Source organism: Ctenopharyngodon idella, chromosome 2 (assembly GCF_019924925.1).
Source record: "Ctenopharyngodon idella isolate HZGC_01 chromosome 2, HZGC01, whole genome shotgun sequence".
Lineage (NCBI taxonomy): Eukaryota > Metazoa > Chordata > Actinopteri > Cypriniformes > Xenocyprididae > Ctenopharyngodon > Ctenopharyngodon idella.
The window spans coordinates 12,341,490-12,413,578 of NC_067221.1; the positions used below are offsets into that span (position 1 = coordinate 12,341,490).

The following is a 72,089-nucleotide window of genomic DNA, read 5'->3' on the forward strand; positions in this document are numbered from 1 at the left end:
TTGTATTTGCTTTCAACTGTTCAGCTATTGCCCCAGGTCTTTGGAGTTTGTAACCCCTGATCTAATATTTCATGATGGTGTAAGAGTAAACTGATTTGGCTTGCTGTCCGTAATGGAGGGCTCAAGCTCTAAGTTTCCCTCCGTGGACTACATAATTTAATATTCAGTAGAAATACTGCAAAATAAAGGATGCTGGAGAATAATTGTCAGTGGAGTGAGCTGAGCAGCTGCTTATACACTATATACTTATGATTGACAGGACTAGATAAACATGCTTCTCATGAACTTTCATTTAGAGCTCTGTTAAATGCAAGGCCAAGAACATAACATAATAGTTAAAACAGATGTAAATAAAATAATTCTTCTGATGCATTTCCTTTATTGTGGAGACTAACTGTACAGCTGCTTCTATAAACCAGAGATCATACATCAGTAATTCTTTTATCACTAGTCAGAAAAGTGCTAAAGCTTCAGAGTGCAAAAAAGTCAGATAGGGTCTTGAGGGGGTTTTGATTCTCAGCAGAAAAATATATGGATGGTAAAACTTCAATGTAAAATGGTAGGCTTCATGCCCACAACAGCTTCACGGGGTCAATAGATTTATAACACCAAGTCAGAGTCTTTGAAAAAAATGAACTAAAAAGCTTGTTCTCCATCTCACATAACAGGTTCAGGTTTCTGAAGACTTAAAGGGATAGTTCACTCAAAAAAGAAAATCTTGTCCTGTACTCACCCTCGTGTTGTTCCAATATGACTGTCTTTGTTCAGTGGAACACAAAAGGAGATGTAAAATGACAGCGTCAGTCACTATTCACTTTCATTATATAGAAAAAAAGATGAAAGTGAATGATGACTAAGGCTGTCAGTCCCTAATATTCTGCCTAACAACTCTTTTTTGAGCTCCGCATAAAAGAACTTCATACAGGTTTAAAATGACATGAATATGGTGAGTAAATGACAGAATTTTGGTAAACGCAAGTGAAACTTCTTAATTTTGATTTATATTTATTTATTTACTTTAAATTGCCTCTGCCTTTTTCCTCTACGGCCAAAAATAGATTCATGATAAACTGAATCAAAGTAGAGTTATTAGTAGTGACCCAAATCTCCGAACAGACGCGACGATATCAAATAACACAGGCTTAATTTTCAAACTACTTTCGCATCCCTTAATGTTCATGATCCCTCTCAGTCACCGCGCTAGAGTGACAGCCAATCAGCGGCTCTGTCGCTTAGACCGCACGAGATTTCAGAGGGAGAGAGAGAGAGAGAGAGAGAGAGAGAGAGGGAGAGGGAGCGCGAGCGGTGATGCTCCGCACAGGGGAGGGGAGAGATAGACACAGGCAGTCCACACAGTACAGTGTCTTCACAGCGCTCAGAGGATACACATCGAAACCAGGACTACTCTCGACTCCTCAGCACTGAGGTGAGTGAAGGAAATTAACTGTACTTATTCATTTTTGCGTTTAATGTAACGGCTCTGCATTGAATATTCACGCGCCATCTGACCCCAACAGTTAGACCTTTGCTTATGCCGTAGACTGACTTTCGTGGATGCGCGTGGATCATGGCTGTCAAAATCGACCGGGATACTTTTTTGCAAACTAGTAAGCTACATATAAGTGATATGTATCATGATAGTAGCAAAACATTTGTGCCATATTATTTCTACGTGTTTATTGTTTATGGATTATTTTAGTCAGTTATTTTTCAGAGCGCGTGAGTTTTATACGCATCGTTATAATAGGCCTATTGCGCGCGATAATGTTGTTTAGGCTACTCTTGTTTTTAATATTCTAATGCAAAATGTTAATAAGATTTCTTGTGGAAAGTTCGGGCTACTGTAGTTTTTCTATAAGCTACAACCTACTGTAAAAATTGTTGTCATCTTTCCATCCGTCCATTTCAATTGTCAAAATAATAACTTTTTCAACTTGATTTTCTTCACCAGTAATTAAATTCAAAGTGGTGAAAGGTGCAATGAAGGTATGTTGTGACATGATGGTTTTACTCAACTAGCTATTAAACTTAATTTTTCAGTTTTATTGGGTTGACATTTTGTAGGGTGTAGCCTATTCACTGTCCATCTCTTGTGTGGAGTGGCAGAAAGTAATGTCCTTAGTTATTTTCATTTCAAGGTCTTTATTTCAGAGGTGATAACACCAAACAATAATTGTATTTTTTTTGCAAGTACAATGTCTATTTATTTTTTATCAGTACTTGTTATATTACAGGTTACATGACAGAGTCTGTCAGTGACTGTGTTGTTTCTTGAACCCTCAGTTAAAACAGAGTTGTTAATTTTAATATTTCATTTTTAAATTATGATTACTAGATATATATATATATATATATATATATACATATATTAGTTAAGCAAAACAAAAAAAATCTCTATATAGTACAGTCTCTATAAAAAAAAAATAAAAAAAAAAGATATCCTTGTCTAGTAATCATGGATGACTGAAAAAGTAATGGAGTAGTCATGGAAATTCAGTGATCAAAAGGTGTGGGAACATGTTCAGACTGTAGCTCTGTTTGAGGCCTTTTTATGTTGGGCACCTGTAGATTTCTGGGTGGATTAATTAAAGTTGTCCTTCTATTATGTAAATTATTCATAAATTCCAGGACTTTTCCTTCAGATTTTATTCAGATGAAGAACCACAGTAGTTGCAAAGTATGCAAAACTTTCTAAAATCTGAGATTTTTTTTTTTTTTTTTTTTTGTACAAGTACAATACAATATTAATATTTGTGCTTTCCAGTCTTTGCGGCAACGCAGTTTTTAATCCACTAAATTACTGGATTTGACACACTGTAATATATCTTTGTCTGGCAAATACTGGTTGAACAACTGTGGTCTTCAGATATGGTTGTTTCTAAGTTGTTCTACTCGTACTTTGTTTGGATTTTAGGCCATATACTGTAGCAAACAGTACACCTCTCAGATAAGATTATTTTTGATAGTTCTAATGTTAAGAATATTTTTGACAAAAAATAAGGAAACTGGTAGATGAGTTTATTCAAGTTGATGTTAGTTAATAACATGCAATGAATGCTAAGATATGCAAGTTTCACTTCAGTTCTCCTTTTTTTATGTTAAACATGGGTCTTTTAAGAGATAATGGGAAGGAATATGCCTACAAAAGCTTCTTTTTTTTTTTTTAAATATATTGAGAAATATGTCACCTAATAATCAAAGCATTAGAAAATGCTTGCAGTTCTGTTTGGGTTCAGATATAGATTGCCAAATTATACATAGATAGAGATAGTAAGGCCATATGACCTTTGACTTGCTTAAATTCTTTGACAACAAAACACATTACAATTGGATGGAGAATAAAGCGCATATAAGTTGTTTTTTATCATGGCCATTTTAATTAAACCTGAGAGGCTATCTGAGAGGTTTATTATTTATTTAAAAACACAAAACATAAAAGCATTTTAATGTCATTTTTCATAGTTGTCATGTTACATTCAAACAAACAGATTTTAAAATATGATGTTCTAACAAACAATAGAATTCTTTTTTGATCAAAAGTGTTTTACACTTTGACAGTCTTAATAGTTTGAGAGTTTTGAGTTGTCAGATTGTGAGGAAGCCTGTATGCAAATGTTTCAGTAGGCTCTGTATGATAATTAGATCGGAGCTATCTGTCACCTGACATGACAATGGCCCAGTAAAAGCTGTGTTTGCTCGCAGGAGATGAAGCAGGATAACATTGATTAGCACATGCACATGATTAATTTCACCCAAGAGTGATTTATGAACCTCCAGCATGCATTTACCTCAATAATGGAATACCACATAAATATCGCAAAAAATTAAGTACTTTAAGACAAAAAAAAAAAAAAAGAAAAGAAAAACTATACTCAAAAAAGCTCTGGACTGGAGTTTAAGCCTATTTTTCGTAGATATGGGTAATTTGCTGTTCTGATGTGTAGAACACTTCCAAAATCAATAGAACAGTGTTTATCTACACCCGCTTTAGTCCAGTACGAGCCGATTGATTTTCTTTACCAATTCATCGTCCGCTATCTGTTTTCAGTTTCCTGGCTTGTTCATGTTTCGTTTTTGTTGTTTGCTAATTCGTACGGATGGAAACGGAGGGGAGGGCGGACGAATGAAACAGTGTCTCAAGTGAATCTTTAAATGGGCTCACAAAGGAAAAAATGTTGTTCTCCATTTCTGTCTATGATAATAAGTTTACATCTTCCAGCAGGGTGTTGTTATTTTCTTTCATCCACATGTCCCTATTGGAAATAGCCTTGGTGTATGAAAGCTCTGGACGTCCTCCATAGATACTCCACACATCAGTCAGTGTGTAAGATGACAGGGCAGATCACAGAGAGTGCGAGTTGGAGGGAATTTGGGGGGAAAAAATAGCATTGATGATGAAAAACAAACTTGAAACGGAATTCGCTATGCACAATGAATATTTCTGCCATTCAGGCGGGTGCTTTAGAATAAATAAGGATCGCTTGCTTTCTTTGTGCTGAGTGCAGTGTGAAATAAGGATGCTGATGACAGAGACACCATGCTGGCGGTCTTGCCATGGCTGTGTTTATGTAAGATGATTTATTCAGTCAGCACATGACTGCTCTGAATGTGACCTGTGACTTTCCCCATCTTAATCACAGTGACCCTGGTGAATTAGGTAAACTTCAGTTCAACTCTCAATCTTTTGAGTGTGTGTACGGTTAATCAAAAGGGTGGGGCACTTTTTGAATTAAAGGGATAGTTCACCAAAAAATGAAAATTACCCCATGATTTACTCACCCTCAAGCCATCCTAGGTGTATATGGCTTTCTTCTTTCAGACAAATACAATCAGAGACATATTAAATAATGTCCTGGCTCTTCCAAGCTTTATAATGGCAGTAAATAGAGGGTGAGATTTTGAAGCCCAAAAAAGTGCAACCATCTATCATAAAAGATATCCACACGGCTCCGGGGGGTTAATAAAGGCCTTCTGAAGTGAAGCGATGTGTTTGTGTAAGAAAAATATTCATTTTTAAAACTTTAAAAACTAAAATAATTAGCTTCCAACAGATGGCCATATGCATCGATTTACGGCAAAAGAGTGAACTCTGACCCGACACATGACGTATTGACGAATGCGGAAGCGAGCAAAACAAGCAAAACAAAACACAGCTCAGGAATTAGAAGTCTAAAAAAAAGGAGAAATGTCGGAGGATTTCGATATAAGAGAAGAGAAGCTTGAGTTTGTTGCCCAGTCCTATTTGTTTGAACAGCTAGAGGCGTCAAAACATACGCTACTCCTACGTTGCGCCAGGGGTTACTTTTTTGGCATAAGTCAACGTGCGTATGACTGTCTGACGGAAGCTAGTTATTTTACTTTTTAAAGTTTTAAATATAGATATTTTTCCTACACAAACACATCACTTCACTTCAGAAGGCCTTTATTAACCCCCCAGAGCCGTGTGGATATCTTTTATGATGGGTAGTTGCACTTTTTTGGGCTTCAAAATCTCATCCTCTATTCACTACCATTATAAAGCTTGAAAGAGCCAGGACATTATTTAATATAACTCCAATTGTACACGTCTGAAAGAAGAAAGTCATATACACCTAGAAGGGCTTGAGGGTGAGTAAATCATGTGGCAATTTTCATTTTTGGGTGAACTATCCCTTTAAACTAAGGATCCTTCAGTCATCAATGTTAAGATTTTGAGATGATTGCTTTGATAAAGCATCATTATTAGCGCAGAAATGCAGCTCAAATTTGTTTTCACGAGTCTGGAGATCCTTTAATCATAGGTTTTTTTTTATTTGTTTTTGAAGTGACTTTTTATTCATGTTTGTAGTGGTTTGCTCAGCTGATGTCTCTGCTGATGTGATCTGCTCTGGCTGGTACATGTCAAAGCGGAGTTCTCCACCCATGTACGCAGAGATACATGAATCCGCTACATCAATTTTTTATAGTCATATACAAGACATCTCTAACTGTCTCCAGATGTCCACCATGTTACACTAGGAGGGAACAAGTCCCATGTGCATGGAAATTTGCGTGTGGCTAATCATCTGGTGGTTGAAATACAGCCCACTGAACTCTATAGCGCTCTCTGTGTAGCGATGTATCTTCTTCAGCGTAATACAGCCTAGATTTGCATAACTGAGAAGCTCCCTCCCTTTGGAAGTTGAAACTGTGTCCACAATATGTGGCGGCACCTAATTACTCACCAGAGCTGAGTTGTCAAAAATTGGCTATCTGCGCAGGCAGCATCCAATCATGTAGTCCACTTTCAGGCACAATAATAGGCCTAATGTCATTAATGTTCCTCTCAGTTGTCATGGTTCTTTCAATTGATTGCTTTCTCTTATTACGTGCGAGTCAGTCCAAAATGAGGCAGAATGTATTACAGCTCTCCAATTTTCAAACCTGCCCTGGACGTGTGTGATATGAATTACACCAGCATCGAAAATGTCCATTCTGTTGAGGAATCACAGTTGTCTCAAACCTAGATTGGTCAGACAATCTAGCCTGGATATTTTCTGCCGGTGACATCTCACACCGAAACTGCGATTACTGATATATTTACCCTTGGAAAAACAAACTATCATACAAGCAGCATGGCCCAAAAGCAAATAGTTATTACCTGGAAGACGACACAGTCAGAATGTGGTCACAGAAAGGGCACAAGCCCCAAGAGCAAAGTGCAAGAAATACAAGACACATACAGATTACTGTATTTCTGATGTATTTAATGGCAAATAAGGTACAGTCTGTTATGGAAAGAAAAAACAAATTTCTTTTGTAAAAGAAGTAGGTATGCACAATATCTTGGCACTTAATCAGTTATCGGCTTATTTTTATTCAATTATGTTTTTAATTATGAGCTTATCAGTTATTTTTAACTAATTATCTTTTGATATTGGATATTTAATTGGTCATCTCCTATTTTTTTTTATTTATATTACCTTTGCTCACTTTAAGCTAATCTTTAACAAATCTGTAAATGTATTGTATATCCATTTTTAATATTCATTGTAATACACAATATCAATGAATTCACTTAAAACAATTGATATGTTTTTATTTTTTATTATTTTAATTAATTTAGACAAACTATAGTAGAATTAATATCAGACATTTATTGTTTATCGTCCACTCCATAACATAAAAAATAATCAGCTTATCAATTATGTTTTTTAATTGGTTGATATTGAATATTTAATTGTGCATACTAATGTCTCATATTTCTTCATTTAGGTTACCTCTGTCATAATTTAACACTCACTTAAAGTTAACCTTTTAAATTAGTGTTAAATGTTTTTCATTTTTCATATTCATTATAATATACAATATTAATATATTCACTTGTAGCATTGATTTTTTTTTTTAACTTATCTAGACAAACTATTGTAGCATTTTAATATCATCCATTTACTGTTTATCGTCCATAACATTAAAAAAATCTTATCGCATATGGCTTATCGTACTGTATCAGTATTGACAAATCCAGGGCCGGCAAAGTTCAGCTTTTCCGCTGTTGCTTTCTTTCTTTGGGCAACGAAAGAAAACAAAAAAAAAAGAAAGAAAAGAAGTCAGTTTTAATCAACAGCCTTTAACCTTTGCTCTCTGCTTGCCTTCGGCATATACGTTGGCTTTTAATTCTAAGAATTTTCCAGTTGACACTCACAGGGTTTATTTATTTGTGGTCACAGAACATTGGGATTTTCAACTGTATTGTTGCACTTGTTAATGTCAATAAATGTCATTATTGATTATTTCTGTTGATATATATATATATTTATTTATTTTTTTTTTTTCCGTTCCTTGTCGTGTGGGGCCTGAACTATATCAACAAAGATGCAGAATCAAATGTCAAAGTATGTTGTGATTGCAATCAAGATGACTTTGTGTGACCTTTTGAAATGGAAGCATTGTTACCTTGATTGTAAAAATCCTGTCTTTAAGACTTCTTCCTCAAAGCAAGGGTTAGAGGCATAAAACAACACAATGAATTACGACCTAGTCAAGAACGGTTCCGTTTAGATACCTTCATGTAAATCACAGCCATAAATTGAAACGTAGTCTGGGGGTTAAACAACCACGTCGCAGTCTATCTGAAACACAGGTCTCTTGTGTTTACCAAGGTAAAGGTGCCACACTTACAAGATGTTTTGAGTCTGAGGATGAGTTAATGGCATTGTCAAGTTGTAAAAGGGCCTTCAGGGTAGAACACACAATAAATATCAACTATGATACGAAAAAGAGTCTGTTTGACTTTGACAGCCTCTGCAAACTCTATTAACAACGTGTTTGTGATTTGCGTATTTGTCAGTCGTGGAAGTGACAAGTAAACAAGCACGCATGTAAACACGCACGCACAAAACAACCAGACGCAGAGACATTTGCATTGCAATGGGAGCTGCATTCCAGGGCTGAATCACAATGCTGAAGGGAGGCTGCTGTCTCGTAGGCTCCCGCGGAGCTCTTTACACAGGCCGTAAAACTGCGGTTCCCACGGCTTCTCCTCTGCCTCGTGAGGGGAACCCTAAACAAACACCTCACAATGCTGTTATGGGATTACAGGGGAACCTTTCCAGCTCCACTGTAAACGCCAGGGCCACACTGACACAAAGGTTAACAGGTGTTTTGTGCTATCTATTTGAACAGTCTGCACCAATTGACAAAGGAAGGACAAGCTGCAGTCTATCACGCGATGCTCTCGTGAGCAAATGAATGGTATGCGGCTAAATGGGGATTTGAGGCATATTTGATTTTAGCAGGTTTGGCTAAATTGCTTTAATTCACCACACAGTACGGTCTGCTCTAGGCAATTTGTGTGGCAAAAACACACGCTTTCACCGTCTTTATGGCCGACCAGGAAAAGCAGATTCTAAGTCAGTGGCACAACATTGCTTCCAGATCACATTATGGCCTCTCTCGTTACGTAATTAAGAGGACCCATCTGGTACGGGCAGCGCTCCCTGACACTAATTGTGTTGGTGTGCACATGGCCATCCCATTGAGCAAAAAAAGACCTCCAACATTTGAATCCATTATCTCCTACTGTTCAGATTAAGGCGCACATGTTTCCAGGGAGATTATGGTGCAGGGTCGGGGGACGCCTGTGTCTTGTGGGGTCGAGACTTGAGGATTAAGTCTATGGTGTTGGTTAAGCACTTCCAGCAATCTAGTCACATGCCGGGAGTATGTTACAATGTGCTGTGTTATAACAAGTGACTCTTATATGTGTGTGTAGAGTTAATCGGTTTTTACTGATATTCATACTTTTCATACTTTTTAGCTTAATCAGTTAGGGGGTTCTTTAACATTGGGCCTGTTTGGCAAGTCTCTAAAGAATAGCACCCAATAATAGGTAATGTAATTTAATGTACTATTTTGATGATTTATAATACTAATGATAATAATTATTATTATTATAGCAAAATATATGGCATTTTGTTCATAATAATAATAATAATTATTATTATCATTATTACTGTTGTTATTGTTAGCTAAATTATGTGCATTATATTTTTGTTATAATAACAATAATTATTCTTATTGCAAATTAAAATAAAAAAAATAAAAGTGATACAAATAATAATAAAAAGTGATTTAATGTTATTGTTATAATTAACACAGCACAATCATATTAATTATATTTTATCATAATAATAATTATAATAAAAATAATAATGCATATGTTGTAGACTTAGATCATTTGTGTCAAATAGCAGAAATAAAATGTCATTTCAAAATTAGTTTGGAATATCAGTCATCAGATACTTAATTATTAAAGACCCCCTGTGGTGAAAATCAAGTTTTTAATGTTGTTTATATGTCTATGTGGTGTTTTTAATATGCTTTAAAACAAACCATGTGCAAATTCATAAGTCAATACCATTGCTGAGTATTTTCTCTTTAAAACTACGGTGATCTAAAGACAGTTTGAAAAACACTGGTGTTTCTTACATCGCAAACTACCTTGTAACCAATCACGTCAACATGCCGGCAGGCTTTAGCATATCATTAACTATGACTGATCTGAAGCAGGGGAGTCTCAAGAGAAGCCAGGTTATCCTGGTATATTTTTCTGTTGATTAAAAAATTGTGTAGATTTAGCAATATAGCGTGTGTATGATGTATATTACGATGTTATGACGAATATGCCTTTTTCCACTGACGTTCTAAGGTGTTTAAAGCATTTCTAAGGATACTGATTTTTAGAAGGCAGCTGACTGACTCGCGAACAAGAACATGGTTTGTGTAACATTAGCAACACATTATTAGCTGTTTGATAACAAGCAAAAGGCTAATCATATTAATTACCATTATGTGTCTGACGTTGTAAAAAGCTCTCTGAGCTCGTGCGAATGAGAGGAGGCGGGGCTAATTAGCATATTCATAGATTTGTGTATACTAAATGAAGCAAGGGTGTAGAGATACATTCAAGCTATTTTACGGAAATTTTTGTTCATGGGAAAAAAAAAAACATTTAAATATGTAATTGTGGTGATCAAAAATGAGTTTTAAGGGATAAAAGTATTGACTACAGAGGGACTTTAACATTAAAATAATCCATCAGTATCAATCATAAAAACAGTATATCAATCGATCGTGTGCTGTTATATGATACTCCCATCCTTTTGGTTGTACCAGCTGCAAAAACAGCACAGTGTTTACCTGCTTACCATCACTGATTTATTTCACATCTTAGCCTTTTTGCCATCAGGTAAATGTGTTATTGCATTTAAACTTCAAGTGATGTGTATAAATAGCCCTGGCAAATGTAGGCTAGGTCAGATATGGGAAAAAACGTATGTCTAAAATGAATAAATCAATCATCGCTTACAGCCGAGCTAGAGTGTTGCAGGATAAGTGATACCTTAGCATTCGAAAACCCAGCTGTCTAGACAGCCCTTTTCCCCCCAAACAGACAAATCAATATATATTGATTACCCGCTATGCCCTGGGGAACGACACGGATACGCTGCTTGGCAGGCAAGTGCAGCGAACGGACCGAAGAGGAGCTCGAATCTGTTTAAGTGTGCCACCCTGACTGAATTTGTGTTCACCTGATCTCGACTTTGCCTCTCATGCACTGTTGCTCAGCGGTAGGAAGAGAACCGCAATCAAACATGGCACATGTCTCCTACCATTTGCTCGTGCGAAATGAGTACTAGCTGGAGAGTTTTCTCTTAGTGTTTTCACTAAGATGTGATGTAGCCAGAAGCTACATCAGAATTTCTTAGCAGAGGCAAAAATAAATAAATAAATACATAATAATAAAAAAAAAATTGATTCTCACAGCTCAGAAAAATCAAACATTTATGCTATCACTATCATGAGATGCTCTATCATGTACCTTGGCTATGCAAACAAGAATGACCTATTTAAAAACCATGGCGTCTAGTCTTTCTAGTTAATGGCTGGTGGTCCGGTGCCTTATTCATTTTAATAGAGAGCCCGGAGACAGTGTGTGGCATTAGCTAGCTCTGTTTCTCTCTGCTCTGCTGGTCTGTGTTCCTGCAGCAAGACTTGTTACCTGTCGCCTCCCTCCTCGCTGCCCGTGGCTGACATTCTCCTTCTCTCACTCCTAATTGCCCCTGTGGGACTTATCAGTGCTGCTGTGGCTGTCTGCAGCGTGGCAGAGCTTTCAGCGAGGGCCGCGCTTGGGGCCCCGCCTCTCTCTCTTTCTCTGTGGCACTTCCTGCCGCCTGACCGACTCCCCGCGTCCTCCACAGGTGTCGCCGGTCTTCCTCTTCCTCCCTCACCTGTCAGCCCCCAACTCGCTCGTGTTCCCGAAGGGCCTCTGAGGGGACTGTGTCTTTGAAAGAAAAATAAAAAACAAAACCATAAAAAAATAGGACATCTGATGTCTCAAGGTCAGACTGCATGGTAAATTGCCTGATCTGAAAATAACAGCAGATAATGTTCAGGCAGACGCGAGTGAGGTGCCATTGAGGTTAATTTGTTTTGTCTGTGTTTTGGATAGCAGACAACTGTGGCGCAGTTTATGGCAGGCACCCGGAGAGTTAATTACTTTATCGTTGCATTAATTGAAACATGAAAAATGTAAACATGCTAGTGTAACAGAGTCAGTTTAAGGGTGATGTGTGTAATTTATTCCATGTGGGTTGAATTCTCAGAAAAGTGTGAAATAGCATCTGGTTGTTTTGAGCTTTCACACTAGTTTGACACAGCAATATTGACTCAACCAATGGCGTGAGTTTGGGGCGGGACTATTTGAGTTGCGACCAATCGCTGACAGAGGGAGCGTTTGGAAAAATCGTCATTATTTTTGCAGTTCGATTTAGTGATGCTAGTGACACCAAAATTATACACTGCAGCTTTAAAGGTGTGGTTGATTATGATTTTTAACTTTTTTAACTTTAGTTAGTGTGTAATGTTGCTGTTAGAGCATAAACAACATCTGCAATGTGACGACGCTCAAAGTTCAATGCAAAGGGAGATTTTTTCTTTTAAAGAATTCGCTGTTTAAGGACTACAACAAACGTCTGGTAGGGACTACAACGAGCATCTTCCCATGTCGGTGACATCACTAACCCTAAAATTTACATAAACCCTGCCCCCGAGAACATGCAAAAAGGGGCGAGGCTATGTTGGGCTGCTTTAGAGAAGAGGAAGAGTTTTTTACGTCATTTTACGCCAGACTGCTTCACAAATGAGGGTCAATTCAATGCTGGATTTGCACAAAACATTAACATGACGGCACATGCTAGTCGATGAGTTGAATCAACTCCACAGCAACTACATAAATTTATCCACTAACCATTCAGAAACGTCCAGTTGCAATCTAAAAGTTGTAACTTTTTCCTGGGTCTCCGGAAAGCAGGCCGGGAGCAGCAGCTCATTTGCATTTAAAGAGACACACACAAAAATGGCATGTTTTTGCTCACAGCCAAACAGGGGCAAATTTGCCAAGCTATAATAAATGATCTGTGGGGTATTTTGAGCTGAAACTTAACAGACACATTCTGAAGGCAGAGACTTAAATTACATCTTGTAAAAGGGGCATTATAGGTCCCCTTTAAGTTAATTGTAAAGTTTGCCAAAATACTGTTTATATGATAATGATAATAATATTAATAAAAAATTAGCCAGGGGCAACCAACATAAAGTTTTCTAAATCCCAGCATACCAGAACAAAAAACCTGTCTCCCATTTTTTATTTGAAAATATACCTAAAAATAAATCTTAATTTCACCATTTACTCTCACCATGCTGTGCCATGTAGAGCATGCTGGAAATTGGATGTTGCTTCAATGCAAACAAATTAAGCAAAGTTCTATGTTTAAATTATTAAATTTAAATACATTATTTTATATATATATATATATATTTTCAAAATATCTTTTGCTTTTTACAGAAGAAAAAAAGTCATACAGGATGAGGTTAATAGGCACGTGTATTATCACCCTCTGGTGATCAGTAGCAGGTTTAAGGACATGAATGAAAATTAAAAATTATTTACGGTCATTTTTATTTTAGTTTAGTTAGGTTTAGAGTGATGAAAATTTATTTTATTCTACTTTATTTTTCCCAATGTTTTTTTTTTTTTTCAGTTGACAATTTTTTTAAAAGTAGTTTTTGTCTTTTTTTAAGTTGACGATAATAACCTTGGTTTGGAACAGCATTAGGGTAAGTACTGTAAATGGTCACAGATTTTTCATTTTTGTCTGTATTATTCTTTTAAGGTACTCAATCACAGTATTAATCTGATTTAAAGAGTATAGTGTTATGGATCAGCATGTATCAAATGACACAACGGTGAGCATGTAAAATGAAGTGCTATGTGAAACACTATGTGAAACCATAGTGCCCCATTGTGTTCTCTTAGGTTTGTGCTTATATTTAAAGACAGCAGGGGAATTTTCATCCTTCACTATCCATCTCCCTCCCAGCAGGATGGACTTGTAAATGAACGAGCAGACATTTTGTGCTGGAAACTGTGTCTGTTCACTCTGACACACCATGTAACAAAACCGCTTTAGATCCAGCTGAGTTCCCCCGGCAGGACTGTGTCAAGGGATTTGCCAGGTCACAGAGCTGAGCAAAATGGCTGCCTGAGTTTGACTAATGTGCTCCAGGAGCCCGCTCTCTTTGCCCAGGAGTTTTGGGTGGCTGAAATTCATTAAAGAGCAGCATCCGTAAACTACAATTGTTGGACATAAGAGGGCTCCAACATCTCCCATTTTGCTTTCCTGTTTGTACTGAAATGCCCACATAGAATCATACACACACTTATGTTTATACATACATAGAGCCCCCATGATAATTTCTAGCTCATTGACTTTGACAGTAAATCAATATCCTGTGCTATCTATTGTTACCTAATTCAATTAGACCAATTCATAAAGCAGAACATAATGGAGCTAATGGAAAGCACTATTAGGGGAATAGCTGCACCATTTAAGTCATGCACGGAACTACGAAAGTCAATTCGGCGTCGCAATTGTGCATTTCCATCTGAATCACTGGCCCTCAACCGTCGCTCTTCCCGGATGAAGGGCGATGTTGACCTGATGCATTTTTACACTGACGGAGAGAGGTGCGCCAATGTCGCAAGCAATATTGTAAATCAAAAAACCAGAGGTACTTAAATGCGATTCATTGAGAGGCCCGCGTCTCCCCTTCACCACTTTGCGCAATCACATTTGCAATCTGCTTGATAAAGTGCGAGAGGGAGCGAGGGCAGGCGTTCAGTCACAGACAAAGCCACAGATTGATGTGGAAACAGGAAACGTGCTGATTGCTGATTATTATGTGGTGGCAGGAAGCTTTTGTCTTTCAGACTGTCATTCCAGCAGGTCAGTTCAGAGCCAGCAGGCTATTGTGACCATGCATGCTGATAAAACCCAACACACATTGGTTGTGTTTTTTTTTTTTTTTTTTTCGAAGAAACACTGAATTCAATAGCGCTGTGCGTGTTCAGATCTTTAAAGCAGGGCATTTAGAGAGCATGCGTATTGATTCATTGATTACAGATTTGTGAGTGCTCGCCCATTGGCCTGCTTTGCAGTATTTTAGGAGTCGGAGGTTAATGGCTAGGTGGGGGGAAAAAACCTTTCTGCCTTTTATCATGATGGCTGCAGCACTTTGAATGGCCTCTGGTTTTATTCTTCATGAATGTGGGACACCAATTATATAGATATCAGAGCCTCGGCCACAAGACTTGCAGTGGAATTGGTATCTTATGGAGAATGTTTCAAAGATATCTTTAATAAGGGGATGGCTGTCGTATGATACAGGAGCTGAAGTTGCCTTTAATTAGGAAGGGAAGCATTCCCAGCAGCCCTAGGATAACACTCTGAGACTTTGCCCAATAACTGATTGTTTTTCAATTCCTTTCTCTCTCTTATTACAGGTACTGTGTGGCTCGTTGGCAGCAGGAAGGACTATGAGGGTGGCTGCCACCTGCACTGCAGAGCTCTGTAACTTTGGCAGATAGGATCATTATCCCCCTGTAAGACACCCTAAGAGCGGGAAAGATGAGGACTTGGATTGTACTTCTTCTGTGGGCATGTGCACACCAAACTGTGAATGCAGTTGCCCTTTCAAGAGGGCTGGTTCGAAGGAAAACCAAAGAAATTGAAGGACAGCAAGACAAAGAGTTGCTCAAACGTTCAAAGAGAGGATGGATGTGGAAACAGTTTTTTCTGCAAGAGGAATACACAGGAACGGAACACCAATATATTGGCAAGGTAAGGGATCATGTTTCTATTTCAGGGTATAAAGGTGGTCTGAGCAATGCTGGAGTAATGTTGATGGAGTCGATTGCAGAGATAGATTTGGTTTCATCACTCCTTCTAATTCTGTCTTCTGAGGTTAATAAACAGAGAATGATCCAAACTGTGGCTAAGACATATGTAGGGATCTCCAGCACAGAGCCTGCTGGATTTGAGATAAGGAGCAGGGTGAAATCTGACCTCCTTGGTACCTCACACTTCATCTGAAGCTCAGAGCTGTGGTGGATCAAAGATTAAAATAAAGTATAACAGCTTGCTACTGTTGCTTGTAGCAGAAGATCTCAAACTGTGGCCCTCAGGTGGTCAGCGACACACCTCAGAATTTACAGTACTAAAAATAAGGTTGTTAATCCGTTAAAAAGTTTGGTTACACTTTAGTTTAGGGTCCAATTCTCACTATGAACTAGTTGCTTATTAGCATGTATATTACTGGGATATTGGCTGTTTATTAGTACTTATAAAGCACATATTAATTCCTTATTCTGCATGACCATATTCTATGTCCCATTAATCCTACACAAATCCTACCCAGTACCTAAACTTAACATCTACCTTTCTAACTATTAATTAGGAGTAATTAGGAGTTTACTGAGGCAAAATTTGTAGTTAATAGTTAGTTAATAGTTAGAATAATTGGACCCTTACTTAAAGTGTGACCAAAAGTTCCTTTAAAAACATAATTCAGTTGCAAACAGAATATGGGGGCTCAAGATGCATCATATTAGTGAGGCTGTGTTTCAAATTTATATTAAATATCTCACCAGTATTACAAATCTGATGATACTGATAAGTGTCGTCTCATCTTATGGCTGAAAGCTGGTACGTTATAATGTACAATATGAAAAATATATATGAATGAGATTACATTTAACAGTGTTATTAAATTATTATTTTTAATAAAGATTAGATGATATAAATGTAATCTAAATGTAAAATTTAGGGGAAATTAACATATACAATTACAAAAAAATAATGGCAAAACAACGATATACAGTAGTACCAATACATCCATGAATATACACTGTCGTTCCAAGGTTTGGGGTTAGTAAGATTTTTATTTAATACCTTTGCTCAGAAAGGACACATTAAATTAATAAAAAGTAAAAAAAAAAAAAAAAAAAGTTATATATTTCAAAGAAATGCAGTTTTTTCTATTTATCAAAAAATCCTGAAAAAAAAAAATGGTATCACGTTTTCACAAAAATATAAGGCAGCACAACTGTTTTCAACATTAAAGGGTTAGTTCACCCAAAAATGAAAATAATGTTGTTAATTCTCACCCTCATGTCGTTCTACATCCGTAAGACCTTCATTCATCTTTGGTACTAAAAACATATTCAAAACAGTTCACGTGAGTACAGTGGTTCTACCTTAATATTATAAAGTGGCGAGAATACTTTTTGTGCACCAAAAAAACAAAATAACGACTTTTCAACAATATCCAGTGATGGCCGATTTTCAAAACACTGCTTTGAATCTTTTGTTTCGAATCAGCGGTTTGGATCGCGTGTCAAACTGCCAAACTGCTCAAATCACGTGACTTTGGCGCTCCGAACAGCTGATTCGAAACAAAAGATTCGAAGTGTTTTGAAATCGGCCATCACTAGATATAGTTGAATAAAGTCGTTATTTTTGGGGGGGGGTTTTGCGCACAAAAAGTATTCTTGTTGCTTTATAATATTAAGGTTGAACCACTGTACTCACGTGAACTGTTTTAAATATGTTTTTAGTACCTTTCTGGGCACTGAAAGTGTAAATTATCTTGCTGTCAATGCAGGCCTCACTGAGCCATCGGATTTAATCAAAAATATCTTAATTTGTGTTCTAAAGATGAACGAAGGTCTTACGGTTGTGAAACGACATAAAGGTGAATAATTAATGACAGAATTTTCATTTTTGGGTGAACTAATCCTTTAATAATAATACAAAATGTGATAATTACTGTTTTTTTTTTAACTTTATTTTTGATCAAATAAATGTAGTTTGGTGAACTTGAGACTTCTTTCAAAACATTTAAAAATCTTACCAACCCCAAACCTCTAAACAGTAGTGTATGCTATACAATATTGAATATTTATTATTTTGAATTGGATTGTAAAATTAACAAGTGCAATAACGTTATGTAGTTCTGTGTGTTTGTAGAGGCTGTTCTGCATGACACCAGTCAAGGAACTGATAATGGTCTTTACAGGAGTAGTGATATGAATCTAAATATAGCACCATCTTTTTTACACAGCCCTTAAATTTGCACTCGAGAGAGGTGAATTAACTAGGTGGTACTTGGATGTTCTTATTTGATCAAAGGTGGTACTTGGCCTGAAAAGTCTGAGAACCACTGGTTCAGAGACTCAAAAGCCTTGCAAAGGATAACCAACCAGTGGATTATTCATGTGAGATGTTGCAAGCGCAGAATTCACAAAGCTCTCATTGTTATGGACATTATGTGTCTGGATCATGTAGCAGTCAGTGTGCAGTAGAAGCAGCCATTTCTATAATGTTCAGAGGGAAAATCATGAAGAGCAAAAGAGCCATTGTGTTTGAATGGTCTTTTGTATTTTACTACCCTATTTTACCGTAACAAAGCGGCTTATTCGAGTGGAAAGAAGTGTCAAATCATTCTCTCACTCCTCTATCAGATGTCATTGTCAAAGCTAATCATATCACACCTTCAGCTCTAAAATGTGATGTTCCCATCAATCAGTTTAATCATTTCGGGTAACAATAGTGAATAGCACAAATTTAAAACTGCTTCATACACACATCTTATAGAGACGAGAAGTAAAAAAGTTTGATTTACCTCATAAATATCTGACAAAAGTGGTTGTACCAAGAGATACCATGCGGCAGCGTCACTGTTCATAATAGACAGGCATTCACCTTGATTGCACATTCACCATGTTGTACTTTCATCAGATATGCCATCAGAATTCAATTCCACAAGGACTCATTTTCACATATTTACCATGGAGTACCTGTCTATTGCTATTTTCCCGCTGTAGTATTTCTTCATTGTTTTATTCCTTCAAAATCAACGGATATTGAATATATTCAGAATATCGAATGCAATACATATTCATGAGCCCTATCAACAGCAGAATGAGCGGAGGTGCTGATGAAATGCTTGAATTGCTTCCTCTCAACAGCTTCACTCAGATATGGATAAAGGAGACGGCACAGTGATGTACGTTCTCACAGGTGAAGGTGCAGGGACGATCTTTGTGATAGATGCCAACTCAGGAGATCTGCATGCTACCAGGAGCCTGGACAGAGAGGAGAAACCTTTCTACACGCTCCGAGCTCAGGCTGTCAACAAGAAGACCGGTGTCCCACTGGAGCCAGAGACCGAGTTTATTGTGAAACTACACGACATTAATGACAATGAGCCCAAGTTCGACAAGGAGGTTTATACAGCGTCCGTACCTGAGAGGTCACACACTGGTAAGATTCGGAAGTTTCAAAAACAAGCACTGAAAGACTTGTGAGAGCACATTAATTATATCAATACTGTGGAAATGTTACAAAACAATCTACTGCTTAGTATAGTAATATAAAACAGGATTGTAACTTGTCATATTTCTTTAAGAAGATTTCATCCAAACCTGTATGGCCCTGTTTCCACTTGGTATTAAGATGCGTTTTGGCCGATCAGATCACAAGTAGACAACGCTAAATACAGGTGTAAAAGGGGTGTAAAACGTTTTGAGCTTGTCCACTTTCGACAACTTCCAGAGGTAGTCGAAAACGCATTCAACCGGATTGCTTTCGTAGTGGGAACACTCATGTGTTCGAACAGCCACTAAAGACCGCCTACTCTCTGACTTAATGCGTAAACATTATGGGAAGCGCTAGCCAGATGGGATTTAAACTTTGTAAGCTGAAGACCCAAGTTTGGTTTGAAAACTAAAAATGTACCAAGCACAATGTTCTCTCACCATTCCTGATTTCTAACACGCACTCACCGCGTTTGCCGTGGTCTTGCGGCTGTCAGAGCAGAAACGAAAGCTGCTGCTCTCCATATGTTTTTCCATCATCTCCGGGCACGTTCATATGTAAATTGTGCAAACTTTTTTTGTCCATTAGATCGAAAGATCTGAAAAAACCCATACATTTACCCACCCATAGACCCTCCCCTCAAAGAAATCAGGACAGAAATGGTTGAAAGTGGACAAAAGAGACAGATTAAAATACCAGGTGCAAACGGGTATGTCCGACCAAAACGCATCTTAATACCAGGTGAAAACAGGGCCTATGAGTTTCTTTTTTCTGTGAGCACATCAGGATATTTTTTGAAGAATGTCAAGTCAAGTCAAGTCACCTTTATTTATATAGTGCTTTTTACAATGCAGATTGTGTCAAAGCAGCTTTACAGTGATAACTGGTATATAATTTTGGCTGCACAGCACTTTTTTCAATGCAGTGTAACTGAAAACGGTATGTTAAATGGTGACTGGATCTTTCAAGCTTTAATTAGGATGCAAATTCAATAGTTTTAGTCGTTATTTACTGATAATCTTCCCCTGAAGAACTATTAACTGCTAAAACTGGATCACTGAATCAGTAAGTTGAACTTGAGAACCAAAATAGTCCGATTCTTGAATGAATCATTCATACATTCAATTACTTAGTCCTAGAAAAGATTGTCAAGCACATTCTTCCTATTTTCTCCTTTTTGCTTTCCACTGAAGAACGAAAGTCATAACAAACGTCATGAGAGCAAGTGCATAATGACAGATTTTTCCATTTTATGCTGTAGGTGAACTAATTTCTTGAACAAATTTCTTATTTTTCAGGCACCTATGTCACTCAAGTTACTGCCCAGGATGCAGATGATGAAATGTTTGGCTACAGTGCAAAGCTTTCCTACAGCATCAGCCAGGGTCATCCATACTTCTCAGTAGAGCCACATACAGGTCAGTCCATGTTGAACTGTTATATCATAGACAGAAATGGGGAAATAGACAGAGAGAGAGACAGAGAGAATGTGTATCTGTATAATTTGATATGGGGCAAGGGTTGCACTGCAGCTCTGTCGTTCAAGCATTTTAGCCGAGCAAATTCGCCCAGCGAGTTTAATCATTGCTAATGTGTGCCCTGGAACATTTCCCGCAGAGGTCTTTGTTTAAACAAAAGAGAAATAGAAACACAAAAGCTCCCATGGCAGATTAGTGTCCAGCTTAACACTGATATGCTTTAGCCCAGATGGGACACGAACGATGATGTCCATGAGCACATGAAATCCTAAGACCGAAAAAAGGGATATTCATTAGAGGTGGAGGTTAATCTGAGAACATTTGTGCCATTCAAAGAAGCAGCAGGGCCTGGATTCTTCTTTACGTGAATTACTGGATTTGTCTTTTGCCTTTTTTGGGTCTAACCGAGATGTCAGGCGTTCATTACTTCTGTAATGTGACGTAACAGGATGTTCAATAAGACAGAATGTACTGTAGGATGGGACTTGATTTTATCCAACACAAATGAATTGGGTCATGAAAAGTGGACGTTACATATCAGAAAGTGAGGTTGCTAAACAATCCCATTAAAGGGATAGTTCACCCAAAAATGAAAATGATCCCATGATTTACTCACTCTCAATCCATCCTAGGTGTATATGTCTATCTTCTTTCAGACAAACAAAATCTGAGATACATTTAAAAATATCCTGGCTCTCCCAAGCTTTATAATGGTAGTGAACGGGGGGGGCCTGTTTTGAAGCCCCCAAAAATGCATCCATCCATCATAAATATAATCCATACAGCTCCAGGGGGTTAATAAAGGCCCTCTGAAGCAAAGCAAATGGTTTTTGTAAGAAAAATATCCATATTTAAAACTTTCTTAACCATAATAACTAGCTTCTGGCAGACGGCCGTACGCATCGATTTGCGATGGAAGAGTAACCCCTGACCCGACACATGCCGCAATGAAGAACACAGAAGCACAGAGGATAGAGCAAAACGAAACACCGGTCACAAATTAGAAGTCTAAAACAAAGAATTTTAAAGAGAAATGTCGGAGGATCGCTTCACTTCAGAAGGCCTTTATTAACCCCCTGAAGCCGTATGGACTATATTTATGATGGATGGACGCATTTTGGGGGGGCTTCAAACACGTTCACTACCATAATAAAACTTGGAAGAGCCAGGATATTTTTAAATATATCTCTGTTTGTGTTAGTCTGAAAGAAGATAGTCGTATACACCTAGGATGGCTTGAGGGTGAGTAAAACATGGAATAATTTTCATTTTTGGGTGAACTATCCCTTTAAAGCTATTTGGCTATTGGTTAACATTATCCAGTAGCTTGCATTTCCTAAAGGACATCAGAGGAAAAGTTGATTAAAGATTACGATTAAAGAAGACAATAAAAAACACAAAATATGTATATATATATATATATATATATTTCTAATAATTATGCATTATGATTACATGTTGTTTTAAAAAAATGTTAATAGTTAATTTATTTCAAATGTTTATTTTTGCCTACCTGTCCATTACGTCTTGTATAATATTAGATTTCTTGCTGTGAAAAAAAAGAAATCTTTTTGCAAAAAATTACTGGTCCAACACTGTCAAGCAAGTCCAACAGTGTCTTACTCTGAAATGACTTGAGATCAAATTGGTTTAGCTTGTAAAACACCGGTTTTAATAATCCAAGGTCTTGTTTCTTCAGAACCTGCAGCGATCTCTCAATCAGCAGCTGCCGCCTGTAATAATCTCTGCGGCAAAATGTCAGTCTCAATGCATGTATGCAATTAGTTCTGCACTGTTCAAACACAACAAAGACTCAGCTGCAACTGCGGTCTAGTGTCGTCCATCTCCTAGAGTAAGGAACCGGGCTGGATTGGATATTAACGAACTAAACCATCATTCCCTCAGGTATAATTCGGACAGCTTTGGGACCTTCCGATATGGACAGAGAGCAGAGGGAGCACTACCAGGTGGTGATTGAAGCCAAGGACATGGCCGGCCAGAAGGGGGGCTTAACAGGCACCACCACAGTAAACATTAGCCTCACCGATGTCAACGACAACCCCCCTCATTTCACGCAGAGTAAGCAATAAGCATGCATTCAATAGATAGATATATGTAAATTTGTAGATGTGAACAAACTGATATTTGCACAAGACATTTGTTCCATAATTCCATTGATTCTTGTAATTTGCATAGAGTCTTATAGTTGAACTAAACAACAAATACAATGCATAAATTAAAAAAAAAAACAAAGACAGATACATTTTTTATCATTGTGTGAAGGAAAATGGTTAGTGGCAAAGCTTTAGAAACTGCGTGAGGTCTGTGTGTTAATCCTGATTAAATGGACAGAGTGGGCTCAGCTCACTTACTCTTTTGTGTTTCTCTTAATATAATCTATTCTTTTAGCCTGCATGCAAATAGAAAATGCTTGCAATTTCTGTCATGTTAATCAGAGGAATGCAGGCTATCAGCACAAAGCGGATTTATTGCAGGCAGCACAATATCTGTCACGTTCACCATTTATTACAGTAAAGAGAACACCAAAAGTAAGTGAAAAAGCTTTAAAAAGCACTTTAATTGGCCACAGTTTTAGATGCAGGTATCAGATTTACGAATGCGAATTGTCAAATGAGATTTGTTCCTTTAAACTCTTCTTTTAGGTTCTCTTGAGCAGGTAAATGATCTCCTGTTGCATTATATAGTGCAGATCCTCTCTCAAGAGAATTCACAATTTCAAACACAAACCCTGACGTTAACATTATGTTCCCCAGGTATGTATCAGTTCAGCGTTCCAGAACTCACAAAGGTAGGATCATCAGTTGGCAGGATTGAGGCTGTGGATGCCGACGTAGGCAGAAATGCAGAGATGGACTATACCATAGTTGGCGGAGAAGGTCTGGATGTGTTTGACATCAGCACTGACAGGAACACCCAAGAAGGCATACTTAGCGTTAAGAAGGTACAGAGAATCTTTCTTTCGTGCTTTGAGTCCGAAAACGGAATTTTCACTCATGCAAATTTGAGAAGCTTGTTTTTTAAAATAAAAATAGTCACACTTGATGGCTCGTGAATAAAAGGCATGGGCTCGGAATGGGTTGTTTATTCCTGTGAATGTGTTTCCGTTGCAGCCTCTGGACTATGAGAAGAAGAAATCATACCTTCTTCAGATCAAGGTCCAAAACACACATCCAGACCCACACTTTCGGATCCCAGATGCTGACATGACAACTGTCAGTGTCAACATTGAGGATGTGGATGAGCCTCCTCAATTTGAGAAAATCAGATATATTTTGGAGGTGAAAGAGGACGCGGCTGTGGGCACAGTGATAGGATCGGTCAGTGCCGTGGATCCTGACATACGCCACAGTCCGGTCAAGTAAGGGCTTTGCGTTAATATCTTCCCATAACATTGTTTTTATCATCTATATTTACAAGATCACCGTAAATCTCTTTAAATGCACATTACTCCACACACAATAGCTTGACGGTAGCTTGCAAGCCTCTTAAACATCTGCCCGTTTCTTCCGATGACCTTTTGATATCTGCAAAACCCTGATTAATCTGTCTGAAGCTATGGCAATATGAGCTTAGATGCACTACTTCCTCAGAGCGTGTTTATTAAATTCACATTTAATTCAAGAGGTCCTTCAATCGCAGCATCTTTATGAGATAATTGTAATAAACTACAATTATGAGAATAAATGAGGATATTATCACTGTCCAAAGCGCCCTAATGATAAAGCTGATGCGGAAGGCTCAGGAGGACAATAAATGGATGTTTTCCCCTCCGGAGACCACAGTAAATAAGAACGCAGAATGGAAGCGCAATTAAAAAGCCCTCTGCAGCAGAGAACAGGACTTCAGGGCTGGTAATTATCAGGGACATCAGAAGCACGGGCAACACTGTCGCTCTGAACATCAGGAGGCTAATTAGGAAATTGAACAATCCCACTGATTGATTGCATTTGAAAGAGCAATATTGTGATCTTCTGGTGAAAGAAGAACAAATGGGAACTGGGCACGTGTGGGCTCAGGGCACAGGGTTTTCATGCAGTTATAGAAGTTATGGTGTGCATCAAGCGTCCTCAAGTGTCTCCTGCTCTAAAGGATCAGTTGCCAGTTTTGCAAACCAGTGTTGAGGAAGCTGTTTTGCCAAGTTACGGGCTAATTAGAATTTAAAGTTGTCAAACTAGTCAATGCACCCTTTTGAAAAAGTAGTTTACTTTACAAGCTACTTACAAAAGTGCTCACTACAGGAAAAGCTTCTTAAGGTGCAATATCTTTTGAAATATATACAATAACTATCTGATGATACCATTTCTTTTTTTCTGGCACAAAAACAGTGAAGGTTTTTTCAATAAACTGCAGTGTTTACATTCCTTTTCATGTAAATTAAAGGATTAGTTCACTTTAAAATGAAAATTACCCCAAGATTTACTCACCCTCAAGCCATCCTAGGTGTATATGACTTTCTTCTTTTGGATGAACACAATCGGAGTTATATTAATAAATATCCTGACGCATCCAAGCTTTATAATGGCAGTGAATGGGACCAACGAGTATGAAGCTCAAGAAAGTGCATCCATCCATTATAAATGTACTCCACACGGCTCCAGGGAGTTAATAAAAGCCTTCTGAAGCAAAGTGATGTGTTTGTGTAAGAAAAATATTCATATTTAACTAGTTATAAAGTAAAATATCTAGCTTCCGCTAGACTGCCTTATCCAACTTACAAAAAAAGCGTAACTGACGTAGTGTAAGCGTTGTGAACTGCGAGAGGCATTACACTTTCTTCGTAAGTTGAATACTTAAGGCAGTCTGGCGGAAGCTAGATACTTTATTACTTGTTAAATATGAATATTTTTCTTACACAAACGCATCACTTCGCTTAAGAAGGCCTTTATTAACCCCCCGGAGCCGCGTGGAGTACGTTTATGATGGATGGATGCACTTTCTTGAGCTTCAAACTCGTTGGTCCCGTTCACTGCCATTATAAAGCCTGGATGCATCAGGATATTTATTAATATAACTCCGATTGTGTTTATCAGAAAGAAGAAAGTCATATACACCTAGGATGGCTTGAGGGTAATTTTCATTTTAAAGTGAACGAATCCTCGAGGAATTTACTTTACACAGGAACTAAAATCAGCTATTCCATCACTTCAATAGAATCGTTTCATTTACTGATTCACTGGAATGAATTAAACTTTCTAATGCTACAAATGAGAATTAAAGGGATAATGTATAGGAGGAGTTGGGATTTGATTATTCTTCCCTACAAAACAATGATTATGACAACACTGACAAAACAGACTTGCATTTTTTCCCTGAATTTTTAATGATTTTCACACTCCATTTTCTCTGAGCATAACTGAGCCAAACGGGTTTGTCACAGGTCACGTCATAGTTTAACACTATTCTACACAAGAACACTGTTGCAAACACATTGGAACTGTTGACAATTGAGCTGAATGGTTTGTATTGCAGGTATTCCATTGATCGGCACACAGATGTGGACAGAGTTTTTGGTGTCTATGCTGGGAATGGATCTATATTCCTGCAGAGGCCTCTGGACCGAGAGGAATTCGCTTGGCACAACATATCAGTGATCGCAACCGAGTTTAGTAAGTAACTCCACACAGCTCACAGCCGCAGTTCATTTGGAATGAATTTAGGTTGCTAAGCTCAAGTCATCCCGCATTAAATTTCTCCAATAAGATTTCCACATTTTCATTTACCATGACAGCTTATATTGACTAAATATATTAGTTTACTTTTTTAAATTAGAAATCCAGTTTCCTCCTGTGACTCCAATAATGTGAGCTTCTATCATCTCAAGTAGTCAACCATCATCTGCCACATCTTTTTAAGGACACTTAGACAACCCCGAGCAGACCAGCCGAGTGCCTGTGTACATCCGCGTACTGGATGTCAACGATAACCCCCCCATGCTGGCATCCTTCTACGAGACCTTCGTCTGTGAAAACGCCAAAGCCGGTCAGGTAAAGAGCATTTTAGTATACGTTTCCAATTTTATCTGCCACATTGTCAATTTCGATGTAAGATAAGGGGGAATAAGTCCACTTCTCCTGTTCGGCCGGCGGATGGATGTGTCGATTTAAAGCAGGGGCGTCTGTTAAACAGTGTGTGACCTCTACAGAACTCACACCTCCAGAGCGAGATAGAGATCAGTGATGAGTATTTCTCCTTCATGGATTAGACGGCAGAGTCTTTTTCTGTCAGGCTTGATGAGATTATGTGTCATGGTGGATGACAGGGGCTGTCACATATCACAGGCACTTCATAATAACTGTCCACCTCTCCTCCATTTCCTGACTCATCTTGTATCCCTCGTTGTCCGTCATCACCCACCTCACTGACCCGCCCACCTCAGCGGCTGGCAGAATTGTTCAACCTGGTGTTTGCCACGGTTTATTTATTTGGTACAAAAAGATTGAAGACTTTGTATTAAGAACATACATGTATATAGTATTATCAGTATTTTAGTCTTTTTTCAGTAAAAATATCAAAACATCTTTCTTAATTTACTTGACAAAGCAAAATTACATAAAATAGTAGACATCTTTTTTTCCTATTTTAAGCATTAATACAACACAATTTAGTGAGGTTTATACTCGAAACAATAACAATTTAACTATGACTTTTTTTTAGATAAATTATTTTACACAATTTTTAAAGAAAAAGCTACCAAATACACCTAAAAAATGTTATAATAATTTTATGTCTCCCATTTAATTACATTTAGGTAAAAGACTTGTGTGGCAATTCTGTTACTTGCATGATGAAACTAAACAATTATTAATTATTATTGTGTTTATTAGCTATATTTCAGCGACGGCAGTGTGAGATAAGGCTGGGATTTTGGTTCTGTTCAGCAGTTATATTCTAACAGACTGAAGTAAAGCCCAGAGGAAAGGGAAGCCAGCCAGCAACACGCAAGCAAGAAATCTGGCCAGTGCGTAAGCCTGGTAAAGAAAAAAATCATGAAGCACACAATGGATGATTACATTTTTGTCACAGCGTGTTGCCAGTGCACCCTTGAGAGATGCATTTAAACTAAAATTGCCCTTGGTGACAACTAAAGATAACCATGAGCCTCTATCACTGAGCCAACATCTTTCCTCGCTCTAAACATGCTTATAGTGTTTACATGTAAACGCTTGTAAGGTCTGAAAGATGACATTGTGAATAGGTCATTCCTGTTATGCAGTACCTTTCCAGCTCTGTAACTTAAAAAACATAAAAATGAATCAGTATGCTTTAAGTAATAGGGTATAGCAGGCTTACAAGAATATGTGCCAGTCAAGCTCATGCATTTAAATGTTATTAATTATAACTTCACACAATTAAATAATTTCAAGATAATTAACAGGAGGCCTAACAAGATGGTGAGCAAAAGGCAGAGTACAAAAAAACAGGATAATTTTTTTTAATATTGTTTTATATATCACTAATTAAAACAATATTAATAAAAATGCATTTTTCATTGAAAACATTTTAATTAGAAAATTTAATTTAAAAATATGACTGCAATTTTAATATAAACATATATCATCATGTAACTAAACTAATCATGTAGTTTACTATTTGTATTTATTTATTTTTGTTTGTTTGATGCATTTGAAAAATGATAGAAAAGAGATTTTTTGTTTGCATATTATTATTCGAGTGTGAGCAAAGATTAACTGAAATGAAGGATAAAGAAAAACCACGAATGCTTTTTTAGAAAATGCCAGTTTTTGATATTAGAAGTTGAATGGCAGCAAAATGGCAGCATTGTCTTAAACCAAATTAGTTAAATAGATAACAGTGATGATAGAAACTAATAAGATTTTAATTTGAAATATAAGTAAGACATTTATGATGGAGACATTATCAAAAACATACCAAACGCCATTTGTAATTATGTGTCCTATGCATTTTGGTAAATATGTGATTGTCATCATTTGCTTCTTTACCACAGAAAATCCAGACAATAAGTGCGGTGGATCCAGATGACCCAGTTGGTGGACATCGCTTCTTGTTCTCCCTAGCACCAGAGAGCTCAGTGCGAGCAAACTTCTCAGTCCGAGATAATGGAGGTGGGTGGCCTCTCACATTGTCTGGCCCTCTAACTAGCTTACTGTCTCTCCTCATGACAACACAGACCAATCAATCAGGAGAAATCTTTAGGACACATGGCCTCTTCACATCTAGCTGTTTAAACTGAGCCAGCTCGTTCTGCAGTAGCCATAACTTTAGGTCAGTCTAGGCCTATTGTGGTCTGCAGAGAGGGCAGTTGCTTCATTCCTTAACCCTTAAATGCTTGAATGTTTTGCCAATTGTTCTCTGAACACAGATGGATCTGTAACTGCCGCAATAGTATAAAAACTCTCTGGATATTTTAAAAACAATTACAAAAGAGTAAAATAAAGTATATTTCCTTACCTTTTAGAACTTGGTAGGGTTCAATTTGTGCAGATGCTTTTTACCATCATCACTGTCATTGATATTTTTACGATCTCAACCATATTCTCAAAATTATAATTTTCAACGTCTTCAAAATCAATATTTTGATCGCTGAAAGCTTCTTCACCAGATCCACAATCAAGTGATAATGACGCTAATATCTAATTGCGTACAGTACTTGCTCTGAAATAAATCGTTGATCCATTTTAAGTTTTGCTGATTATACTTGTGTATTCTTTTGTTTTATGTCTGTGGTAATTATGAGTGAAACATCACGTCATCACTGTGTATCAGACTTTGCCACATTGAGGAATAAAGGTGAATCGCACTTATAGAGTCATCAGAGATTCAATTATTGATACGCAGAAAAAATATACTTACACTATTGCATACCTAGGATATCTGTACACTTTTTACAACAAAAAAAAAAATCAGAAAACAGACATTCTTTTATAATTTTTTTTTTTTTTTTTTTTGCATTGTTTATAATGAATTGATTGAGGAACACTAAGACTGATGTCTAACTTTAAAAAAATTAAGGAGGGGAAGGGTAGTGAATGACGTCCTGAGTCGATAAAGACCAGAGGTATGTGTTTATGGGTTAATAAACTAAGCGCTCAACTCTCCACAGATAACACAGCTGGAATCTTTACACGACGCTCCGGATTTGGCCGAATGCACAAGAGCACCCATCTAGTGGCTGTGGAGATCTCAGATGGAAACTTTCCCATGCAGAGCAGCACAGGCACACTTACAATTCGGGTGTGCACGTGCGACCGAGACGGCAACATGGAGATGTGCAACGCAGAGGCTCTGACCAGCTCTGCAGGGCTCAGCACAGGGGCGCTGGTGGCCATTCTGCTCTGCATCCTCATCCTGCTCTGTAAGTAGCCTTCGCTTCTCTCTTTTGACTTTAACAATCAGATCACTTCTCCTACATCCATCTGTCTGATGCCCACTTCCTCCATCTGTCTGTCCGCTGTGTATCCGACTGTTCATCTTTCAAGCCCTTTGTTAGTGAGACTTTTCAGTTCATTTTCTCACCTGTCTTCCTGTCAGTTAGCGCTTTTGTCTGCGCTGCCATTTGATTAATTACAATTCCAGTGGTCTGAAGTGTGTACGCCTGATCTGCATGTAAAATAATTTGCAATTAGGGGAAAAAAGAAAATAAAGAAAAACAATTTCTGACATGCTCAGATGGCTGAACTGATAAAACTTGTTGGTTATTTAATCAGGAAACTGAGTAACAAATGCTACATTTCAGTTAAACTCAAATGAATCCAGTCTTGATTTAAATCAACAAAAATGGAATATCATATTTGAGTTAATTTTAAACACTTTAAACACATTGAAACACTTGTCTTCATATTACTAATATGCATGTGTAATTGATCAATTTACTGTGATTATTTTTTTCTCTTTTGAATTACTATAGAAAAGCTTGCTTATTTGAGTTGCTATCTGTTAACATCATAGTTCTCACCTGTGAACTGCGTGCAGTAGAGCTTAACGACCTGACACCTACGTTGGGTGTCACCCACAGGGTAATGCATCATGTATGAAACTCTTAATACTCCATTTCAGTGAAAGATCACTGATAAAAGCAACCAAATTGTACTAAGGGGGGATTTTCTAAAAATGAATTGCACCCGCTGATAGTGCGGTTTGTTTCCACACACCATCTGAATCACTGCTTCAGAATACCAAAGCATACATTGCTACACCGCACATCTGGATATATGGCTGTTTATAATGCTCTTCTACATTTGATGAATATCTGCTGCAAAGATCAATAGAAAATTTACAATGTACACAAATTTTTCAGTGACATTTCATTTACCATCTGCTTTCTGTAGGTGGTAATAGCTTGCACAAATTAACACTAATTAGTTTTGTGAACAAGGCACTATATATAATAAGCCTAATTTAAATATGACCACATTTCTACCAGATCAGATTTTCAATTTTAAAAATATTTTGAAAATATGTTGAAGACAGTATATCTTATTTTAAAGCCATGCCAAAAGGAAGTTGGTGTAATCGTATATACCTTACACTAACCAAGGCATCATTTATTTTATCAAAAATACAGTAAAAACAGTAGTATTGTGAATTATTACAATTTAAAATAACTGTTTTCTAATATAAATCTTTAAAAAGAGATGGCAGTGAATGTTTATTGTTTAATAAAAGCAAACTCAAAATAATGCTTCTCAGAATAATGGATACAAAAACACATAGAATATAACAACCAATATATGCTATTGATGAGAACGGACAATAAACTGAAATAATCTTAGGGTTTAAATGATACAAGTCAAACTAATCAATGAAATAGAGAACAGGTGCAGATCATAATCAATCAATGAAAAACTAAGGAAAACAAACTCAACCATAGAAAACTGAAGTAAAACAAAAGCAAAACCCACCCAAAACAGACATTAAACCCAGAATACCCATAACATAACCCCCAATCAAGAAGTCACGTCCTCGCACCTTATTAACATCCATAAACAAAGTCAAACAGAGGAGGGCAGGAGGGGGCTTAAGAGGTGGGTGCAGGGCAGGCACAAGGGACAAACTCAGGAGGAGCTGAAGGCGGTAGGACCCAGTGCGGAGATGATGGTGAGAGGAGCCAGGGTCAAATCCCCAGCAGAAAGCCCATGGCGAAGTTGAGGGAGGAAGGAGCCATGGTGTAGTCTTGGCATACGGAACCAGGTGAACTACCAACCGAGACGAAGCTGATGGAGGTGGAGACCCAGGCGAAGCCGAAGAGTCAACGAGACTGGGTCACACGGAAGACTAAGGCGTAGCTGCGGAGACGAGCGCCTGAGGACTGAGGTGAAGCTGGAGGGAAGGCCGAGCCCAACAAAGCCAAAGGGGTGGAGGGACAAGTCGCAGACTAAGACCCACAAGTCCATGGCACAGGCAGAGCTACGAATGACCAAGGCGGAGCTGGAGGACCCTTAGGGACGACGGTCCTAGGTAGAGTGATGGGCACGGAGGTTCTAGGTAGAGCAAATGGGTCGAAAGTCCAGGGCTGAACAGGCGAACAATTAGCCTGAGGCAAATTCGCAAAGCACTGAGCAGGAGACGAAGGTCTGATGAGAGGCAGTGCTGACAGGGCTGAAGAACTGGGCAGTGCAGGCAAGAGTTCACAAAACGGCTTTTCCTGGCCAATACAGAACAGATAGACTTCTCAGGAAAGGCCTCTTTGGCCAACACGGACAAGCTTCTCAGGACTCCTTGGCCGATACAGGACAGATAGACATCTCAGGAACAACCCTCTTGGTTGACGCAGAACAGGCAGACATTTCAGGAATGGCTCTTTTGTCCAATGTGGAACAGACAGACATTTCCGGAGTGGCTCCCTCGGCCGATGTGGAACAGGCAGACATTTTAGGAACAGCTCATCAATAACTCTGTGCTGGGTGATGAAACAGACTTGGTGCAGGATATGAAAACAGGCAGGGTGCAATCATTTTCCAAATCAATCAGAAGTACTATCCACATCCACCTTAGCCGAAGGGACTAGGCTCCATTCCATCACCTTGTATTCCACTAGCTTTCCCTCAATGACAGACAGTGTTGTGGGTTCACACACCTGGTCAGACATGGTTGGTTCTGGCTCTCGTATCGCGGCAGGCTCTGGAACATTGTCTGTGGTGGGCTTGGGCTTAGCGTCCGTTGGGACGATGGTTGCGGATGGTGTGCTGAATTCCTTCTCACTCTCAGAGATAGTGAAGGGGGAACCATTATATAACAGCACCCAATCTACATACTACTTGAACTTCCCTTGAGGACCGTCTCCGGGCAGGAGTGCTCTTGTCTCCGCATTGAGACACACACAGACTGTCATCATCATAGTGGACGAGATGGTACAAATCCAGGAATGGTTTGGATGGTACAAATCTTGTGTGTGTCTCTCGAAGGACTGTTCGCCCTGCAAGAGGAGGAGAATTTTCACTGCTGCTGAATCCATTTTGCTGGTCCGTTCTTCTGTCAGCGCTGGTTGCAAACTAAAAAAAAGTCTGGATTTAAACGATTTAAACGAAGCAATGAATGTTTAATGAAAACAAACTCAAAATAACACTTCTCAGAATACTGGACACAAAAATACATAGAACAGAGCAACAAACATAATGTTGATTGACGAGAACGGACAATGAACTTAACCTCAGGGTTTAAATAACACAAGTCAAACTAATCAACAAAATAGAGAACAGGTGCAGATCATAATCAGTCAATGAAAAACCAAGGAAACCAAGCTCAACCACAATAAACTGAACTGCAAATCAGAATTTTCAGCAGCCATTACTCTGTTCTTCATTGTAACATGATTCTACAGAAATCATTCTAATATGCTGAATTGTTGCTCAAGAAACATTTCTTATTATTACCAACGTTGAAAACAGTAGTGCTGCTTAATATTTTTGTGGAAACCATGAAACATTTATTACAAGATTCTTTGATGAATGGAAAGTTCAAAAGAACAGCATTTTTTAAAAGGATTTTTTTTTTTTGTAACAATGTAAAAGTCATAATTGTCACTTTTGAACATTTTAGTGCATCCTTGCTACATAAAAGAATCAATTTCTTAAAAAAAAAATTACTGACCCCAAACCTTTGATACATATACCAGTATACATAATAGTTGTCAAGCTTTTTCATTCTGCATCACTAATATTTAAATTTTCCCTTCTCTTGTTCTGTAGTGATCGTAGTGCTGTTTGCTGCCCTGAAACGTCAGAAGAAGAAAGAGCCACTGATCATCTCCAAGGAGGACGTGAGGGACAATGTCGTCAGCTACAATGATGAGGGTGGCGGCGAGGAGGACACGCAGGCCTTTGACATTGGAGCGCTTCGCCATCCAGAAGCGATGGAGGACAGCAAACTGCGTCGGGACATCCTGCCCTCCGAGTCGCTCTACCCCCCTCCGCCGCTCCGCAGGACCATTGTGCCGTCCAGAGAGAACGCAGACGTGCGGGAATTTATCAACCAGCGCATTCAGGAAAATGACGGCAACCCCACGGCTCCTCCTTATGACTCGCTGGCCACCTACGCATACGAAGGTAACGGATCGGTGGCCGAGTCGCTCAGCTCACTGGGGTCTGTGTCCTCGGAGGGGGAGCAGGACTATAACTACCTCAGCGAGTGGGGGCCACGCTTCAGGAAGCTAGCAGACATGTACGGCGGGGAGGACAGCGACTGGGACTCCTAATGGACAGACTGCAGAACAAAACTCATTTGCTGATCTGCCTCTACATGAACACTGGAGTGGCAGAATGAGGCAGCCTAATTTCTTTTACAAAGTGCCCTTTTATCCTTCTCTTTCTCCTACAATCAGGCAGCCGGTTTCTCTGTCGTGATTGGCTGTTTTCTCAAAAGAGGAGACGAACTTCCCGCTCCGCAAGGAGGACGTATCTGTCTGCGGACTTCTCATCAGAAAGATCATCTGCGGGGACATCTTTCTGCATAATCCCAGATTGTTCTGGAGATGTCTACAGTTTTTCATATCTGTAACCTTCACTGAAAATGGTTTTTTTTGAAAAGCCAAGCATCTGATGCGGAAGCGCTGTTCAAATACTGCTGCAAAGAACAGTTTATCAGTTGACTGTGAGCCTGTGAAACACTTGAAGTGAACTTGAGCAGGTCATTGACTAAAAGGCGAAGGCAGAGTACTTTATGAAAGTAATGAAACCACCGCCAAAATCGAGCCTGTGAATTCACCATCAGACCTCAATGTGTAGCGGGCAGCTCAGAATCAAACAGTTCAACATCATAGGAGTTGTCTAATAACTGGGAGGATTTTTCAAACCCTTACTATTAACAATTTGCATAATTTTACTAATCTACTTACGCGCTCAAGAAAAGATGTGTTGTCCTGTAACCGGAATCAAGACTGATTGTGTGAAACCCATCTAGAAAATGGGTCAGAAGATGTTTCATGGTTGGCACTGGTTTTCATCATCCACGTGAAAAAAAATGCCAGAAGCTTACAATTATCTGCTATGTCATTGGACCTAAATGTGTTTTGCTTCCTTTAGCAGTCTGACAAACGTTTGGTTGAACTCAGAACTGCTTAATATGACTTTCTTCTTGTGAGAGACACACTTCAACACGGTCCCTTAATGACATGCTGCAAACTTTACATTCCATACTATTACCTTTAAACACTGTAGGATGTTTTTTTTTCCCTCTCTCACTATTTATCCAGTTGAGACCTTCAGATGAAAAGTCAAACCAAGTAACAGAGAATGAAACATTAATATCTATAGGCCTACATAGAATTACGGTCTATGGTACCAAGGGGTCAAAAGCAAAATTGTTAATCTCAGTGTGAAGCCGCACTTCTCACTTTTCCTCTGACAACCTTCTGCTTTTAATAGCGAGCGTCGAATAACCAGGGAAGTAATAAAAGCTCAACTGATTTATTCCTCAGCTGAATGTTAACCACAACAGTGTTGTATTGAGGTGTGAGTCAAATCTTAAAGTAAATCACTCCGCGATGATTGCGCCCTCTCTTCAAACCACAAAATGAGCCTGAGATTGCCTTCACCTCTTCGGTTAGGAGGGGGTGAGTCAGCTCTGAACAGCGCTCGAGCAGGTAAATATTTGTGTTTTAGAAGCAGAATTTCCATTTTGTCATTGATGTGCTGTAAAAAGAAAAAAAGATGGTTACTCATGCTGTAAAAACTTGGTTTAATGAACAGTGCTTTGTACCAGTGGCTTGGGAGAGTAGATAATGTCCATGTACTACTTTGCTTTATATCTTGTGAAATTTTGTACCAAATATTTATATACCACAATGATGACTAAATATTCTTGAAATATGTACATTCGGTATTATTGTTTCTGTGTTTTGAACGTGTTCATCTGTAAATGTGAGCTGGTTGCAGTTCAGTTGATGACGTGCAAATGGAATCAAACTTTCATTAAAATAAATGTTCTCTTTTACAGAAAACCTTTGCAATTCTTTGCACACCCAGAAAACACTTACAAATGCATTGCGTTAAGCTTTTGACTTATCACAAGCAATTTGTATTTATTTATTTATTTTGCAAATTACTGTTGGGCTGCTTCCAATTTTGTGAGCTTAGATAAGTTCAATCATAGAACCTAAAATAAATGTATTTTTACTATATTATATAAATATATATAATATAGTAAAAAGTATATATATATATATATATATATATATATATATACATACATACATACATACATACAAGTATATATTTCTATTTATTTTTACTATATATGTTTTAGATATGCGTTAGGATGTATTTTAATGTATATCTTTGATGCTTAATATATGGGCATGACTTTAACATGATTCTTAGAGGCCAAATGTCATGATCGTTATCAGAAAATTTCTAGTGTCTGTCCCAGATCGTCAGCTCATTAGGCCAATCTATAATGAAGATCTCAAAGCTTGCTACTGGATTTGGAGGGAGAGGAAACAGTATTCATTTTAAATTGATTGGGGATCAGCAGTTGTGAGGCAGATGGTGACATTTCAAACAATGCCGATGTTAACTCAATCACTCTGCCATCCAGCGCTCTCTGCAAATATGTACATAGACACTAGTCTCATCTGGTCTCTCTGTGTGTCTATACAAGGCCATTAGGGGCTTAAGCAACACTCCAGGATTCAGGTGTGCTAACCTCATTTAGAAGGGTCAGTATGCATGTCTTGGAAAGAATATGGAAAAATTGTACTCTAGCAGAGGGGCTTTTGCTTCTAAGAGAAACTGCTTTATACTGAATAAGCAGAAGCTCAGATAAGTCTGAAAACTATATAAAGGATTCCTAGTTTAAAGGAATAGTTCGCCCCCAAATTAAAATGATTCATATTTCAATGTCACCCTGAGCTGCCATTTTATGAGGGGAAAAACAATGTAAAGATTTTATACATTTTATTTGCATTTAAGGCACCATAAAAGTCATCCATACTAGCTATATTCCAAACCTTCATTGTGAAGCATTATGATGTAGCTTTATATGAACAACTGACCCACATCTTACACTGTAAACCCTAAAAATAATCAATTGGTTTGAGTAGGACAATTAAACAAATTACTTCAGTCAAATAAACTTTTATGAGTATTTAGCACTTTCTTTTTCTTTCAAGTTCACAGAACTGATATAATTTAAGTAAACTGAACTGTTTCTTTGTTTTGAGTTTTATGAACTTCTTTTAATTTCGACAAACTTAAGTTTAACTGAAACTGGGCTGGGATTTCTATTTCACAGCATGCTTTGCCCATGGCACTCAAAAGGGAGAGTAAATACTAAAATTAAATAATGTATAATGTTTTTTGTTTGTTTGTTTGTTTGTTTGTGCAAGATTAATGTTAAGTGGGAGATTTAGTAGTGATTAAAGTTTTGTTATGCTAATTTAGAAGAGTTTCTGTTAATGTGGGTTTTTGGAGAGTTACCATCATGGTGACAAGTGGTGCATGCGGCTTGGTTTGAGAGCAAGTATGGTAATTTTTATTGCTGTACTCATTCAGCAAGTACTATACCATGTTATTGTTAACATGTTAACAAATTAGCTTGTTATAGCCTATTTAGCTATTTTTACACTAATAAAAATGTTTACATTGGGGTTATATGATAATTTTAAATTAAAAGTATGAGTGTGCTTAAACGTTTTAAGTTACAAACAGTTAAAATGTATGAGTAGTACAAAATAAAAATCTGCCAGTTCTGTTTACTTAAACTTTGAATTTCTTTCTAGTTAATATTCAGTAATAATGGTTCTGTGTTGTTTTTATATTTATTTGTTATTGTTGTGCCACTGCGTTAAGAACTGTTGTTGCCAGGGGGGAAAATCTATGTTAAAATTCTGTGTTCACCCCTATGTTCAAAAGAGACAACAGCTTACGGGTTTGAATGACATGAGGGTATGGGTGAACTATTCGTTAACGTACATGCTCAGTCATCAGGCACAGCTTTTTTTGTGTGTGTGTGTGTGTGTGTGTAATGAATGAGCCTGAGCAAAACTTAAACAGCTTTTACCTGATATGCATAAGACATTAAGTTATGTTGCACTAAAATGTTGCAAACTCCCTCTAAACTTGAGTTCATTACAAGTGTATCTCGAATCAAATACGGCTGGAAATCATAAGCCCCGAAGACAAGATTACATGAACTACGCAGTAATGAAAGCAAGGGCGGCACAAAGCAGAAGAAAAATGTACACTCAAGTGTGTTTTAATCTCTGTAACATTAAGCCGACTAAAGGTTAGTAGTGCTTCAGGCCCGCGCTGGATGTACGCTGGGGATCCGTCGCGCTCGCAGCCGACTCCGAGAAGGAGCTACGCCGCCTGAATCAAGGGCAGTCAACATGTCACCGCAGCCGTGCGGCTGCTGAGGGTTGTAACTCATCATGGCCGCGGCTTAAAACGCTGCGTCGCTTCCCATTAGCCTCGCCTGTCTCTTTAGCCTTAATCTTTAATGGGCATGTCATGTTAGGGGAAATGCTAAACACCAATCTACCTCATCTTGGGCTTTGATTTTCTTCTCTTTCTACCCCACGCTTTCATGGGGTGCCTTATCCTCCGCTGTTGCCGTCATCGGCTAAGTTTTCATTGTTATTCACAAAAAGATGTAAAATTTTCGGATTAAACTTTACCCCAGAGAGTTCTAAAGCACCGTTCCCGCTTTCTTTTGTGCCAAAATGATGTTTATATTCAATCTGTCAAGCTGCAAATGTTGTGAAGAGCACTGAAAGGTCTGTTGTCTGTGTTATCTAAGAGCTCCTGATGTTGTTTTGAATGCGTTGTGTCATGGCCTATTTTCCAGTCATTCACCGAATGAGTCCCATTCACTTGTACACTCATTTCGGTTACTTGTTGTAGTTCTGACTCATTTAACAAGCAATAGGCTGTTCATTTGCCATACAAAAGACATTTAGCTATGGCTCAAAATAATCTCCCGAACAGCATGTTTAGTGATACGTACACCATCGTTCAACAGTTTAAGCAACAGTGACGGTTAAAACTTTCCGTAGCCATCATTAGACTCTGATACAGTGAGTGCTTTTGATGGATTATTCTAATTAATATATGGACTCGTGCGCTTTTATTGGAATGGTACTGATGGGAAGTCTCTTATCTCTGAGTCCAACACATCTCGTGTTTCAAAAGTGTCCAAACTTTCTGAACTTTTCAGGCTAATATACATTGATAGAAAACTTTTTGACGCTCTGAAGGAAAAATTCTTGTCAGCATTAATGCAACATGATCTTCCCCCACGGCATCTTTTTTTCGGTATCCAATAGCCTACATAAAACGGATGGGGAAAAAAAGCTAGTGGGGAAATTGTATGCGACTCTGATGAATTTGGAAAAATTAAACCATTCATAAAATGTATAATGAAAAGGTGTTGCATAGCTTTTAGGCTATGAATTGCCAGTGGTGGACACTAATAAAGTAATTTCACTTAAGTGTATTTTCAAGAAGCCTATCTTTTCTTTATTACTTTTATCAAAGCATAACATCTTACATTTTACTCACTACAGTTAATGCTTAATGTTTAAAGAACCTTTTGAGGAATCAAAGTGTTTCATAGATGTTATTTATAGCTCTCTCTCTATATATATATTTGTAATATTTTATTGTGGTATCACTACTTTAAAGTGCATGATTTTTTTCATGTGCATCACTGTGAATTACTGTACAAACCAAAAGTCCTAATACTAGACAGTACTGTGGCGTTAGTCACATCTCAGGGCCTTCGATTTTTTGTCCTTTCACCCTGCTTATCTGGGTACATGACAGGTATTTGGTAATCACTGTCTGTCCATCAGAACAACACAGCGCATTGAAGAGTGAGTGGTCTGGAAGACAGCTCATGTCAAAAAGGCCAGCAAAAATTCATTAGAGCTTGAAATATTGAACCTGTAAGGCACCAAGTAACAATCTCCCACTGGGTTTCATGTCTAGTTTTTCATGTCTGTAGCAAATGTGAAGCCATGCACGGAGGATCCAAATCTGTAAGGACACCCCTATTTTATGTGCGGAAGGAGTCACAACGCTTTTCTTTTGAACTTCTGAACCTTTGCGGCCACATTAGGCAAACACTGTTTCCTGCTAGAGAGGACGTGAAGGTTTGCTTCAAAACAACGCACATCTGAGGTGCTAACATCTCTCTCCAATGGGCCGGAAAATGCAGCTTTTACCGCACAACGGTGGAAGGATGGGACATTTATTGGCCACACAATGTCAGTCATCACGGGCCAATTCGAGAAAGCAGAGACGGCATTAAATTTTTACCCCAAATTCCCATTTTCCCACAGCTTAGCGCTTACCTGCCCCGGTGCGGCTCCAAAAAGCACAGCTATTGCTTTGTCATCAGGTGGTGGATTATCGGCGGAAATGTGAAGCTGTTGTCAAATTGAGATTTTCTAATATGCCTCTATCTGCCAAGTCTATGACTTTATGTTTACTCGGAGGGGGGAATGGAGGGGTCCGAAGGAGGAGAAATGAGAGATCATCGGGTCCGCCGCATCTCATCCGCTTCTCTACATTTCATTTCACCCTCAGTATTCATTTTCCTGCCCCTAAAATGATCAGAATAATTCATGTGCTCCAGCGTTGCCTGTAGAATGTGATTTCCACTTCTCGGCCCTCTCAGCTGAACAACCCCACAGAGGCATTGGACTTTGAGGTCACTCGGTTCCAGCATAGATGATGCCCATATCTATAATTCAATGGACAGGAAAAAAGGGATGAGTACAGATCACAGACTACTTAGAAGACATACGGTGGTGTGGAATCTCCCTCGTGTCCACGAGATTGGACCCGCATTCCGATGGGGGCATCTAAAAGCAAAGTCCATTAGCAGGAACCTTTTCTTTAAAATATTCCTGCCCTCTGAAATGTTTGTTTTGGCCCTTTTAACTGAACTTTTAGTTTTAGTCTATTTTAGGGTCTTGTGCATTTGTAGATGTTTCTTTTCTTTTTCAAATGTAAGTGTATCTCTGTTTTCAATTCGATCGCCCAAATGTCACTGAATCCACTTTAGTGGCTAACACATGGCAATATGAAAATGGTTCCATTTTCGTCTTAGCTGCACTTAGCTTTACCAAGTTTAAGACTCTAGTGTACTAAACAGGCTTTTTGCTTAGAAATGGGAGATATAAAAATTGCACTAGTTCAAACAGGATTACAGCCCTTTTCATGTGGAGTGCTAGTCCTTTCAAGTTCGATCACAAGTGGCCATTAGGTCTTCTTGCATAGCTTCCTTCTCAAGCACTTCATTGATTTAGCTCAAGGGCCTCTCTTAACCAGTCCCGTTACCTATTAATAATCCTTGTTGCGAACGGAGGACAACGCAAGCACTACTGCTGAGTGTAACTCACTGTAAAGAACTTATATGACACAATTGTAAAGAAACGGACAAAACAGAGATAATTAAATACTGTACCATTTGTGTATTGCAGATCATCTCTGGCTTTGAGATGGATATGCAGAATTTAACTGCAAAAAAACTTTACTGAAAAAGATATGCTGTCAAACAACAAAAACTGTTCTTCATTGTGTAGTTTTTGATTCAAACAATGCGCTTTCCCTATATGGCTTAACTGTTTAACAAACCAATCACAAACCAATTCTTTTCACTTTGCAGCCACATGATGCATATAAAATGGCAATAAAATGGTTAATAATGAAGCAGAGGGAAGCTTTTTCTTGGTCACATCACATCCTGGTAGTCATTGTAATGTCTTTTTCTGACATGATGCACCATTTAGCACATTTGTGCTCTGGAGAATTGCTCTCAGAAAAGCATTTCTATTGATTTTCTACTAATTTTAGAGTCATATATATTTGTATGCAATGATTAACTGCTTGAATGTGCTTGTTACCTACAGCAGATGTATCATTGTGCATTAATGAAGTGGATACAGCTATCTGTATTTAAGTATCTACTGTTTTTAAGATTTATACATGAACATTTAACCCTCTGGTGTTGTTTGGTCATTTTAGACTGATTTTTTATTTTTTTTTAAAAATTTAAAATTCCTACTTTATTAGAATGGAACGAAACTGTGACTGTGAAAACATGTGTTGTTCACATCAGAAATGAACAGGAAATGAATGGGAAATACGCGAAAATTTCACATTGAGAGTACAAAACAGACACACCCACTCAAACACACTCACATACACACAACACACTATTATACACATACAAATGAACTGCTGTGGCTGTAACAATATGGCAAAACTGAGCCAAAAGACTTAAATAAGATGTTGAAATTAGGTTGATTAAGCACTGATAAAGCATTCCTGTTAATTTGTGTAACATTTTTGTTGAATTTTGATGTTATGTGTAACAAAATGTCTTTCTCTGTGTTTAGGTTTGACTATAGTAAAATTAATGCAAAAACTGACACTTCAAATAAACATTTAAAAAAAAAAAAAAAATCTAAACCTTGACAAAAAGTAGTCTTTGAGAATGTATATCCAATATATATCCAAATCCACAATTTAATAAAAATAAGTATAATGTCTAAAAACAACAAGAAAATGTATAAGCCTTTTTTATATAGAGCTATATAAGATTTTTTTTTTTTTTTTTTTTTACTCCCACCAGATGGCACGAATCTGCCTTGGATCATAAATTGGATTTTAAAGGCATGGTCTCTATTTTAACATGAAATGCTGCTTTAACTGAAAAGTAATAAAAAAGAGGAAGAGGAAAAAAATTATCTTAATTATTGCATAAATATTAATTAGTACCTTGAAATTCTCTCAAAATACAAAATAAAAAAGGAAATTATTATTGAACAAAAATATTACATTGATTTACTGAAAATAAAGTTAGACATCAGGTGTTCGGTCACTTTTGAACGCAAACAACAAGTGTGACTCCCAAATGAACAATACCAGAGGGTTAAAGAATTACTTTGGTATTTTTGGTATTCTCACATTTTTAGTATTTTCATATTCTCACATCATTAAAAATGGATAGAAGTCACTAATAATATTCATAATCACCTCATGGCAAGATACCCAAAACATCCTACAAATAATAATAATAAAAAAGAAACTGCAAATGGACCTGGCGCTGTTGTACTTCCTAACACTTAAACACTTTTGAAAATTGAGCAATACCCAAGCAGAAATGTTGACCATAGTCACTAGTCAATACGAAAAACTTCCCATTTCAGGAATTTAGTGTTTCTGTCCCAGATTTCAAGTAATTGCAGTCTTGCATTTAAATCTATGGTTCATTTTAAGCGTCAGTGATCTAATCACTGGTGCTCTTCACACTCACCTTCATTCATGATTATTTCAGATATTGAGGGCCCTCTAAATCATCCATGGTACTTCAGCCATTTCTTCTTTGGTCTGATCTTCTCCACACCTCTCATTCTCAGAGGCTCCAAGGCACTCTTAGACATGAGGCCGACGGCTCCACCTGCATCACTTCACATGAGACCATTCTTTGTCTTAAGAGCTTTTAAGAAAGAAAGAGAACATTTTTGCTCTGTATTCAATGAGTGCCGACTAAATCATATTGTTTCAAGGGTAAATCACACAGGTTGATACTACTCTCTGAATGATTATCCACATTGTTGACAATCTACATTTGTCAAACTGACATAACAGAAATGACATGGAGGAAGCGTAATAAAGTTATATGCTTCATATGAGTATCACATCCCATCGGGAAAGGCCATAAGTGGAAAATACATTGAAATTGGCTGCCATAAAGCACGGCTGTCCCACTTTCTTGGGCACATTGTGTTAGGCTCCACATTTGAATTTTCAACTCTCAAAAGACACACACCTCATTAGGCATGCTGTGATGCCAAGAAAAGGAATGAATGGAATAAGTCCGCTAATACATGAAAACTCCCCTGATAAAACATGGTCATTAGATAGCTTACAAAAATACTTTATTTTAGAGGATTGTTTGATTAGTTAAGAGAGCATGCAGCCAGTAGCGCATTTTCAATACTGTGGATTTACTGATGGAAACAAACAAAAGAGCTCCACTGTTTTTATATTGATCATCGTGCTCTGGAAAACATGTACATCCATCTGAAAGGCCTGGACAGAATGGCAGCTGCTTCTATGTGCTGTTAACCTAGCTAACTGTGAGGAATCAAATAACAGATTCTCCCTTTCAGAGTGGTTTTATATCATAAATTCAAGGTAAATGATCAAATCTCAGCTGGTTTTGATGAGTTGATGTACTGTTAAAAGACAGCTAAAGCCCTGAAGGAAAATCAGTCTAAAACCAAGTTTACCTGCCTCTAGTTACAGTAAATCAAGGACAATCCATGAAGCTGTCAGCAAAATGACATCAAAAAGGCCTGCATGCCATGTCTGTAGTTTCAGAATACATTGAAACCTACAAAACACATAAACACATCCTATCAGTGGTGTGTTTCAGTTGTAGTTATATCAGCCTATGTGATAATGCATGTGGATGTTCAGCTGAGGACAAAAAAAGGAAAGAAAACCTATTTTTTCTATATTCAATATGACTATACTACAAAAACAATAATAGTAATTATTATTTTGGTAACACTTTAGTATAGGGAACACATATTCACTATTAACTACGACTTTTCCCTCAATAAACTCCTAATGTACTGCTTATTAATAGTTAGTAAGGTAGTCGTTAGGTTTAGGTATTGGGTAGGATTAAGAATGTAGAATAAGTTCATGCAGATTAAGGCATTAATATGTGCTTTATAAGTACTAATAAACAGCCAATATTCTAGTAATATGTATGCTAATAATCAACTAGTTAAAAGACCCTAAAATAAAGTGTTACCATTATTTTTTATTATTATATAAATTAAATAATATCATTAATAATTAATAAATTAATTAATAATTAGGTAACACTTTAGTATAGGGAACACATATAAACCATTAACTATGACTTTTCCCTCAATAAACTCCTAATTTACTGCTTATTAATAGTTAGTAAGGTAGTTGTTAAGTTTAGGTATTTGGTAGGATTAAGAATGTAGAATAAGGTCATGCAGAATAAGGCATTAATATGTGCTTAATAAGTACTAATAAATACCCAATATTTTATTAATATGCATGTTAATAACCAACTAGTTAAAAGACCCTAAAATAAAGTGTTACCAATAATTATAATTAATGATAGTAATATATAATATTTAAAATTTGTTTATATATTTGTTTATATATATATATATATATATATATATATATATATATAATTAAAATCATAAAATAATAAAATATAATTTTAATAAATTTATTCTCATTATTATTATTAAAAGAATAATATTTTAAAATAATATTTTTTATTTTATTATTTAAATTATATACATTATAATTTAAATAATATTATTATTTATTATTATTATTATTATTATTAAATACTCATTTTTAAATTTTACAGTACAATATTTTTACAGTACAGTATTTTTGCAATAGTATTATATTTCTTTATTGATGTTTAAAGCTGCAATCTGTAACTTTTTTTGGTTACAAATGATCCCAAATCTATTTTTGAGCAAGTACATAACCAGCCAGTGTTCAAAACTATCTCCTTACCTTAGCCCAATTCACAATGGTAAACTTATAATAATGTTTCCTAATCCGGATGGTAATGGTGGGTTTCCGTGGGAAATTCGAGCATTCAGCCGTTCGTCTTTGCATCATTACGTCACATCCGTTTACATAAAGAAAGAGTCCCAGCAAGTAGGCTATATGGCATGTGGAGGATGCTGCTGGTAGCGGATCATTTATAGTGTTTTCTCACAGCAGCTGCAATAATTAAACTTATCATTTTGATGGCGGATTGTAATCCAGAAAGGTCCAAATGACAATCATCAGTGACAACTGCAGATACACCTGTAGTCAAAAGCAAAAGACTTCGGACGGCGGAGTGGCTACAGAAATTGAAATCTACAGGTAACGCTAATACACAATAAATACACATTGTCACGCAATGCTGATGTTTTTAACATTAACAATTTGAGAACAAACTATAACAATAATAATAATTTGTACAATTTGACATGATCTGAGCTAAGTGATTGTTAGATTTAATCACCATTGGCAGCGTGATTTATTTTTTTCTCAGTTGGTCAGAACAAAAGTGGCAGACATGTTACTTACTTGTTCAGATGACATTTTCCGGTAAAAAATCTTATTTTGGTCATACTTCCAAGACGTTGAATCTGTGATTCCGAAGTACGGTATCCACACCGATGTGGTGACTGACAGCAAACATTAGATTCTTCCGCTCTGAGGAGCCACGCCGATGCACAACAAATGTAAAGATGATAATTCCGCAAATAACCGCAATTGCAGGTTTTAAACAGAGATGGTGACAAAGAGGCAAAACGTATGGACTGCAGCTTTAAAGAAATATAATATTATTGCAAAAATACCATTAGTGCTTTCAAAAATCTTAAATTGTTGTGGATATTGGTTTGTAATATGGGAAGAAATATTAAGTATTTGTTACAGTAATATACAAAGTGGATGGATATTGATATGAATATTAACCCTGATGTTTATATGCTATGATAAAATGAAGTTATTTGAGTGACTCAGTTATTTAAGAAACCATGCACTTGTCCACTATTAACCCTTCAACATCGCCCACAATTCACTCCCTTTCAAATAAATGTACGCGGTATTGCCAGAGTTTTATTTACATCCTCACTGCCATCATTGAATTCAATTTGAGGTTGGATACTGGTAACGGATAGCTTAATAAACCAGCTTCGCTCCCAGCGCATTGCTGCAATGGGCCCGTACGAGCAAGAAGTGGGGAATGAGAAAAAAATCCTCTCTCTCTATTACCCCGGAGGACCACTTAAAACATCTCCTATAGAAGAGGAAATAAATGAGGGCACCAATCTCTCATCTCCACAAAAGCTCAATGCACAGGCAGGGCTACGGAGCCTGGGGTAACGGGGGGGGTCGGTGAGGTGGAGGCTCAAAGAGAGCAGAGGAGCACCTATCAATCTACTCTGACAACCTGTCCTGTTTTCTTCCTTTATGCCAAGTCAGAGAGCATCCCTCATCCGTGTCCACTCCACCCCGGCTCCTATACTTTTGCTCCCTTCCTCTATGCCGTTCAATCTCTTTCTCTCACCCAGAAGGGATTCTGTCATCTACTATCGGCTCTGTCGTTAACAAGAAGGGAACACATCAAAGTGAGGCTGAAACCTCAGGAGGGGAGAGATCAAAGTTTGGTTCTAATCTCATCAGGAATGAGGCAGATTGATGAAGATTTGAGGAAGGGTGGTGGTCTGCTCAAAGACAGGAGCGCGGTGGGAGGAGGCCGAGGGGAGCATGGGGTGGGGAACCCGAGATCTGGCTTTCAATCAGGCAGATGCTTTATATGGACACCTAATACTGACAGGAAGCGAGACTGTGTCCTGAAGTTTTCCTGCTCTTTGATTATTTTATTACCATTTCAAAAGAATATATGAATGACTGCAGGTGAATGGAGAAGCAAAAAGTCAAATTAACCCACATCACCTTTTATATCACAATCTTTATACTCCTCCAGAAGCCTCAATCTAGTTTTCCATCTTCTTTGCCAAACAGTTTCCTGACATTTGTGAGGGTTAGCACAGCTCAGTTGTGACTATGCTGCTCTCTGAAAGCATCTGCTTGCCTCTTTTGCTGCAATCAACTAACTGATATCTCTATATGATTGTAGCACACTCTGCTGGTTACTGCTGCAGCGTGTTGACACACAAGCATGAGATATGCGTAAACTAGAATACAAGTAAATATAGAATATGAAGATCTTGGGTTGTATTTTTTTTTATACATCACAGATATTTAAAATGTTGGTAGCACTTTATTTTACAGCCCTGTTTCGCATGAAAACACTATGTACTTTTTTACACACTATTGCAGTAATGACACTAACTAGGTACTAACCCTGAACCATACCCATAAACCTTAAAGGGTTAGTTCACCCAAAAATGAAATTCAGTCATTAATTACTCACCCTCATGTCGTTCCACACCAGTAAGACCTTTGGAACACAAATTAAGATATTTTTGATAAAATCCGATGGCTCACTGAGGCCTTCATTGACAGCAAGATACTTTCAAATGCCCAGGAAGGTACTAAAGATATAACGTTATGAAGCGACGTGAATTTTTGTGTGCCAAAAAACAAAATAACGACTTTATTCAACAATATCTAGTGATGGGCGATTTCAAAACACTGCTTCATGAAGCTTTACCATTCTTTTGTTTCGAATCAGTGGTTCGGAGCGTGTATCAAACTGCCAAAGTCACCATTGAACCATTGAAATTTCATAGCGTTTTGAAACACTTATGACGTAACAAAGCCTCGTTTACTGAAATCACGTGACTTTGGCATGACTTCTTAGTCATGTGTTTCTTGGGAATATCCCGGACGAGCCCCCAAACTGTTAGATCAAAATCTCAATCTCAGGTAGATTATTTGTAGTCTCAGTCATCAGTTTAGAAACAGGCACCTCAACCCCTGTGGTGTGTGGCAGCAGCAGCGCGAGATCTCGGGATGACCAAGCAGACACAGAGCAGGTGTGGTACAAAGGATTCTCATATTTTTTCAGGAAGAAGGGTCATATTTATAGTCATAGGTCAAACAACAATCTCCAGGATGTCTTGAGCATCCAATCATCAAACCTTACCATATATGGAATTTCAAGAAATATAATAACCAGTAAGAAATGTATGTCCATAAATGTGCGTGCGTATCTTCAACTTCTGGTTGCGAGAGTGTCAGTGTGTCCAAGGACTATTATGAGGGTGAGTAATTAATGACAGAATTTTCATTTTTGGGTGAACTAACCCTTTAACTTAACCCATGTAGTTACCTTACACTACTCAGTACTTGGGTAAGTACATTGAAAGTGCACGTACTGCAAAATAAAGTGCAACCAAAATGTCACTAACCATAATGGCATATGACATTTAGTCATAATCAGTCTTATTTATGAGTCTTCCCATGTGTCTTCACTGAAGCTGTCTATAAAGTCAACAAACGGGCGCTGAACTGTAAAATAAGGGTTAACGTAATGTCAGGGGTCAAGGGTTTGTGCCAGCAGGCAAATTGAAAGGCTTCCTGTTGTTGTCCTAGTAACAGATGCAAAACCTCGAATTGCAGGAAAACGTGACTGACATTTTTTTTCAGTGTACTCATAAAAATACAGGAATATCAAACATGCAGTTCTTAATAAAAAACTGAAGTGGCTCCTGTACATCATGTACAAAGAAATCTGGAAAAGAATGATCATATTGTGATCTGTGACATTGAAATCTATTGTGCAAAAAGATTGCTTATGTTCAATAGAATTTCTAATAAGAATCATATTTTATTCTGACTTCATATATTTTCAGGAACATATACCCTTGGTTTCTGTAGCTCCACTAGTAGCACACAATATAATGCCAAGGTCATGGGTTAGATTCTCAGTATACACTGGTAAAATGTAGTCTACATGTTGAATGGACTGTAAAGGTTACTTCGGACAAGAGAGTTACATACATGTTTGAATGTTTATTGTACATGTTTTCAATTCCTCTGAATGATGCTTGGAGTAAAAATACAATTACAGCAGATATTTTCTATGACGTTTATATAACCAAAGAAAAATGTTCTTAAAGGGTTAGTTCACCAAAAAATGAAATTTCTGTCATTAATTACTCACCCTCATGCCGTCACAAACCATTAAGACCTTCGTTCATCATCAAAACACAAATTAAGATATTTTTAATGACATCAGAGGGTATATGAACCAGAAGGGTATTAAAATAGTCAACGTGACTACAGTGGTTCAAACTTAATGTTATGAAGCGACGAGAATACTTTTTGTGCACAAAAACAAAACAAAAATAATGACTTTTTTTTATTTAACAGTTTCTTCTCTACCCTGTCAGACTCATACGCAGTGAATGCAGTTCAGCGCTTCTGTGTTTACGTCCGAACGCTGGCTCAGTATTGGCTGGCTCCTGCGTCAGCATCACATGCATACATCGTGGTGATCATGTGAACAGCATAGGCAAAAAATAGCCAGCGTTCGGATGTAAACACGGAAGCGTTGAACTGCATTCACTGTGTACAAGTCTGACAGGGTAGAGAAGAAACTGTTAAATAAAGTCGTTATTTTTTGTTTTTGCACACAAAAAGTATTCTCGTCGCTTCATAACATTGAGGTTGAACCACTGTAGTCACGTTGACTATTTTAACAATGTCCTTATTACCTTTCTGGGCCTTGAATAATGGTAATTACATTGCTTTCAATGGGGGATAAAAAAAAATAAAAAAAAAAACCTTGGATTTCATTAAAAATATTTTAATTTGTGTTCCGAAAATGAACGAAGGTCTTACAGATGTGGAACAACATGAGGGTGAGTAATTTAATGACAGAAATGTTATTTGTGGGTGAACAAACCCTTTAAAACTGGACATTCTGAATGTTCACTTTCAGAAAATAATGTTTTTATAACTTATTGACAATGTTTGGTGAGAATTTTTAGAACAAACGATGAACTGCTATATTTTATTAACTAACGTTAACAAAGATTAACAAATGTTTTGCTCATGGTTAGTTCATGTTAGTTAATACATTAACTAATGTTAGCAAATTAACCTTATTGTAAAGTGTTACCAAAATTCTGAATAAATTAAAAATAAAAGCTTAAATCAATCATTTAAATGCTACAAGTGAATTTAGGCATCACAGCATTATAATGTACAGTATGGAAAATAAGTATTTTATATATTCATTTTGAGATTTACTAAGGATATATTTAACAGTAATATTTTTAAAGATTAAATGAGCATTAGATGGCAGTAAAGGTAAATGTAAAAATTAAAGCTGCAAGCAGCTATAAAAGGGCCCTCACACCTGTGCCACCGCCACCCGGAAGCTTTAGAGAAACAGCATGGTGGGCAATACGCATTTAAGTATATAAACATAGGAAGGCTACGTCAGTCATTTGTATTTTCCACACTTCCTACTACCAGCTGGTGGCGATATGACTATAACTAAATTTTGGCTTGTAGATGTCTTCCGACCAGGACACTTATCAAACATGTGAAGTTTGAGGCAGATTGGACATTGTATGCTTGAGTTACAACAACTTCCTGTTTCCTGTTCACGATAATAGCATGCTTTAGCACTCAGCTAAATGTTGCTAGCATGTTTTAGAATGTTTGTAGCATGTTTAGTACTCAATTGTCATGTAGATGTGTTCAGGGCAGGACTCTTCTCAAACATGTGAAGTTTGGGGCAGATTGGACATTGTATGCCTGAGTTACAACAACTTCCTGTTTCGTGGCGTTAATCGCATACATTAGCACTTAGCCAAGTGTTGCATAATTTAACATGTTTCTAGCATGTTTGGTACTTCATGGCATATTTAAATGTGTGTGTGAATTATATATTTATAATTAAGTATTATATATTTAAATATAATTAAATAGATGCCTTCAGTTACAACAACTTCCTGTTTCATGGCGAAACATTAAACTTTGTCAGGCCGCCACGGACACGGCCTTCAGTGAAAAGTCAAGATTTTCGCAATTTAACGTCGCAAAGGCCTTTAGATTAGACTGACCAAATATGATGTTGATCTGATTAAAGCTCTAGGAGGAGTTCGTTAAAATGCAATGTCTGAAAATGGTAAAAAAAAATTAAAATATCTCACTTCCTGTTGGGTTTTCAGATTTTGCACCCAGGGACTTTTTTGTAGGTATTGGGCTGTTACGTGTCTACCGAATTTCATACCTGTACGTGAAACGTAGCGCGAAGGGCGCTTAATTGAAATTTTGTAGGCAGCGCTATCGAACCATTTTGCCTCAAAAATGCGATTCATTTTGGAGAAGAAGAATAATTGACCGAGCAATTACAATAGTGTCCTCACACCATCGGTGCTCGGGCCCTAACTAGGCGAATTTATCAAGAAAAAAATAAATACTAAATATCAAATTTAAATATTGGCCAATAATTGATATGGTACTGATATTTTATGCATCCCTAATGCATTTGCCGGGGTTTAAGTTCTATTTTCTGTTATTGACAAGTATGATAAGAAACAGATTATAGACTGTCACTGAGCCAAAAACACTGCATGTGACCCTCATTTATCATCTGTTGATTTGTGCATAGCCCTCAATAAAATGCTGTGACTTTTGGGATTAGATAAAGAGGGGTGACCATGGGTGGCCACCCGCAGATGCACAGACCATGGCAAACACCCCTTATTTCTCTCTCTTTGTACAACACTACCTGAACCTGCTGTGGCTCACATCTCCCCCTCCATCACTGTCGTGATGTTCGTCCACCCCCTAAGCCTCATCCATCAGGACCCTCGCATATCCTCCTCCCCTCTCAGTTGTGTACGGCCTCTATGGGGCTAAATGCGCTCTTGGCATCATGCTCGCGTGTTTTTATCATCCCCGCTATCTATCATCAGCAGCTCAGTACAGTTCAAATGTCCTCTGTTCTTGTTGGGATAAAGCAAGGCTTGGACAAAAGGATGTGTAGCGCTTGGGAGAGACACATGAACTCAATCACCCATCAGCTGGATTCATGGATCCACTCTGGGTTGGTGAAACAAATAAAGTGTGTCCATACAGGATAGCCTTGAGTGACAAAACAGCAATTTTCAATAGGAAAACTCCCATCAAATAAACAACTCATAGAGCCATTGAATGATAAAGCGGATTGTAATATGACCACTCTGTGGCACACACAAAAGGCAGAAGTCTATAGCAGAGTTCATTTCTAAATTGAGCGTGTTTGCAAAGAAAAAAAATATAACTGTGCTGCTGCAGATTGCCACGGGTGATCCACGCAAAGGCTAAACAGCTGTTTGAAAGGCCACGGCCCCTATAATCTTACCCAAGGCATTTCGTAACAATATTGCAAATATCACCACTGCCATATGGGGCATCATTCTTCCGCAATTGTGGGCTTATACAATCCTTATTACCTCTGACATTAACATTCATCCAAAAGCATTTCTCGATTTTTCCACAACATGACTCTTCTAGTTTATAATAACCCCATTTATAAAAGTATGTAATTTCTATCATTTGTTTTAATGGCATTTTGACTTATGTAGGTCAGCGGCTTGGTGCGAGTCAGACAAACTTGAACCGCAGAGTTTACGTAATCAGAAATTAGTCTTGCACATTAAAAGGGCAAATGAAGTGAAAGGAATTCATTTACCAAAGGGTGGTATTTGGAATTGGAGATGAAAGCGTCAAGGGCTTCTACAGGGCACGGCGCACAGCCTCTTTGACATGGGATCTTGTTCTAACATTTTTCTGCATTAGAACACTGAGGGGATCTGAGTGAAAATACTTTCAGTTTGGCTGTTTGAATGCTCAAGCGGTTAATTGAACTGACCCTGCGGCTTTATTTTTGTAATGTTTTAGAAAGTACAGGGATCATAATTAGGCCTTCATTTCAATATACTGAACAAAAATGTTATGAGGTTGAGTTCCATACTGTCTCTTCCAAATGCAGAAAAGAATTTTCATGAATATATGAGTGTAAGATGGGGTGCAACCATCTCTTTTGAGGTCATATGGTTTGGTCACTCACTTTTTATGGGGCAATATATAAGTCTTACAGTGAATATAATGTCAAGGCTGAAATCTTAATTTAACAGTTATATTTAGGATATTGTAGTGCTGTGAAACCGGTTATTTGTCATTTATATGTTCAACTATACGTCAACTACAGGAAGTAAATGCATGTGAACAATATTTAAATCAATTATTTTTATATTTGAATTATTATGAGGGGCTTAACATTGTTATTTTAGTATTATTTATACACTATTATAGCATATATATCCCTTTTCTGTCAAAAAGTACTAGAAAAGGCAATATCCCAACTATGTTCCTTCCTGGAGAGAAATTGTATCTGTGAGGATTTCCAGTCAGGATTTAGACCATATAGTACTGAGACTGCTCTCATTAGAGTTACAAATGACTTGCTCTTATCATCTGATTGTGGTTGCATCTCTCTATTAGTGTTACTATCGACCACAACATTCTTTTGAATAGACTTGAAAATGATGTTGTTAGTGGAATTGCATAAGCATGGTTCAAATCACACTTATCTGACCGTTATCAATTTGTAGCGGTAAATGAAGAGGTATCATATCGATCACAAATTCAGTATGGAGTACCACAAGGATCATGAGATATCATTAGGAAACATGGCATCAGTTTTCACTGTTACGCTGATGATACTCAGCTCTATATTTCTTTGCAGCCTGACGAAACATACCAGTTCTAATGGAATGCATAGTTGATATAAAAACTTGAATGACTACTAATTTTCTACTACTAAATTCTGAGGTTTTAATTATTGGACCAAAAAACCTTTGCACGTAATAACTGTCTAACACTTGATGGCTTCTCTTTCAAACCTTTGTCATCAGTGTTATTTGATAGCAATCTTTCCTTTGAAATCCACATTTCTAGCATATGTTAAACTGCATTTTTCCATCTTAAAAAATATATCTAAATTACAACATATTCTCTCAATGTCAAATGCAGAAAAGTTAATTCATGCATTCATGAACTCAAGATTAGATTATTGTAATGATTTACTGGGTGGTTGCCCTGCAGGCTCAATAAACAAACTCCAGCTGGCCCAAAATGCAGCAGCTAGAGTTCTTACTAGAACCAGGAACTGTGGCCATATTAGCCAGGTTCTGTCAACACTGCATTGGCTCCCTATTAAACAATGCATACACTTTTAAAATCTTGCTGATTACTTATAAAGCCCTGAATGGTTTAGCTCCTCAATACTTGAGCGAGCTCTTAACACATTATCCTTCACATTCATTGTGATCTCAAAATTCTGGCCAGTTGATAATACCTAGAATATCAAAATCGACTGTGGGTGGTCCTTTTCCTATTTAGCGCCCAAACTCTAGAACAGTCTTCCTAGCCTGTTTGCGAGGCAGACACACTCTGTCAGTTTAAATCTAGACTAAAAACGCATCTCTTTAACCTAGCTTACACAAAACACACTATCACATTTTAATAATTCAAGTCCCTTAGAGGATTGTTAGGCTACATAGATTAAGTCAACCGGAACCAGCAACACTTTCCATAACATGCAATGTACTTTTTACATTGGTATCTATGGTAATATTAGTCTGTGTGTCTCATTCTTAATCTTGACTCCTGAGGTTATCATAGTCAGCCGGATCCAGACCAGATGATGGACCTGCACCTACAGATGACCACAACTACCCTGAATGTCAGCAGAGAGCATGACAACTAGACAAGCTGTAGAGACAGATCCCTTGCGAAGACCTCATCGACTAGCCAGCCACCAGCACAGATCACACGAAGACCAAGATAACCAGACAAGTCCTCTGCATAGACCCTGTGGCCAGCTTTAACTCCCTCCCACCAAAAGCTGACGTAATGTATCCTGCTTTTCAAGCAGAAGGAACTGGACGAAATATTCTGAATGATTTCAATCCAAAATCTGACTTGTGATGCAGCCTGGAATTAAACCACACCATGTTTGTTTGTCGGGCCAGAAGAGAACATGGCCCCCCAACTGAGCCTGGTTTCCCCCAAGGTTTTTTCTCCATTTCTGTCACCAATGTAATTTGGGTTCCTTGCCACTGTTGCCTTTTAACTTGCTTAGTTGGGGACACTTAATATTCTGCAATATTATTCATCTGACTGCACTGACACTATAGAATGAGAACTGAACTGAGCTAGATGATGACATCACTGTTTTATCCAGAGCTGCTTTATAGATGAATTGAACTCTGTAAAATTAATGAACTGAACATAGTTATTGAATCAAACTGAGTCAACACTGAACTAATTCTATTGTTCTAGAATTCAATTTGCATCATTGATCATTATTTACCTGTTTAACACTGTAAACCTTCTTTGAAACAAACTTTAAATAAAGGTGCATTTGTCCTTCCTTAAATACCCCATATTTCTAACATAACTGACATTTAACTAAAGAGATCTTAAAGAAGTCGATCCAAAAATTTCATCATTTGCTCACCCTCATGTTGTACAAAACCTGTGTGACTTTCTTTTTCTGTGAAAACCAAAAGAAGATATTTTAAAAAATGTCTCAGTGTTTTTGATCCATACAGGTACGTACATGTTGTTTTGGACTCCACTAATTTTTTATTGTATGTACAAAGAAACAGTTGAAACATTCTTCCAGATATCTTCTTTAGATGAATATGAAAAATAAATGTCAAGATAGCTAGTACATATGGCAGAAAATACCTGAATACATGTTATATTTGATTTTATGCAAATAAAAATTAGCCTTTGAGGCATATATTTGCAGCCCGTTCAATTGTTTGTCAGCAGACTGCACATCAATCCTTCAAAGCCTGGTTTCATTCTGGTTTTCAATTAAATATGTTTTTTATACCCTGACTATGTCTGTAGATTGAAGTCTAGAGAGAGATGGCCATGAAAAATGTAACAGGTGTGCTATAAGGATGATGAAGGAGGCTGTTTTAAGTAGCCCTCTTCACCTTGCAGCTGAGCAGCTCTGAGAACGGATTTTGCAGGCTGAGAAACTCGTTATTTATTTAAAATCATGTGTATATTTTTACCAACAAGTTTACTTAATGTTCATCCAGTGGTCCCTCTTTCAAAGCAAATGTGTGAGAAGGCTCTTCATTTACTGTGTGTATGTATATAAAACTAGCATGACACACAGGTCACTATGAATTCAAATGCAATGAGCTTTAAGAAAACTCATGAGAGAGAAGACGTACAAAGCTGATTTTCAAGGACTTGCAGTTACATAGAAAGACAAATTCTTCATATGGGTTGTTTCATTAATTAACCTGCAGGAATTATTAACCCTGTGCAACATCTGGTCAGGCTCCCATCCTCCTGCCATTGTTGTTGATTACTGTTATGACCATTGTTTTTGCTCTTTCGACTCAATGTTTCTGGATTACTGTTTTGGATTGTCTGCCATTTCATTGTTTTGCCTGTGTTTTGACCAAAGCCTGTGACTTGCGAGTTGTTACTATTGTTTGGATTTTATGCTCAGATTCTTTAATAAAGACCCGCTTGTGGAATTCACTCGGCATACCTCTTCCTTACATCCTGTAAAGCCTAACATGAATAATAGTCAGAAAAATCTATTTTCTATTTAACAAACAGTTTACAGAACCTTTACACAAAATATGTAACTTTTATAATATTTTATTATTATTATTATTATTATTATTATTATTATTATTCGTGTTTTTTTGTGTCATATTTGTCCCATTAGACTTTAATGGTAATTTATTGATAACAACAGAAATGAATTTTACATTCCATTTCATTCCTGTACACTGCATGAACTGCATTTTGTTGTAGTCAAGAGTTTAAATGCCAACAAAATGACGAAACCTGGTAATAAATAAATACTATAAATGTACAAAATATGTATAATAATTTATACGTACACATTTTATACACTGTAAAAAAGAACTGTTGGTTTAACTTGAAAAAATTAAGTTACCTGGATGCATTAAAATTGAGTTCATTGAAATTAAAAATTTGAGTTAATACAATGAAGGCGACTGGTTTAATCAACAGAAACTCAAAATATTATGTTATCTGAACCACATTAATTAAGTTGATTTGACAAAAAAAAAAAAATTGTGATAACAAATCCTTTACAGTGTACACAAAATATTAATTGTGAAATATCACAATTGTAAAATAACAATATAAAAGTTATTCTGGTCGTTTTGTTGCTATAAAAGACACGTGCGTGGCAAAATGGAAGTAGATATTGTAGAAACGATATTAAAGGAACACTCCACTTTTTTTGAAAATAGGCTCATTTTCCAACTCCCCTAGAGTTAAACAGTTGAGACCGTACCATGGGTGCAGCAGGCGCAATGATATTACGCAGCATCTCTCACAAATGTCTCCATGGTTGCAAGGCACGTTCCCTGTGCAAGCAGGGGGTCACAGGCGCTGCGTAATATCATTGCGCCTGCTGCACCCATGGTACGGCAGCAAAGTTCCTTGATTATTACGCTGGAATGAGAGTATAGTTCCTAGCCATATCGGCCTAGAAAATCGCAACTTTTCATTTTCCGTCGGTCTTAGTACACAATGTAACTACAGAAGAGTAGAGTTTTAAATAGGAAAAATATCGAAACTCTTTGGTCATTTTTGAGCGAGATGCTAACGGTCTAATCCGATTCAATGAACTATGCTAAGCTATGTTAAAAGTGGTACCACCAGACCCGGAGATCGGCTGAATGGATTTGAAAACGGTAAAACTCAACTGTTTAATTCTAGGGGAGTTGGAAAATGAGCCTATTTTCAAAAAAAGTGGAGTGTTCCTTTAAAAGACCTTCTACATAGGAAGTGTTATCCACCAGGGGGCGGAAAACAAAAGGTGTTTTGCGGAAGTATTGATTATTTAAATGATTTAGAGGCCTTGGAAAGCCATGTTATTAAATATAATATGGCTTTATAGGGTTAAATTCATGTACAATAATCCCACACCAAAATGTAGGCCCTGCTTATGTTTTTTTTTTTTTTTTACTATACATCTTTCCTGATTGATTTCCCTATTGGTCATGGGTCCATTTGCATTGCCTATTCTGCATATACCCCGTATTTGTGCTCCTGAGGGCAAGCATGAGGGATGCTTTAATATTTCCCTTCACCTTCTCCTCAGAATGTTTCCACCTCATTGGTGCTTATCGGCTCTGACTTAGTGACAGTGAATTTAAAAGAGAACATTTACGGGAACTGCACATTAAAAACCTTGCTCACTATTCATTCTTTCAAATTAATTTCCTTATTTCTTTCATTTCCGAAACCTCACAACCTGGATGGCGCACCTCTCAAGATCACAGAAGTCCCTTTGGCTATTGCATTAGATCCAGGGTTTCCTACGAGGGGTCCCTGAAGGTACTCCAGAGGGGCCATGAAGAAGATATCATATATAAAACATGTTGAATTTTCATAGCATTTTGAACTAATGATCCACTAAGCATTATAAAATGTAGTAATAGTAGTTGATATTCTGAATGAAAGCTATTATAAAGTGTTAGCACATTCAGTTGGGTGAGGGGGTCTTTGGGTTCGTAAAAGTTGAAATTTTCTCCATTAGACAGATGAATAACACACAGATTGAGGGCCTGTCTTAAAATATATATATATATATATATATATATATCATAGCAATATTCAATACTAGAGTGGTAATCCTGTATTCTGGTTTTTTTAATAGGAAGAGCTTAGAATGGCATACAAAGCCCCACCATCTGCTCCGCAATGGCGGGTGACTCCGCTAGACTATAATCCACAGATCAGCTGAACACAAAAATTAGGGACATAAAGCACAGTAGAACGGACTTCTCTCTCACTGTGTTTGATGGAAATGAAGCTGAGAGCTTATCAGCTGTAGTGGCGTCTTAGGTTGAGATTGCAGTGAAACAAAGCCGAGCGAAGTTCTCAGAGGTGTTCAGCGGTTCAGTCTGTGAGAGGGGAATCTTTTTAATTGGAGATCGGGAGATGGTGACCCCCCACCGCGAAATCCATCGAGCCTTGACAAGATGATGAATATAGTTCCGTGTATTCACACTGGTGGGCTTTGAAATTCGAATGAAGTCTGGGAAGGTACTGATGATGTCACAGTTTGAGTCTTCGAGAAGGCTTGACGGATCTTCTTTGTGTGCTTAAAATCAGCAGTGGAATTATCAGCTCTCCCGAGTCCTATAATGGCAGTGATTTTCCAATCTCTGCACAATAATTTGGATTGTATGGGTGTTGTAATGTCATAATGATCACCATGGGAAACAGAGCTGAGGGGAAAATCAACATAATCACTTTCAGTGCTTTTGTACCTCATGCAAAATGCTCAAAAACCAGGTGTTGTTTTGAAGCGCGAGCTCTGTTGAATCCCATCATCGTCCAGACGGTTTCTTTCAAATCCCAACAGCATTTGTAAAAGCACTGTGAGACGCCGGCTCTCTGTTTAAGTGATCCAAGTGCGACGTTGATAGAGCGCGGTGTCGCTGCGGAGTGGTAATGTGGCCAATGCCTAGCCGCTGAGCGATGGCTGCTCCTGTTGTCAGTGTACCCTGAGCTGGCCTGATAGATGCGTTCTCGCAGGGCAAGAAGAAAGCCTTATCTGCTCAGATAAAGCCTGCTTTCTCTGGGGGCTCTTAGTTTAAAGGTCGCATTACGTCGGCGCCAGTAAGACCAGGGTCTTTGGAGTGTACGCAGCATATCCGCAGTATCTGTATATGAGTCACAAGCGTGGCGGGAGACGGCAAAGGCACCCTTTGTGGCCGGCCCTGAATAGCATTTCAATATCAACCTGTGCCTGCAGGCTGTGCTCAACCCCTTTGGTGTCAACAGAACATCATATTAGCTTATCAAGCCCGGTTGGGGGTCAGAGATGGAGAGACAGGTTGACACTGTTTGCTACCAAAACTGTTCCTCACAGTCAGGGAGGATGACAAACGTGTCAGGGAAGAGGAAGGCGGAAGGAGGGAGGTATCAGAACGCCACATCTCTCCCTCGGTCACGGATGCGCGGGCCACAGTAAGCCAATGTTATCGGGAAAGGTATTCCAAGTTGGTTCTCCATAGGATGACTTTTCTGCTTATTATTCATAGAGGCTGAAGGTGGAGAGATAAAGTGTGCATTGCTGCCACTGTGTCCTGTTAGCATGGGTAGCCGCTATGAGAAAAGGCCAACTGTGGAGATGAATATGAAAGAGCATGAGAATAAAGGTGGACACGCACTCTCACGCTGGGTACGGCCATCGCTGCCAAATGCCAACTTGTTATGATACAAAATATGGTGGTCCATGCCCAGCAAAACCTGAAGGAAAAGGGTTTTTTTGAAGCGAGCCGTGCTAACACCCGCTGGCGTGCACGCGAATGATTGATCTTATCGTCTGCTTCTTGAACAGATTGGTGTGTCGCGTAAGAGGTGTGATGCTTTTGTAAACTGATGTGACGCGTAAATAAATAAATAAATAATGGGTTCTGTGGAAAGAATGTTAAAGCAGTGATTGCGTCTTTTCCCATGTGCATTACATTCCATCTGGTCCATACAGCCGACAGATGAAAGTGCTCTCGCAGCTCAGCTTGGGCCTCACCAAGCAGATGTTTCACCCTCTGTCTAGCTATAAACACAGTTAGCCAATGCACACAGAAACATTTTCTCTCTGGCCCACATAAACTTCTACACTACTGAAGGCCAAGCGTAGCCTAAAGACTCTGAGGCTGCAGGAATGTGTCAGAGCGAGTGATGAGTAATGCTGGGACACCTCAGGGAACACTACTGCTTCCCTTTCCCTTTTACAAGGTTATTACAGTTTTGCATTTTAAATTTTGTGCTTGTTTTTAAAGGCATTTTCAGTTAATTTTGTTTTTATAAATTTTAGTTTTGATTAATTATACTTATAGAGAGCAATGCAGTAATAAGTTGATAATCATTTCTATGTGATAACTGATTAAAGGGTTAGTTCACCCAAAAATGAAAATTCTCTCATTTATTACTCACGCTCATGTCGTTCCACACCCGTAAGACCTTCGTTCATCTTCGGAACGCAAATTGAGATATTTTTGTTTAAATCCGATGGCTCCGTGAGGCCTACATAGGGAGCAATGACATTTTCTCTCTCAAGATCCATAAAGGTACTAAAAACATATTTAAATCAGTTCATGTGAGTACAGTGGTTCAATATTAATATTATAAAGCGACGAGAATATTTTTGGTGCGCCAAAAAAAACAAAATAACGAATTATTTAGTGATGGGCGATTTCAAAACACTGCTTCAGGAAGCTTCGGAGCGTAATGAATCAGAGTGTCGAATCCGCAGTTTGGAGCACCAAAGTCACGTGATTTCAGCAGTTTGGCGGTTTGACACGCGATCCGAATCATGATTCGACACGCTGGTTCATTAGGCTCCAAATCTTCCTGAAGCAGTGTTTTGAAATCGGCCATCACTAAATAAGTCGTTATTTAGTTTTTTTTGGCGCACCAAAAATATTCTCATCACTTTATGATATTAACATTGAACCACTGTACTCATATGAACTGATTTAAATATGTTTTTAGTACCTTTATGGATCTTGAGAGAGAAAATGTCATTGCTCCCTATGTAGGCCTCACGGAGCCATCGGATTTAAACAAAAACATTTTAATTTGTGTTCCGAAGATGAACGAAGGTCTTACGGGTGTAAAACGGCACGAGGGTGAGTAATTAATGACAGAATTTTACCCTTTAACGGCTGACTTCTATACTGAAATCGATACTATTTTGTTTAGAAAAATAAAACACTAAAATCAATAGTTTTTGTCCCTGTCAAACCAATTTTGTGATGCTTAAATGAATTTAAGCATCACAGCATTATTATATACAGTATAAAATGTAGCTTTTCATTTTGAGTTTAAAGGGTTAGTTCACCCAAAAATGAAAATTCTGTCATTAATTACTCACCCTCATGTCATTCCAATCCCGTAAGACCTTAATTCATCTTCGGAACACAAATTAAGATATTTTTCATAAAATCCGATGGCTCAGTGAGGCCTCTATTGACAGCAAGATAATTAACATTTTCAGATGCTCAGAAAGTTACTAAAGACATATTTAAAACAGTTCATGTGACTACAGTGGTTTTATGCACCAAAACAACAAAATAACGACTTTATTCAACAATATAGTGATGGGCGATTTCAAAACACTGCTTCATGAAGCTTTGAAGCTTAACTAATCTTTGACGTGACTTTGGCAGTTTGATATACGCTCCGAACCACTGATTCGAAACAAAAGATTCGTAAAGCTTTGAAGCTTCATGAAGCGGTGTTTTGAAATCGCCCATCACTAGATATTGTTGAATAAAGTCAATGTTTTTTTTTTTTTTTTGGTGCACAAAAAGTATTCTTGTCGCTTCATAACATTAAGGTTGAACCACTGTAATCACATGAACTGTTTTAAGTACGTCTTTAGTAACTTTCTGGGCATATGAAAATGTTAATTATCTTGCTCTCAATGGAGGCCTCACTGAGCCATTGGATTTTATCAAAAATATCTTAATTTATGTTCTGAACATTAATGAAGGTCTTTTACGGGTGTGGAACGACATGAGGGTGAGTAATTAATGACAGGATTTTCATTTTTGGGTGAACTAACCCTTTAAGAAAAAGCCATAAAAGTGGGACTCTTATTATAGTCTCTTCAAGAAATATTTTTTGCTTAAAGGGTTACATATTTGTCATAAATTATCGCTTTCCTTTAAGTTGAGAGCAAAAGTTTTTATAGAACATTTAAAAATGGAAAAACATTATCCATTATCTATGATTAAATATCTAATATCATCCGATTAAAAGCTAATTAAAAACTAGTTAATAATAGCAGAATATAAATTAGCAGAATAAAATTACCTGTCTGTGTATGTGTTGGAGAAGACATCCAACCTGCACATGGCGATATGGTGTGAGATTTACCGATACTGATGCATTGTTGATCTAGAAGCTTTGGCCAATTTTAAAGGGTTAGCTCACCCCCAAAATGAACATTCTGTCATTACTCACCCTCATGTCATTCCAAACCTGTATGACTTTCTTTCTTCTGTGAAACACAAAAGATGATATTTTGAAGAACGTTGTGGTCCAATTGCTTTTCACTGTATGGAAAAAAAAAAAAAAAAAAAACAGTTATTTTTCATCTTTTGTGTATATGAAAGAAAGTCATATAGGTTTAAAACAGTATGACAATGAGTAAATAGGCTTGTAAGAATGTTCATTTTGGGGTAATCTATCTATCTATCTATCTATCTATCTATCTATCTATCTATCTATCTATCTATCTGTCTGTCTGTCTGTCTGTCTGTCTGTCTATACTTGTGACTGAACTGTACAAAAACTGCACTGATATAGAAGCAAATTCTGAAACCATAAGAGAAGATTTGGAGTGAGTTGGACCACAGCATCTCTTCTTGTGTGGTTGAACCCCCCTCTGTTTGAAGCTCTGTTGGAGAGCTCATTAAAAATATGATGGACACTGTCCTCTGCTGGTGAGACAGTGAAAGCCTGCTTTTATAGCAAACATACTACACTCTGATCTATATGTGTGCTACAAAACCAAAAATAAGGTCTGTCATATACCAGCTAATCATCATGCACATTGCCCCCAAAACCATTTGGCAAATTAGTGTTAGTAATCATGTAGCCCTGGCAAACATGGTGAGTTTTAGAAAAGACTACAAGCTTGGGGTAAAATTCAGCCCTCAGATACCCATAGCTCCGAGGCAAACTTTACAACTGTCAAGTTATGAGTCTGTAACTGACATGCGAAGAGTCTGATATATCCACCACCAACAAAGCTCAATGGATACAAACGCATTCTAAGATAACAGCTTCTGAACAGGAGGAGGAAAAAGGGCAAAGAAGGAATAGAGATTTACTGTAGATGTTCTTGAAATGAAACGACTGTTCCAGGTTCTTATCCTGTGGCAAAATCAGATGATTCAGTAAAGAAAACAATAGCTGCCCTCAAATGACTCTGTGAATCCTATACCTGCACTCTTACATTTCTCATCATCTCTTACTTTCCTCTATTTACTAATTTTAAGCTAATTTTTTGCATAAAAATGACTACCAATATAGCCGTACATATGTTTTTTGCATACTGAAGCTGTAAAGGTATCAGTCATTTTTCCCCAAAGCTGAAATTTATGAGAGATTACCATCAATAGACTTGTGAATTATGTGTTTAAACAGTAGGCAATACGTTGATCTGCAAGGTGGTCCGAGCCGAGGTGTTTTTGAAGAATAAATGGGAATGAAATATCGGGCAGGCAGCCTCATTTCTCATTTATTTTCCATATGTCATCCATCTGCTCGACAGAGAGTCATCTAACACCGCAAAACAATTTTATGATATCTATACAATCAAGCATACATCACAATGACATATCAGCCAATTACATATTTTCTGCATTCACCACCACCACATTTCAGATAGGTGGCATTATCAAACCAAAACACTAGAGCTATTTTTAAAAAAAAATCATTTCGATTTTTCCAGCTAAACAGATTTTTTTCAGCATGGATTGATATCAAACCATCATGTCTTCTAGCAGCTGACTATGGGATTTCCAAATCTCTCTGCAACAAAAATATGAAAAGATCCTCTTTTGTAGTGGTATGCGATCTTCACTTGATAAAGTTGTACAGCTGAATTATTCAGGCTCTCTGGGATGTCTTTGCTCCTATCTAAGCAGAAACTTGAGTAAGTACAAGCTAATACAGAAAAAGATGGGGAAAAGCACTAATCTTGGCATAAGATTTTCTTTTTTACAACCCGGCACACAATAATACTGCCAAGTCTGCTTCTTTATAGCATCTGAAACACAAAGTGGATGAAAAATATATCTACGGTGAGACTAATTTATCTTTTTATGTATGATTTTTTGTTTTTAGCTTTTCTGTCACTTTTATTTATAGGGATAAAGGACAACAGGCTTGAAATGATGGAAAGAAGAGGAACATAAACAGCAAATGTTGCAAGCTGGATTCAAACTAGCAGCGTTCACATGAGACCCACAGCTACAACACATCTCTGACAGCACCAGCTAATCTCTGTGCTGTACTTTCTCCTGTAACAGAGGTATATTATGCACTGAAGTGCATCCGATAAGCTAGCTAGCATTAGCCTCCATATATATATATATTACGTGCATATGGGTGATGGGCTGCGGGAAGACAGATTTGACAGGGCTGAGGTTACCATAGTGAAACATTCACTAGAATCACTGTGGCTCTGGAAGAGAAAAAGTGTTGAAGCCCACTTCAAAAAATCTCTTGGACTCAGTTGTGGAGCCCCAGCATTTGAGCACAGTCTCAATGCTGTCTGTCGCACTCCCTCCAGTCAAACCGCCACCCACTCACCTACACTGGACTCTTTGAAACTTCAGCCAATCAGGATGCCCCAGGAGGCATGTGTCCTCAGTGGTGGCGGATGTGACAGGGGCATTCATGCGATATGGGAAGAGCTGTAAAGCAGAAAATAGACAGAGGGAGAGGGAAGGAGAGAGACACAGAATAGAAAAAGAGGGAGAGATAGCATAAAAAGAAACAGCAAAAAAAAGCAGTTAAAGAAGGGAGAGAGCATGGCTGTGAAAGAGGGAGAGAGCAATGAAAAAAGGAGAAAGGAGAAAGGGGGAGGGATGGAAGATAGACAGAGAGAAAGAATGGGAACATTCTTCCTTCAACACCTCACTGTGTTTCTAAAAATAGAACAAACCTGCAAAGATTCTGGGACCTTCTTGACATTGATAAATTTTCCCTGCTCTTCAAAAGGGCACAATTTGCCCATGCAGTGGGCCATGAAGCAGTCTGCTCCTCACAAAGCCTATAGTAACAGCCCTTTAAAATGTGCAAAATCTCTTTCTTTCATAAAACAAATCAAATCTGCTACGATTAACAGTAAGATCGATGAGACATACAGAATGCTCATAATGAGCAGGTTGTAAAATATAGCTTGCAATTAGGTTTGAACCCAGCCAAAACGTGCTCAATGGTGTTTTCAAACATTTCATTTAATATAAAGGTTAAATTATAAGTTAGCACATATTTCCGAATAGACGTGAAACATTCATATGCTCATATGAGGAGGTTACCATAGCAACAGTACACTGCTCCGACGGTATATCGGCAAATCAATAGTTACTGGTTTAGTTTCTCACTTCATAATAGATTTACACATCTTATCAGAAGTAAGATAGTTGACGTTTAGGATAGGACCTAAAGAGTCATTTGGGTTGTTCCAGACAAAGCTTAACAGAATATGACTCGAAAAATTAAGGATTTTCTATTTTTTTTTTTTTTTTTAATTATTAAAATGTTTTACATGAATTTTACAAATGTGGCCAATATCAATAAGCTGATCATTATTTTCATGTTATGGCTGATAACCAATAAATGGACAATATTAAAATTCTGTCACTTTTGTGTCAAAATAAAGTAAAAATACAACACTTAAATGTAAATTCAAACGTGAAAATCTCAAAAAAGTGAATGGCCATCACAACATTATAATGTACAATATAGTGTTGTCATAATACTGGAATTTCTAACTTCGATATGATACTTTGAAAAGTTTCGATATTTGATACTATTTTCAATACAGCGGGGAAAAACACTGCATATACTGTCATATTTATTTATTTTATATATATATATATTTGTCCATCTAAGTCTAGGCAATCAAAAAATTATTCTGAGGAGATCACTTTATATGATAAAGTTAAGCCTTTTTCAAATATAAATGCTGATCAATTACCATTACAATTATTTCACAAATATTTGCTAACTCAATGTATTTGTTTTTACAATGGGGTAATTTTGCTGCAATAGCTTACACACAGCACAAGGAAGTTTGATTTCAAATGGTAAATTGAATTTAAAAATTGTAAATAATTTAATAAAATAATAAGAAATCAATTACAAATAAAAATAAATACAGCACAAATAAACACAATAATAAAGATACAAATGGAATAGACTGCTTTATTTTTTTCAGGTAGGTCTCCCAGGTGAAAAAATACTATAGTAATTTATAGTAAATACTATAGTGTTTTTGAACCATACTATAGTAAAGTACTTGAATTAATTTGTTGTTGTAATTCTATAGCCTGGCTGCTTTGATAACATAACAACTATAGAAATATAAACAAATTACCCAATACTGTACTGAGTTTTCTACAACTATAGGGTATATTATACTACAATATACACTACAATTTACTGTAGTAAAAACTAAAGTATACTACAGTATTTATTACAGTTTATCAGTTCACTATAGTTAATACTACTGTATGATGTAGCATTCATTAACAAAGTGTTGTAAATACTATAATATATACAGTAGGCCTATACTACAATTTCCTATAGTATGGTTCAAAAACATTATAGTATTTACTATAAATTACTATAATATTTTTTCACCTGTAGTAGCCTAGCCTATTGAGGTAAGAAACTGAATAAAGAAGTAATCAAATTTAAAATAACATCGTATTTAATTTTTACAATGAAGATTATCCAGATTAATCAATTAAAGTTACACAAGTTAATCAGTCAAGAGCAGTAACGTTACGTGATTTTCTCGCTGTTTTCATTGATTTATCTATTTGGACACTGTCAGTCAGCTGTCGAAAACTAACAGGTTAAAAACACCAATTCTCAGAAGACGTTTGATTAACATTAACAACAGCACGTTTATTAGGCTGCTGTCCCTTTAAGACCTGATGCACACAGGGATCCAAAATACTGTTACCGTTACACATTCTTCCTGAACTATTTACGACTGTGTTTTTTGTTTACCAAGATGGGTACTGTGACTTACATTTTTGAGTGGGTTTGACCAGTAATAAGCCATTTATTATGTGCGCGCACTTCAGATGTGAGCGTGAAATCTGCGGGAAAGATACCGTGGTACGGCAATACCGTGCCGAAATTCAGACCCGGTCACACCAACACTATTTAACCGGAGTGAATGAGACGACTGAATGAGAGGAGGCGGGTGCTTGTCAACTCGCTGTCAGAGAGGAGAGCAAGAAAGCGCAGTATCAGTGTATTGATACTGCAGAAAGGAGTAGCCTTTTGGTAGGCTATCATTTCAGTATCGATATCAAAATATCGATATTTTTGACAACACTACTACAGTAGGCTATGAAAAATGGATATTCATTTTGAAATTTGCTTAAGTTTAAGTTACTGTTAATAAATTATTATTGTTTTATAAATTCATTTTAAGTGAGCGTAAGGTAATAGCACAAATGTAGGCTAATGTGAAAATAGGATAAATGAGAATGCAAAATTATATCCAACATTGATAAATGATAAAATCTATAATATAAGTGATAATCACTGTAGTACCAATATACTGTGCATCCTTAGTTTTACAAAGAAATAAATATGCTGAATACAGTCATCTCAGCAGCCTCCTGTTACTGTACAATTTTGCAATAATGACTGACTTCGAATAGCACGTTTCTACAAAGGCATCGGTAACTGAATGTTTGTTTTTGCACAATGCTACATCTACGCCACTAGGTGTCAGTTTAAGCCCAAGATGACTGCTTTATCAGAGCTTTAAACCGAACCATTACTGAGTACACCTTTAAACCAGTTGACCGCCGGAAAGTCATTTTATTATACATTTTTCTGCAGAAGACGACAATATATCGCAAATTGAAACCTTTAGCGAGGCAACACAAAACAGGAAGATGATGGAAAACGCCTCAAGGACCAGCTCACATGCATTGTATAGAGAGAGAGAGAGAGAGAGAGAGAGAGAGACTGAGGAGAGAGAGAGAAAGAGAGATAGAGATAAGAGAGAATAAGGGAGAGGCCAAGAGAGACAGCAGGAACGAACAGGAAGAGAACATGGAAATCCATCAGCCCATCATTATTTATTCAGCAGAGCCCTGACAGAGAGTCAGAGCTAATAATCCAGCTGAAGTGAATTGAACACCGTGTGTCCTAAAGAGCAGTGAGCAGCACTGCACCGCTTCACTCAGCGAATCAGAGTGGCACAGATCATGGTGCTGAGTTGCAGATGAACTGACTGACTGACTGACTGCACAAAGTTTCCACCTTTTTCTCTACACCTGCCTCACCTGCTGTGAACTTCCTGACAAAAGTTTGAGTGAATGGGGCTGGAAGCCATATAACCTGAGGAATAATTCAACAAAAGAGCTCTCCACAGTGCCTTCTGCTCCAGTGTGAGCTTTCCACTAACAAACCCTCGGCAGCTGAAGTGAACCCAGGGCCACCAGCCCGACGGGCTGCCCCCGGATGAGTGGCACCGGGCCCAGCGTGCAAGACGTACAGCCTTCATCATTAGATTGGGTCAAAGCCAAAGGCTTCTGCATTAATCATGGAGGAGATGGAGCGCTGCATCTAGGAACACATGTGCGTCGATGTATTCCAATGATATGAACCCTACAGCATCTCTCACAGCTCCCAATTAGAGTAGGTTTGGTGCCTTTCCATGTGATATATGTTGTACAAGTGCTAACAGGTCAGTCTAATTAAAGTGTCAAGGCTATGCATCAGCGCTCATCAATAATTTCAATGAGAGAGAAGCTAACTTCCCCAATATCGTAGAGGTGACCAAAAGTATAATAGTAACTGAGAGTATTAAGGTTACAGCATTTGCAATTAAAAAACAAAAACAAGGACAGCAATCAAATTACATTCGGAACAAAATTTCAGTGGCAAAGAACTTATACTGACAAGAAGTGAAACTCATTAGAACGTTCCAATGCAACACTGGCGCCCAGCGGCAGCCCTACGCTTCCGCCATTTTGGGGTGAAAGCGACTCTGAAGTCCACTAGTTTCTATGGCTATCAGCTGCTTTGTTAAAAAAAAAAAAAAAAACGTACATTAAAGCTGAAATCCAACCTGAATGATGACAACACAGAATAACATACAATAAACTAGTGATCATCAAATCCTTTTAACAATTTATTTTACAGACATTGAGTTTGTCTTCCACTTTTTTTTTTTTTTTTTTTTTTTTTTTTTCTCACAAAACCTTTGCTCTCTAGAAACCCAGTCAGTTTGGGTTAAAATTCTTTGAAGTTCAAGTATTAGCATTATAATACACTGAATTAATTCCAACATATGAAATTAAATTAAGGACATGCATCAGAAAAATTGGGAATGTTGGACAATATATATATATATATAACAAAATTAATCTGTTAATCGTGGAATCTTTAAATCTCTTGACAAACCAAAAGACGTAAATGACATTTGTATATAAATTATAATAAAAATAATAAAAGATATAGCTTGTACTGAATGTCAGCTTGCTTATTTTGCTCAAGATAAGGATTTATTAAGTCCACATGTCACGCAAACAAGAAACTATCCTTCTAACCACAGCTCGAGAGCTGTCGTTCCAACCACACAAATTTGTGATGCTGTTTGCGAATGTTCATTGGAACTATGGTTTCGGAAAACACAGACTCGTTGAACTATGCTGATAATGACGTAACTGCCAAAGAAACCAATGCAGGTATTCCGGGAAAAAAAAGAGCGCCACTTGACACACAAATCTGATCTGAACAGTTGTGATAAACAGTGTGGACAGTCAATAATTTTAGATCAGATTCCAATTGGATACATAAATCGTATTTGGACTGACAGCACGCACATCATCAGAAATAACCCTGACAGCCGGGCTTCTTCAATAATTTAGTCCACTTAAACCCTGCCACTTTCTTACAATATCTGCCATTCAAAAACGATCAATAACCGCCTTACATTTTTTTCTTTTTTGATAGGAAAAGATCTGCCGCTACTTTAGTTACGTAGTGACTTTAAGTGTTTGTCAACCAATTGGGATATTTTGGCACAGATCATTATGTCTAAACAGCAAGAACACATTCGATTTTTTATTTTATTTTATTTTTTGCATCGAATCTGATTCCCTTTTTGCGGTTCTAAATCCAAGACATATTCGATATCTGGTCATAACTCTTATATTTACTTATCCTCTTATTTCATGATTTTATGTCTAATTTTATTTTAATATCCAATCCCAATGCAACAGAATATTTGTTTATGTCTGTGCATGTCTAAATCTAAGTTATAATATGTATAGAAGTAATTTGAGTAGCCAAGCAACTGTGAAATATATTTTAGATGCAAGATATACCACATTAAAAGTAGATGCAAGATATACCACATTAAAAGTAATAAGCATAAATCAATATACACAGTGAGTCTCTCACTGACCTATTTTGTGATACACTCAAGGCAGGTTTTGTGAGCATATTTGAACATAATGTGAAGGCCAAGAGAATTATTTCATTAAACTGCTGTGCAAAATCAAAATACA

General features: G+C 37.5%; 1 protein-coding gene across 2 annotated transcripts; it reads left to right on the forward strand.

Moving 5' to 3' along the window:
* Positions 1-1,303: 1,303 nt before the first annotated feature.
* On the forward strand, positions 1,304-36,152 carry cdh6 (cadherin 6). Of its 2 annotated transcripts, XM_051872804.1 has the most exons (12): positions 1,304-1,426; positions 15,365-15,701; positions 18,890-19,184; positions 20,537-20,656; positions 22,622-22,795; positions 23,491-23,678; positions 23,848-24,095; positions 26,207-26,343; positions 26,591-26,721; positions 28,704-28,821; positions 29,820-30,071; positions 33,904-36,152. In XM_051872804.1, the coding sequence occupies exons 2-12, from the start codon at positions 15,489-15,491 to the stop codon at positions 34,407-34,409; spliced, it is 2,382 nt and encodes a 793-aa protein (XP_051728764.1). In that variant the 5' UTR covers positions 1,304-1,426; positions 15,365-15,488; the 3' UTR covers positions 34,410-36,152. The 2 variants fall into 2 exon arrangements, with proteins under 2 accessions (XP_051728764.1, XP_051728774.1); XM_051872814.1 differs by lacking the exons at positions 1,304-1,426; positions 15,365-15,701; positions 18,890-19,184; ... (5 more) ...; positions 26,591-26,721; positions 28,704-28,821 and adding an exon at positions 28,830-29,506.
* Positions 36,153-72,089: the final 35,937 nt, after the last annotated feature.

Excerpts from the sequence above, each read along its gene's own strand:
- cdh6 (XM_051872804.1), top strand. The coding sequence starts at position 15,489 with ATGAGGACTTGGATTGTACTTCTTCTGTGGGCATGTGCACACCAAACT. Across the intron at positions 19,185-20,536 it reads ACCTGAGAGGTCACACACTG|GCACCTATGTCACTCAAGTT; the intron begins GTAAGATTCGGA and ends CTTATTTTTCAG. Across the intron at positions 26,722-28,703 it reads AAAACGCCAAAGCCGGTCAG|AAAATCCAGACAATAAGTGC; the intron begins GTAAAGAGCATT and ends TCTTTACCACAG.